Source organism: Poecilia mexicana, unplaced genomic scaffold, assembly GCF_051168715.1.
Source record: "Poecilia mexicana isolate PSO_F unplaced genomic scaffold, ASM5116871v1 scaffold_17, whole genome shotgun sequence".
NCBI lineage: Eukaryota > Metazoa > Chordata > Actinopteri > Cyprinodontiformes > Poeciliidae > Poecilia > Poecilia mexicana.
Window position 1 is genome coordinate 20,385,683 of NW_028263386.1, and position 68,857 is coordinate 20,454,539.

The 68,857-nt window shown below is 40.7% G+C and overlaps 2 protein-coding genes and 2 long non-coding RNA genes across 6 annotated transcripts in view; 2 read left to right on the plus strand and 2 right to left on the minus strand.

Moving 5' to 3' along the window:
- Positions 1–453, plus strand: part of klhl20 (kelch-like family member 20) — a 13,065-nt gene extending 12,612 nt beyond the window's left edge. Inside the window, exon 14 of the mRNA XM_015009534.2 lies at positions 1–453. This exon is cut by the window's left edge and continues 2,138 nt beyond it. The gene's annotated coding sequence lies outside the window, so the exon portion shown is untranslated.
- A 38,448-nt stretch (positions 454–38,901) lies between these two features.
- LOC148154810 (uncharacterized) lies at positions 38,902–39,699 on the minus strand. Its single transcript, XR_015765889.1, has 2 exons — positions 39,500–39,699; positions 38,902–39,430 (listed from the first exon to the last, which is right to left on the minus strand). It is a non-coding gene; the product is annotated as an uncharacterized LOC148154810 (long non-coding RNA).
- Positions 39,700–42,854: 3,155 nt separating this feature from the next.
- On the plus strand, positions 42,855–43,920 carry LOC148154811 (uncharacterized). The gene has a single exon (XM_088014828.1). It carries the CDS (start codon positions 42,855–42,857, stop codon positions 43,749–43,751), a length of 897 nt encoding a protein of 298 aa, XP_087870954.1. The 3' UTR covers positions 43,752–43,920.
- An 11,502-nt stretch (positions 43,921–55,422) lies between these two features.
- Positions 55,423–59,449, minus strand: LOC148154812 (uncharacterized). 3 transcript variants are annotated; one of them, XR_015765870.1, is made up of 5 exons: positions 58,749–59,449; positions 58,530–58,583; positions 57,651–57,744; positions 56,919–57,074; positions 55,423–56,131 (listed from the first exon to the last, which is right to left on the minus strand). It is a non-coding gene; the product is annotated as an uncharacterized LOC148154812 (long non-coding RNA). The 3 variants fall into 3 exon arrangements; XR_015765871.1 differs by lacking the exon at positions 58,530–58,583; XR_015765869.1 differs by having other exon boundaries at positions 58,530–59,449.
- Between the last annotated feature and the right edge of the window lie 9,408 nt (positions 59,450–68,857).

A 68,857-nucleotide genomic window follows, 5' to 3' on the forward strand; every position in this document is an offset into this window, starting at 1 on the left:
AACACAATTTTCTGTGCAAGAAGGACCTAATCTGAATGTATGTGAATATTCAGCAGTTTGTTGACGTGTGGAGTTGGCCTTCCAGCAGGTGTTAAGCATAAACCCCCCCCAGCCGTTTATGCTGTTGAAAGCTCACTTGAACTTTTGAATCGAAACACTTCCTGCCTTTTTGTCTTCTTGGTGGTTTTTTTTAAGCCGACATTGAAGATGGGCTCTGCAGCATGCCATACGTGTATATTTGTTGTGACATATATTTCATGCTGTCAGTTGCTTAACAAAACAAAATGCTGTCTAAATAACTGTGATTGCCTCACAAAAAAAGAAACTGTTCTATTTAAAACTTTGTAAATGTCTCTGCTTTTATCCTGGGCAATCCACTTACTATTCAGTTCTTTTCTCTACAGCGATTATTTACCACAGGCTAATAAACTGCTCTATTCTCACTGTCTGAAATCTTTTCTCATTACTTTTTAAATTCCTTTTTTCTTTTACATTTTTTTTTCAGTAACATGAAGCTTCTTCATTTCTTAACTGTGTCGATGATTACGTCTTACTTTCACCAAGATGTCATTGTGATTAGATTTCAGCAAAACTAATACTCGTGTACCTGAATCAAAGACTTGTCATAGTTTGTGCCGGTTAAAAGATTACTCTGTTAATCACGTTTAAGAATTTAAAAGCTTGCCTCTGAGAGAAAATGTTATTTATCAGATGTATACGAGCCCAGAGTGCATCACGCCCTCTAAACCGTTGCTTCTTCTCTGGCTTTGTTCATTTCTTTGCCATTTTTTTTTTAATCACAAACCAACAAGGACATGTTTTTATGAAAACATGAAGAGTCTGAATGACAGAAAATGAATAAGCATTTTCAGTATTTCACCACCGGCTAGAATATTTATTTATTTTTGGTTAAAGAATTTATTTATTAAAGATCTTTTTTTTTTCAAACATAATCAAGAAGTGTTGTACAAGATAGAGTAAAACAATCACAAGAACACAGGCATGTAAAACCAGAGAGAGGAAAATTAGACATAAACAAGAAGATGAAGGGAAATGCTAGCACCAGTGTAAATCCTAGTCAGATGACTGGCTAAACTGGCTGGTTTTTAAAGTAACCCAGTGATTAGACAGGGTTGACTTACAGAGTCGTTAACCAGCTTCGTCTCGTCACCAGAAGCGCGATCATCATTCCTACGCCCCCATCAGCTTGTATTTTAAATACTTTGCATTTCGTTGGTGTAGGAAGATGCTTCTTTTTTTTTTCTTTTTTTTTTTGGACGTGCCAAAAAAAACATTGAGTGAGATGATCATCACAGCTACTTACACACACGCTACTGCATTTACACAACTAATACTTAAACACTACAACAATAATCAAGTCATAGAAATCAATCTAAAGCGACACAATTTAACCTGCATGCACTAATGGACATTCTCTCGTAAAAGATTGTTGGGTGGTTTAGCATTACCCAGTTCAGCTAATTGACTTCTTAAGAACCCTACTTAGGATTGCAAACGTATTCCCAGATAGAGATGATCAGTTGACATTAAGCGTATATATACCGTGTTTCCCCGAAAGTAAGACAGTGTCTTACTTTCTTTTTATCCCCAAAAGTCCCACTATGTCTTACTTTCGGGGTATGTCTTATATTGGAAATCAGGAGGCGGCAGTGACGTATGGAGAGGGGGACGGCGAGGTGACGTATGGAGAGGGGGACGGCGCGGTGACGTACGGAGAGGGGGACGGCGCAGGCGTGGGCAGGAGGCGGCGCTCATTTGGATCAGACGGAGGCGGCAGACGCGGTGACGTATGGAGGGGGGGCGGCGCTCATTAAGATCAGAGGGAGGTGGCAGACGCGGCGACGTATGGAGAGGGGGGCGGTGCGGACGTGGGCAGGAGGCGGCGCGCAGCTAGATGAGAGGTGTTTCCCCGAAAAGTAAGACATATATGTCTTACTTTCGGGGTACGGCTTATATTAACCGACCCCCTGAAACCCCCGATACGTCTTACAATCGGGGGTGTCTTACTATCGGGGAAACACGGTATATATATATATATATATATATATATATATATATATATATATATATATATATATATATATATATATATATATATATATATACACAAAAAGACAGACATGAGTAAAAGTAGTGACACATATGAACTTTGAACTCCATACCATTTACACTACTTCACATGTACTATTCAAATCAGGACTTGACAGGACTGAAGATTTTGCTAAATCAGGTGTGGTTCTCCAGTTAAGCTGATCTTCAATTCACCAACATACATGGGATGTCAAGTAGTTTGACAAGAACTTAACCCCTCCATAGTCTTAGCAGGGGGCGAGTGGATCATGCCTGAGCTTTTCACCATGTGTGCGGTCCCGGCTGGGCCACACTGACCCCACCTTTGCTTTTGTGAGTTTCTTTTTTTGCCCCTGTGGTTTTGGGAACTGACGGGACAGCCCTTTTACTTCCCCACTGTCTGACCGTGACATCTGCCTCGCTCTTCCTGAGCATCAAGCCAGGAATACGGTTGGTTAATGTTTGTTTTGCCTGCTCTGTACTATACTATCAAGTCCTAGTATTAGATTATTTCTTCTAGGAGTATGAATGCATAACACAGAGCAAACTAGAAACGAGCAAAAATCCCAAAGTTTTATCCACTGCTGCTGCATTGATCTATAATACACAGTTGGGCTCATGATGGACAGTTTAGCAGAGAGGGATATAGATCAATATACCCGAGGCAGAGATACTGTATATTGTATTCCTTTTTATTTTCAGTGCCTTTGCTCATTTATTTTTTTCATGGTTGCTAAAATAGCCTTTATTTCAATAGCTCAGGCTCCAGAATCATGCGAAGCTCCTCTTTCCCTAACTCTGCAGTGTTGTACTAAATTAAACTGAAAAAAGAAGTCCATTCAAACAAAGAGTAGATTTTAAGAGATTTTAAGTCATTGATTTTTCAGGCCTGCAGTAAATTCCATAAAAAGAGAAGAGACGTGAATACTTAAGGTTGGTGATGGTTTTAGCTTTCACCGCAAACCTTTGTTTATCCATCCTTCCTCTGTCTTGTGGATGTATATTTACAGACCCCCTAAGACTCGACGCTGCACTGGCCTGAAAAGTAAGCAGGGATGAGTGAAAGGTAATAGGCTTCTATATATGTTGTGCCCCAAAGGCTGTGCGAACAGACTCCTAACACACCTACAAGCTCCCACTCATCTGAAGGAAAGCAAACATTCACACATCCCTGCTTCTTGGCTCTCTTTCCTTTTCAGTGCTGCTTCTTTCTCCATCCCATCCTTCTCCCTTAACTGTCTCATAAATGTACACTGAGCCGGAGGCTGCAGGCTATTCTTCACTGAACAATCTCCTGCTCACTGTGTCTGTCTCAGAAGAATCACCTACCCTCTAAAATATACACCGAGCTATGAAACCTTTGCCCTGGGCACATCTCCAAACAATCTGAAATGAACTTATATTGGTTTGTGCCTCAGCTGGAACCTGACGCTGCAGCTGTGTGTATACGCCAAATGTATGGCTGTGTCACCGGGGCTTTCTCGCCGTCTCGCAAGAACTTCTAACCTAAACAGTGATCCAGAAATACAATCTGCTGCCTACTCTGTCCTGTTCCGCAGAGAACGCAAGAACTGGAGATGAACTGACACGAAGGAAAAGGTTGTGTTTATTCATCCGGCTTTGTAATGCAGGGTATCTAAATGTAAAATTACGCTCACACCAACTCTGTTCTTGCTTTTATTTCTGTTCTCTGCAACAACAAAAAAAAAAAAACCAGTGTGCCGCTGTGGAGGGGATTTTAAAAATGCAGTCGGCTTAAAAGGCAAATTTCGTTGTAAGAAAACCTAAAATCCTTCCACATGTGAACCATGAATTAATCACGCTCGGTGTCTTATCATTGTTTTTCAAAGCAGATAAAAAAAATTCTAAATGTACTTTTCTAACACGAAGGGAATCTTTGGAGGTGGATATCACGCATCAAAACAAGTTTTACTCTACTGTATTTTTTTGCAAAGGACTTTGATGCAACTGTTGTTACATAAGACTGAAATCTTGTGCGAATAGATACACTATTTTTGTCATTACAAAATAGATTTATACTGGGACATTTAGGTTCCTGCCTGCACTGCCGTGTTATAGACAAGCAGTTCAGGAAATCATTACTGATATAAATTTGTTATAAAAGTATTACTGATTGCACTTTAAAAATTAGGTAACTTTATGTTATTAAAGGTAAAGTTTAAACAGTAATGATTTCCTGGTTAATGTCAAGTTGTCATAACAAAGACATTTTGAATAATGTCAACTTTGTATTAAAAGTGTCATAATTTACCGAATCACGCTTTATGACAACAGTCAGAAATATTCATGAAGGCTTATTCATGTTCATGACAGGTGTTATGTCATGTTTATGAAAGTGTCATGACAGTCTTATTCAACCCCCTTCAAATAAAGTGTTACCGTGTTTTACTCAATTTTTTTTTTACTTTGTTTATGGAAATTATAACTCTTGCCAGCTACAAGCTCAACCGCAATTATAAAACGTTTTAACATTTCTGTTATATAATTCAACTGTTTGGCTGGAAGGGGCAACACATATCTGTCTCTTAAAGAAGACTTTATGGAATTATAATATTTTTGTTTTCTAACTTTAACTTTAATAGAGAAAATTCTATATGGGTATGAATTATTGAAAGTATATTGAAAGTAATGTGATGTCATTTAATATCAGTTTTTTTTCAGGAACATCATGAAGGTCACTGTGAGATGAGGGTTGATCATCATGAATTCCTGATTATAGAGTGGCCTCTCCTCCGGATGTTTGAGACTGAGTGCTGTTAATAAGTCTGAGACAGCACTGATGATAAAGAAAAAATGAACTTTGGAGGGACTGAATATGAGAAACAAATCTAACTCAGTTGATGAAATCTAATATGGCATTTGGAGATTGTAAAAAAATGTGTCTAATCCTTCTTTGTTAACATTGCAGAAGGCCAACCAATGATATTACTCTCCTCTGGTTTTCTTTTTGGACCACGTATTCGCCCATATTTTAAATTACATTGACATATAGCTCAAAGTCGAATCTTGCCTCAGAGGCTCGGATTTATCCCACTTGTCCCTGCAAGGGGACAAGATGTTTTATTTTATTACACCAGTGATGCCATCTCACTCGATTGTTTGCACGCCACAATTCCAAGATGAAAATACTCCGACATGAAAGAGTCTGCCTTTTTCCAGTAATTGTACGTTTTCTAACACTACATGGACACTTTAGCGACGATGAAAACTTAATGTTATGCAGAAGAGCGGACATTTGTGAGGAGCAGATCACATTTATGACACGACGCGCCGACTTCTATTCATGCTCCGCTATTCAGACACCAGACGAGAGTAAACAAGACGTGCCTTAGTTTTGAGTTCAGCCTGATTCAAGGCTTACAGCGGTCTGTCGGCCTCGCCTGTGGATAAAACTCCATCAAAAATACTGATTAATCATCTTTCTCAAAAGAATTGACTCCTGATACCATGCCACTTATTTTCCATTATGGCTGAGGATGATGGAGCACATTCATTATTTGGACTCCAATCACATTCTCTGTCCTTGGTAAACAGATGATAAAGTCTTTAAACTGGCTTGACACACACACATACACACACACACAACACACGCGCACCCACACACGCAGAGAAGCATTAGACGTCTTCAATCAGCCAACTCATCCCAGGGGTCCTCCACTGCACATTATAAAACAACATCAGGGGCCAGAATCGCAATCGTTGTTTATGCAGAAAGTCCATTCAAACATCCTTTTTGCACAAACCAGCCAGTAGGGAGGGGCTTTTTGTGAAAACCTCAGGACCAGACCAGACCGAACGAGAGTTTTCCGTCGCACGTTTGCATGAATGAATAAAGGGACTGACCTTAAGTGACTCATTACACCTTAAGAGAACGAGCGTTTTGCTCTGATTAGTTGTGGCGTTAATAACGTCTCATCAATTTCCTTCTAAGGATTTTTATTGGGCAATATAATTAGTGTGTTTACTTCTGAACATTAGAACCCCGTCTTGCCCCTAAGCCATTGAGTGAAGCTCTTTTGAAAGATTATGAGCACATCATTTTCAACCTGCAGTAGAAGTCTCTTGAAGTCTTCATTTATGACTCTTTGTTTTGTTTTTTTCCCTTCTTGCACCCAGAGGTCTGATTCTCTTGAGATCCAAAGTTGTAAAACCAACAAGAGCGTCTTTTGAAGCTGAAATTCTGACTATGAAAGTTTGTGTTGTTCTTAATATGTATTGGAAGATATTTAGTGGCACATTTCTTCCTACCTCTCCTTCCAGAGCATGGAATTATAGTCTATATTGGAGTTACTGCCCAATGCAAACTTGATTTGAAGATTTCGGAAATGGTATTCTCAGAAACTAGTTACTGATCTGACTTTGTGTCTGACTGCTGGGTGGTTAGGAAAAATGTATTCCCTGTGTGGCAGAATTTGCTAACATATTTGGTAAGCCTATATAAATATAAGGAAAACACCGAATTAGCAAATGCTGCAAAAAAAAAGTAAAACTATTTCAGACTTTCTGATTTTAGCTTGTAATTTGGGGTTACAGGTCTAAATGTGCCTGTACCTTTAGAGGGAAAACCAGCACCTTACCGGAGAAAGCTGTGTTTTGTGCAACTACTGAAAAAGTTACATGAGTCACATTGCATGTTCAGCAACTTTATAGGGGGTGTAGAGCCATGGAGAAAAATATCTTTCAGTCATCACCAACATCTGTGTCATTATTTTTCTGAAGTAGTTTTACAAACAGAGTGGTTCATGTGGGCGTGCTACCGAGACATTATGTTGTGTCTGAACTAACATTTTTGCCCTCTGGGAGATCTGCTCACTCGCAGCTTCATATTTGAAAACAAAATACACTTACATCTAACTTTTAGTAGTAAAATTCAACATCGATGAGAACTTAATCTGTTGTGGCCAGTTAGATAAAAGATATTTAATTTCTGCAGTGGAGGATTTCACAACTTGTGGTGATGATAAAAAGAACAGGTCTGGTCTTATACTTTTCAGGAAACGTCTGCAGCAGACTCTTCCAGCATCTCAGAGTACAGAGTGCCGTCTTTCATCCTGTTTTTAAAAGCTGCTTCTTTACTTCTGCTACTTTCTTGCTCTAGTTATGAAAAAAATAAGTCTCCTCATGAATCTCTATGTTTTCTACGTGGTAATTCATTATGTTAAGTCTGTGTAGCTAAGTTTTATGTTGATGTAATTCGGTCAAACTGTCCTACTGAATCCTTCAAATAAATCCCTCATGCTGTTTATGCTTCAGATGAGGGAAAAACACATTGCTAGGACACGTTTTTAAAATCTTCCTGCTAGCTCCCTGCTCTCGTGTGGCGTTCTGGCTATTGTGCCTCTTTTTTTTTCTTCAACAACAGTAATGTTTGTCATCAGTCATTTTACTTGTTCTTATTTGCCAGATTGTCGTTCTCTGCTGATAATTCCTTTTGTTTTGTGGGCACCAAGCCTGCAGCCACCTTGATTTATGGTTTCGGCACCGTTTCTTTGACCTCTGCTGAGTTTCCGGTCTTGTGGAGCCTTTTGCCGAGGCGCTTGTGTAAATTGTGTTTGATTACTCCGGCTCTTCTGAGTTTGCGTCCTGTAGTAAATTAAGACATTAAAGCTCCATTCATGCCCAAAACCTCCCGCAAGACCGAATAACAGTTTTCTCACATTTGTCACTTCGTGAGGGCTAAATTATTTTCCCATCGTTTATATTCGGCTTCTAGATACTTTCTATCAGAACTGTGCATGATTTATTGCCTCTGACCCCCCGCTCTTAACTCACTTTAAGCGTTTCTTGTGCCAGGGCAGATGCGTGCAAAGAAATTACCTGCGGAATCCTCCAGGCCTTTTCACATAAATCTTTCAGCAGTAAAGCTTAAAAGCATGCATTGTCTGTCATCATTTAGCTCAGCAGAAAGCTGCTGTGATTTATGGTTTTGTGCCTCCTGATGGGAGGCAGAGGAGCTTTAGTGTGAGAAGCGTTCCTTTAATAGCAAGAGGAACTCTGAGCCGTAATGGACAACTTTTCAAAGACACACAACCGGTTTCCATAGTTACCGCCATCCCTCTGTCACATGCTTTGATCTTTTGAGCAGCTAGAAAAGATGACATCCTTGGCGGATGTGTGAAGGAAAATTAGGAAAATGGATTTAATCGCATAGTGGTGCGACGGCGAGAAGCGCAAACTGGAAAGTGATCTCAGGTGACTTCTGGGAAGTTTGACGTCACGTATCTAGATAAACGCAACGGGATGTCACTAATGAAATATCGACAGGGTAACTGTACCAAAAACTCAATAACCTTAAATGCAGCTCATATATTGTACAAAAAATTTAATTATGGTGAATTACATTGTTATAGGAATGATTTTGTAATGTAAATAGCATATTAAGAAATAATAACACACACATACTGCACAGTTTACCTCAGGTCCTCAGGTGACAGTGAATCACAAATTGTAAAGAAAGAAAACAGTTAATAGTAATAAACAACTGGAGTGGTTGAATATGTTAAAAAAAATAGCTTTTTATGTTTACTTATTGCTTTAGACAAACACATTATTTTAAGTTTCCAAATGTTCTAAACTTACAATTTACACCACCTGCAGTGCTTTAGATGTTGTTGTGGGTTCTTTCGTAGCGTCTCGGATGGGTTGTTAACGCAAAATGAATCTAAATGTGTCCACTGAGGAGAAGGTTCTCCACTGTTCTTTTTCTTCTTTCATGGATGATCGTATTCCAAAAATGATTACAAGCTGGTTTGGTATTCACTCAGGTTGTCCTTGTCTGGTGTTAAAATGTGTTTGGTGGTCTGAAATTTTGAGTGTGACAAAAACAAACAAACAAAAAAAAAAATGCAAAAGAAGAAATCATCAGTGAGGATGTAAACACTGACAGCCCTCTACCTATGTTAAGAAAAATTAAAGTCCAAAAACACATTTGAGTTATTTTTTCCTTTTAAAATTTTGCATAGGATTATTTTTTAGTGTTTAATGCAAGAATTTTATTTTATTTTTTTTCCCCTGTAGCAGGTTTTTGAGCACATTTGTATTGTTGCCTCATTGGTGGCATTCTGCCACATTCAAAAACAGTTTTCTTGCACAACAACAAAAAATCCTCCCTCAAATAGACAGTCTGTGAACGACATACATGAAGCGACCTGACGTGTGAGTACATATTGGCAAAAATATTCCCAACACCTCGGTGTTTAATCAACACTCTCTTGGAAGTGTCGCCGACACCGACGGGAAGTCCTATAGATGGCGGAAAACATGTGAAACATGAATGCTAACCACACATCTGGATGTCGAGGTGCAACAGAACCATGTGGCTCTCTACAGCCAACTAACGACTTGTGAAAGAAGTACAAAAGTAATTATTATTCAGGCCAATTTTTCTATCCAACTCGATAAAAACACAGTAGAGCACCGATTTCCATTATAAACTTTGGTTTATAATGTCATAGGATAAACCCAGATGTTACAGCAATCTAAACCGATCAAGTTATGCATTGTTACAAGCACTGAAGCAGGACAGTTTTGTGATTTTATAACAAAAGAGTGTTGAATTAGAGAAATTCTTTTTTTTTTGTTTGCTTAACAAGCACAGAACCGATTTTTCAGAAAACTACTTTTTGTTATTGTGGATCGAAATCTCCAGATGCTTAAATCAATCAAATCAAATCAATCAAATTTTATTTGCATGGCACATTTCAGAAACAAGACATTTCAAAGTGCTTAAAAAAACCCAAAGTAGCACCATTACCATGCATGTAGCAGGCGTGATTTGGATAAAAATGTGCATGTTATTTACAAAATCTAAATAGAATAAACAAGGAATCTTTTGGAAATCAAACAAACAGCACCTTTGTAAACAAAATCACATTAGCTAAAAAGGAAAATAAATGAGTAAATCTTTTACAAAGTGGCCAACTCAGAGTGAATAATTGAATGTTGAATGAATTGATTTAGAATCTGACTGATGGCCAGCTTTTCCAGATGAAAGCTCTGCCCACCAATTGGTCCCTAAAGGAGGAGAGAACTCCAATAAATGTATCTGGTCAGAGTGTAGAGCCTCTTTCAAACACACACACACACACACGCACACACGCGCACACACACACACACACACACGCACACACACACACACACACACACGCACACACACACACACACACACACACACACACACACACACACACACACACACACACACGTCGGATCTGCCACATCAGACCAGACAGGAACCACACGTTTGACGGGAGAGTCCTCTGAGGTGAAGCAAGCTCGTTCTGCCACATCAAAACAAGCGTGACCCGAGGTCAAGGTACTTCGCACATCTATGGAGGTATTTAGGGATTACTTGACACCTACAGCCATTCTGCTTCTGTTCCCGCAGCTCAAACGACTGGAAACATTTCCAGAAAAACACTTTCATCTTCAATTTTTTTTTTTTTTTTTTATTTATCTTTTTTCCCCCCTCAAACTTTCAATGAATGTTTGTCCTTTGGTTGGACGTCATTCTCACAAATGTGTTGTATTCCTTTTGTAATTCTCTAAGCTGTTGAGAAAAAACAGATGAAGGCAAACGTCTTTTTAATTTTTTTTGTCACATGTCAGATGTGATACAAAACAACGAGATTAACTGTAAATATTTTAGCAGAAATTTCCTTTCCTGTCTCGACAAAAGTACTTTCCTTCTCTCTGACGCAGCTTTTTCTGATGTTCCTAGAGGTTTGTGTGTGTGTGTGCGTGTATGTGTGTGTACATAAAGTCAGCTAAGAAGTGTGTGCAACTAAAGATGACAGGTAAATCGTTGTCTGCACTGTCCATTTTTTTTTTTGCATAAGTGCAATATCAAAAACTTAGTTTTCCTTTTATAATCAGTTACTTTGTCTTGGAAATAAATTTATTTGTATAAAACATGCAGTTTCATCTAAAAAAAAGAGATTGGCTTTCAGTAGCAACTGGATGTTTAATTGTATTTTGTGTTTTGGGATATAACAGATAAAGGATGAGGTATAGAATGAGTCAAAAAAATTAGATGCCCATTTATATCCGGAACTTTCTCACCCAGTGAAACACGTTATGTAGATCAATTACACACAGATGGATGTTTGAAAACCTATATTTCTGTTAATTGCGATGATTTTCCTACTAGAGTTAATGAAACATTTAAAATTAGATTATTATATCATAATGTCCAATAACAAAAAAAATCAAAACAGAAATTTGGACTGGATGACATTACGTAACACACACACACACACACACACGCACACACACACTCCTAAGGGTAGTTTTGCACAAACTGACCTAACATGCATATTTTGGGGATGCAGGAGTACCAAGTGAGAACCCACACATGCTTCATGAAAACTCTTCCAGAAACTGATTTCAATCTAAAAACATCCTGCTGCAAGGCAAAAAAAAAAAGAAAAAAAAAAAGGGCCAATCCAAAAAAAAAAAACAAAAAAAAATTGGACCAAAAAATGTGTTGGGGAAATATTGGATGTAAGAGTGAATCATAAGTCATTTAAAAATATTTCCATTTAATCTTAAATACGAGGCACATAACCGATTAAAGATTAAGGAACATCGATCCATAGTTTGAGAAGACTGAAAGTGCTGCCCCAGCCGTACCGAGTCAATCGATAGATTTTACATTTTCCTTAAAGTTTTAACTCTGGCCAAATAAATTTAAAGAATAGACAACACAATATGCCCTTTGAAGGAATAAAGTAAAACCCACTTAGGTGAGATTTAATATTTGCGTCGGAGTCGTCACATTAATGTGTCTGGATCACCCACCTGGCTCCCAAAACATCTGATGGATTGCATCTATTATACAATTGCTCTAAGAAGAGCTATTGATCAGGTTTTTTCGTGTTGATATGGCTGCCAGCAAAGCAGGCGTTTTGTGCAGAACTGCAGCGCGCCTTCAGCACCGCCACGGCTCATAAAATGACAACTGCGGCTTTGCTCCGAGTAAGTTTTAAAAGTTTTAAATCTAGCAGAAAATATGATGAAGTATGTGGTGAACTCATTGTCTACTATGCACAGGATCATCTTGTCATAGATTTTTAGTATAACATAAGTCTGGACTTTGAATAGGCCATTCTAGCACACAAATAAACTTTGATATAATCTGTCTGTTTAGTATTGTTGTCCTGCTGGAAGGATCATGATGCCCCCACCACTATGTTTTATGCTGGGTGTGGGGTGATGTGTAGTACTGGTTTTCCACGAATGTGGACCTGAAAGTTATATTTTATTTATATGACAAACTTGTAAAAGTTAAATTGGAATGAATTCTTCTCCACGGCTTTATAAATACGGCATTTTCAGCTATATAATTGCGAGGTATATATCAAGCTGAGATGTCTGAGGTATACAGAAGCAGCAGAAAATGTTAACCCCCTCCACCTCCACCTCCCCTCGTCCTCTTAGATCGATTCCTGTTGTTGGGCCACTTGCTGCACATCTTTCCGTTCTCGTTCCTGTCAAATTATTGAACACCACTTGTGCTGATTAATTTTTAAGCAACCAAAAATAAAAAGAAATGATATACTGATGTCGACACGTTTCAATGCGACTCAGAAAATGTGTGCCCCTAGAAGGGTTTGTTTATTTTTATTTATTTCATTTCTTTTCTTCTACGTTTCTCCATATGGGGGCATCATTGCTCCACAGTATTTTTCTTTTCTTTTTTTTTTTTCCCTGCTTCTCCTGTGTTTTGCTTGTGGCCCTTATCTGGGACAGAGTGACATTAGAGGAGGCAGTTAAAGGTTAAATACTTTTCTCAAGAGTGCTCCACCACAGTCCCCCACCATACGGTAAAGACCTCATACAGGAAGCTTGCAGACCCACAGATCGCCGCCTCACAAGGCCATAAGGGTTAGGCTGCTGCAATCTAGCTGCAGGGCCGACTGCTAATCGTCTGGCTCGGATTCATGAGTAATTATTTTCGCCTGTCTTGTTCGCTGTGAAAAGATGTGTTGGGGTTTTCATTTGTTTGTTTGTCCGTGTTTTTGAAAAAAAAAAAAGAAAAAAAGAGGATTAAGGAATTTTGGGTCTTAGAGCGCAGCGTGAGTGTTGATTCTCAGTGTTGTATGGCTTTTGCACTGTGGTTCGACAGCCGTCCTCATTCATAGCAGTGTAATAAACACCACTGGATATCAAGCAATGAGATTTGGAAAGAAAAACTAAATGCTTGGGATTTTTCTCTCTGCATGGATGTTGGAGGATAAAAGTCAGTATGTTCTCATAAAAAAAAAACAACAACAATTAATCTTCCAGATTAACGGTAAAGTGTTTTTTTCTTCTTCTTCTGTACCGTATTTGTTAGTAAAAGATCCTTCTTCAATCCGCAGGAAAATGCTGATATCAAGATTAACGACTGATTGCAAGGATCTAAATGTCAACCTTTTAAGTTTAATCAGCCAGTAGGTTGTGAGCAGATATTTCTGCCTTTGTTTCCCCTGCAGATGGAACAAGTGTCATAACTTCCTCCCACTGAACAAATCAGAGTGTTAAATATAGCGCAGGTGAGCGCTGGCGTCTTGAGCTTCAAAACTGTACCAGCACAGCAAACAAAAGTTCTGTACAGATAAGAAAAGAAAAGAAACAGATTGCTGTGTTTCTCATTAGATGTATCTTTCTCTCATAAAAAGGACCTTGACGTCAAACAAAACAACCCTCGAACAATAAAAGAAATCTACTTTCCAAAGGCGCTCATCCTAATAGAAACCTTTCTATTAGGAAAAACACATGTATCTGGTGCTGCGCCTCAAAAGTATTCACACAGCACTTGAGCTTTTTTCATCCAACCCAAGCTCAAACATTTTGTTAAATTCTGTGATCGGTTAACACTGAGTGCGTAATTGTGACTTGAAGGAAAATGGCACGAGATTTTTTACAATAACTAGAGATCTAAAGTGTGTGGCGTGCACTTGAATTCAACCCCGCTTAAGTAAATAGTTTCTGTGAACTTCACTTCACAGCAATTGTCTCTGCAAATGTTTTAGAGTACGAGTCTTCCAGCCTTGCACGTCTGGGAATAAAACATTTCTTTCCACTTTCCTTTTCGCAATGACTCAAGCTAAGTCGGATTAGCTGGAGGTCTTCTCCCCATCATGACGCTGAACCCAGTATGTTCAAGAGCAGGGAAGTTATTTCTGAGCACAAAGTGTTTCTCATGCAGGCCAAAAAGTTTCATTTGGTACTCATATGACTCACAAGATCTCTGTTCTTCTGTATTCTGTACATTTCTTGTAGCAAACCTGCAAACGGGACTCTTTTATTTAAAACTTAATTTTCCATAAGAGCCGTATTTATCCATCCATAAGTGGATAAATATGGCGGGCTGCACATTACTTTCACTGCTGCTTCTTAGAGAACTGTTTTAGAGCAGGTGTATTCTGTCGAGACACACGGGGCCCCAACACTGTTCCAGCTGCCATTAGGTGAGAGCGAGGCGGAGGAGGCTCCAACTCTTTATTGCACTGAGAGAAGTGAACTAAAAACAAACTTTGGAAGCTCAGCAGAAACTGGACTGGCCCGGCTGCAGGAGAATGTTCTTAAGCGTAAAGTTGACACAATGAGCTCCCAAAGTCTATCAGAGTCTGATTAAAAGTTGCTCACAAGTGAACCTAATTTAAGTAAATTTGCGCTACTTAATAAAACTCTAGTACGCACGACTCAATTTGTATATGAATAATTAACACATAAAGGGGAAGGAGTGATACGCACGTTTAAGGGTGGGGGGAAAAAAAGAAGAAAGATATTAGGAAGAATAAGTTTAATTTCTCTCCAGAGGGACTTTTATGTTTCCTTGTACGGCTGGGACAGGAGCACTGACTCTCACTTTTAGTGAGAAAATGGGGATGAACTGCCTCATTAGTTTAAGCTTGTTGCCGTGGCAGCATTTAGACGACCAACTAAAGGGAGAGCCACATTTTTTTTTTTTGGTAACAGATGTCGGGTCCACAAGCGCGCGCTCTTGTTCTATTTGTCTGTGTCTATTCCTGGGATGTTTTCATTTACAGGAAAGACAGGATACAGACACAGAGACATCGCCACAAGCTTGTCCTGCACCTGTGGCAGTCGGTAGGATGAGGCCAAAGCACGTAGGAATACCAGAATCAAATTTTGAAATTGTTGTGATTTGAGAGCGGAAGGACGGAGTAGGACTGGGACGGACGTGTTGACGTAAGCTGTACGCGGGGACGTCTCCTTTAAAAGGACGAGGGGGGCCTAATAATTCATCACGTTGACCCAGTATCACATTCCGGCAGTCATCACTCACTCACTGCTTTCACCGGCGGACACACATGGAGTTTTATTGCATTGCAGAAGAATTTTAATGGAAAAAAGAAACCAGGTGCAGCAGTGTGGGCTGTATCGATTAAACAGCTTTAAAAAAATAAAATAAAAATAACGCTTAGACACTCACTTATGGTTTTCTACCTTTTAAATTTTGATTTACAACAAAAGATTACTGATTATGTCTCTATGTGTTGCGTTTGTTCAGTGGGTTTTGACAGCGCCGTTGTGGCTTGTTGCCCAGGGCGATGTCGGCAGCAGGGCGCGGGAGTACCAGGTAGAACGAGTTTCCTGTTGCATATTTTGGTGTACAATCAACGGGAGACGGCGCCCCCCTGTGTTGTAGTAGATACACCGCTCTTGCTGCTGCGTAATTTGCGTAGTTTGATAAGGTGTCAAAGGTGGCCAGTGTCATAAAGCTAACCTTTGACAGTTTCTCTGTTGCTGTGAAGAATTATTTTTTTTCTTACCTTATGCAGCAGAAATTGTCTGTATGAACTGAGATAGTTTCAGTGGACGTCGACGTCACAGAGGCAGAGATCAGGAGAGGGAAAAACCCCAAGAAGAACTGCTGTTACACTGAGGGAATGATAAAATCTTAGTGATTTGTCAGATGTGACTTGTCTTTATTCAAGCACTTACACAAAGTCAGAAACCGAATGAATGAAAGAAGCGGCCAGAAATAGTTTCCCCTAATAGGAAACTGGATCTCCAGTCATTTTATGCCAGATTAGATTAACTACTCATCTGATTCAAAAGAAGTCACTTGAGGGTTTTTCTTTGTTTTTTTTGTTTTGTTTTTAGGCTTCTGGTTAGAGGTTGTGTCAAGGCTGACTTGACACCAGGTTGGTTTAGTAGGGACTGTGGATCAGAGGCTTTTTTCAGGATGTCTGTTTAGATTGCTGATCCTGGTGAATCGCTTCGGTAATGCAGACAAAAATAAAGTATACGACCTGAGATCGTGTTGCATTTGTTCATTGGAGATGGACTGCGGTACCTAATGTTTTTTTGTTTTTTCTTTTTAATTTGCAACTTGAACTTTGGTCATTGAGCCTGGCAAAAGTGTTTGTTCCACTTGAATGCTAACACATTTTACCCCTTTCAACTACTAGCCTGACTGAGTTTTAATTGGGATTCTCTGTAACAAACCAACAAAAAGTAGTTACAACAGCAAATATTTTACTTTCTTCACACATCTAGAGAAGGAAAACTGTATCGAGTATTATTGGCAAAAAAAATAACTCAACCTCATTTCAAAGGTTGTAAAACAATTTTTTTTTACACATTTATGCATGAATCAGTCAATATACTTCGTTCTGAATCATTACATTTTAGCGCTGGTTGTATTTTTAGGGTCATTCTCATCCAAGAGGTTAAATATGCAAGTTTTATGCAGCGTTTTATTCATTTTAGCTGCAGGTTAGGGTTATCAATTCTGACCAGTTTCCCCAATGAAGTGACAAAGTTTCTGGTTGTAGCATGACAAAGTGGGAAAAGCGCACTGAACACAATAAACAAACAAAAAGTAAAATAATAGAGCAAAAATAATTCTTCATATAAATCACGGGAGAAATTTAGAGTGAGAAAAAATGGGACGTAGAAAGAATGTCAGTAGAGAAGACTAGAAGGGGAAACAACCCACACAGACTGGTGCTGAATGATGATAGAGAATAGGGCTACACTCAGCCTTTCTATCTTCACTCTGAGGAGGAGGTAGCATGTTTATCTCCCTGTGCATGCAGACTGCATATAGATATGACTGTGTGCGTGCGTGTGTGTGTGTGTGTGTTTGCAACAGAAATATGAATCCTACTGCTGACTGCAGGCGCTGCACCCTTCATTTGAGCATTTCACAAGCCTCCCCCCTCCCTCTCCTCGTGTCCCTGGGTCACTGCTTATTGTAGAAAATGCAGAGTCCCCTTCCAGGGGCTGGATGGAAAACGGAGTCAACTGCAGGAAATTACACCGCAAACATGAAAAGCGATGGGAAAGACAATGGTATGTTTTTGCTCGGTCTGAGAGGGTGCAAAAAAAAAAAGAAAAAAGAAAAAGAAAAAGAGTTCAGATGACTTGTGCTCTGAAATGGGAGACATCAATAATGACTGCATGAAGACCTATGCAATCAAAGCCATTCAACCCCAGAGAAAGATAAGAAGACGGGCTTTGTGAAGCGTCAGTGTGCTTTTGATTCAACTCAGGCTACACTTGTTCTTGTATTGGATGTGCTCATGTTGGAAGTTGCAGCTGTATTGAAAACACTGTTCAGCCTTCTTTAGGTGTCAGGTTTCATTTATCAGAACATAAAAAAAAAGAATATATATATATATATATATATATATATATATATATATATATCATTCAGCTCAGTCCTTTCAAGCTTTTGAAATACAACCTTAGATGAACAACGTATGAACGGCGTACTGGAAGGTGTCGTTCTGTATTTAAGCAAAACAAAGCTAAAAGGCAGAAGCGGTAGGTGTACATGTAGAGCCTGCAGTGGAGTAGCTTTTAGAGTTACCCTTAAAAGGAATTACTTCATTTAGTTACAGTGTCATGATTGATGAGTTTATAAAAAAGAACGGTAAAAAAAGCAAAAAAAAACAAAACATCCAAACCAGTGTGAAAAAGTATGCGCTCCTAGATTATGGACTAAGTGTGACAAACATTTTCTTTTTCAGAAACCTCGAGTTGACCGCTCAGTGATCCACCTAATTAGAATGTATCTGGCTTCATGTCGAGATCTCAAAGCGCAGCACGCCCTGTCCTGCTCTCAAGAAGAAATTTCAAAACAGACGAGAAGCAAAATCGTCGACGTCTATCAGTCTGAAATGGGTTGCAAAAAGCGATTTCTGATGCCTCGAGACTCACGCGGTGAGATTCGTCATCCACAAACGGAGAAGACGTTGAACACAGGTGAACCTTCCCCGTTCACCTCCATCAGCTTTGCATTAATGGCTGGTCCTCAATCCTTAGCTCCTCCCAGAAAAAGAGCTGGCTGGTTGCAGCGTGATGGTCTGCTGCTGCTGCAGAACCCAGATGACTTGTGGTAAATGATGGAGCCATAGACTCTGCTCTCTGTCAGATAGGAGATTGTCCAGCCATTCGTTTGTGACCTTAAGTACAGGCTGCAGGTGCAGCTTCAGGTTATGGAGACAAAGATACAAGTCACGCCAGCTAAATCTTAATTTGAAAGCTCCACTTGTGATTTACTCAGGTTTAAGTGTGACATAAAAAAAAAACAATCTGAAAGGGGGAAATGCTTTTTCAAAGCATTATAAATACAAGCTCAGAAGAACAACAGCTCATGGCAGATTAAAATGTTTAGATATACACCGAGCCAAAATGCAGATTTAAGCACAGCACTTGCAATTAATTAATGTTTATAATTATATGTTACTACTAAAATGGAATCTATGTTTATTCTTCAGTGGTCCTTGTGTTTCCTCACATCTATTTCAACATTTCCATGTAATGTTTTTGCAGGCACACGTGTTTCTGCCTGTGTTACAAAGAAGTTATATCTGCATTTGGGTGTACCAAGGATAGAAATAGTTCAGAAATTAAGGTCAGAGATGGGAAGATGCTGCTTATTTGTTGACAGCTAACCGTACTGCACGTTTCAGAGTCGCAATGGATGAAAATGGAGCTGAAACATGATTGAATGGAGAACAGGCAAACCTTTAAAAATAGATGTAGCTGGAGGTACATTTCAAATCATATCGGATGGATGGATGGATGGATGGATGGATGGATGGATGGATGGATGGATTACGACAAAATGTGACAAAAGTGCAAGGTGTATTAAGACTTTTCCAAGGCACTCTTAAGCCATAAGAGGTAATGTTACATTTTATATCTGTATTCCCAGCAGTGCAGACGAACCTATTTGAACTAGTTGCAGTTAATTTACTTAAAACTACAAGCAAATTATAAAAGCTTGTGAACTGTAAAGAAAAAAAAAAAGGCAAGTTACACGTGGGAGCTGTAGTATTATTGATTTATGTTGCAGTTTATGATGCACCTCGTTGAAGGCACGTTTAATGACTGCATATTAGCCGTGCTTCGCAGAAAGTGTAAAACGTGACGGTGTTAACGTTTTGAAATGCCAGTGATGAAAGTTGATAATGAGAATGAGTGTCGACTTTGATTCTGAACGACTTGTCATGTAATAAAAGGGAAACTCGTTGTGTATACGAAGAATGAAAATGTTGCACTTGCACATTTACAACATGCTATATGGAATATATACCTGTTGTGATTTTAGCTGTGCATAAGTTGGCAATTAAAGACAGAAAAAACTGTTAGGATCCATAAATCATCCCTTTGCATAAAATGCGACAAAGACTGTTGGACAGCAAACAGCTGTACGTTGGGGAAAAGGACATAAAATATGTCAGTTTTGTTTACATTACTTGCAAACTAATCATGTCGGGTAGGAATGTGAACTGCAGAAAGGTGCTAAAGCATATCACATATTTCTAGCAATGTAGCTTTTTGTCCATATTTTTTTAACAGTTTCCTAGCAGCTTTTCAAAAAAAAAAAAAAAAAACTTTTCAGAGGAAATTGCCACGACATGGCATATTTTAAAGCCAGACAGACCATTTTCACCATCTCTTTTTTCTTAAATAATATTCATTAGAGTGTGACAGTTGTGTGTCTGTCACTGAATTCCTGGACTGACATGATTATTTGTCAGTCTGCCATGTCAGTTTTCCATCAGCTTGTGCGGCAGTGACAGGGTTGAGGCAGTGCTCTGCACGGCTGTCACACGAAAGCATCTTCAGTCGCACATCCTTGGATGTACGCAAAAAATAATGGGAAGGTAGTTTCAGCGCCAAATTTTTAAAGGTAATTACCAAAAAAGAAAATCGTTGATATTATGTGAGTTTAAAAGCTGTCTATTCAGGACGTACCGTTTCTATTTATTCATTCTTCTGTGGTCAGTATTGTAACAACTTATTCAGAACGTAATCATTGGCTATTTGAGTGTTAATCAAGAATTAAGTAGTTTAGCCCACCGCACACCAGTGGGAAAATCCATGATTTATGTTTCCAGCTTGGAATTCCTTAGAGAAATTCGTTTTTATCTAATCTACGTTCATCAACAAAATTATAATCACGGTGAGCCAAACTGTGCTCCCATGTCTGTCAATTGCATGTTGACACAAATAAACTTAACTGCTGAGGGACAAATCAGAGATTGTGTTTCAAAACAAACATGGACAAAACAGATTTTACAGTGCAAACAGGGACCTGGCCCCTTTAAGTCGCATTCAGTGGCAGCCCAATGCAATTTCAGTCTTCCTCACAATTTTGGAGAATATTTTCTTTTGGGATAAGCTACAGCAGCAAGGTGGGTTGCTATGGGTTACTATTTTTTACTGCTATAATAGCAGTGGTGGGAAGTAACGAAGTACAAGTACTTCGTTACTGTACTTAAGTACAGTTTTCGTGTATCTGTACTTTACTTAAGTAGATTTAATAATGGATACTTTCTACTTTTACTCCACTACATTTTACAGTAAGTAACTGTACTTTCTACTTCACTACATTTCTACAAAACTGTCGCGTTACTCGTTACATCCAAGTCGCATTGAGCTTTTTTTCCGTTAAAATGTGAAGTTCAGGGTCTTAAGGTGGCGCCGTAAAATCCAAGCAATAACGTGACTTACTGTCTGGACGGATCTTTACTAATTTCTAAGGACTGAAGCCTCACTGAGAGCCGTTCTTTGTTCTTGTGTACACTGCAGTAGCTAACACATATGGTGGCAAACATCGCAGTGGGAGGGAGGGTGAGAACAGTCACGATGCTCCTTCTGCTTGGTTTCTTGTTGCGCTGTTGGACAGTGTTCATAGTTGAACGTTATTTACCGCGATGTTTCAGTTGTGGTTTCTGACATGGGCAATATGGGCAACGGTCCAGGGTGTTATTTTTCTAGGGATAGCAGGAGACCTCTGCGGATTGTAGCACAGCGATGAAAGCAAAACAGAATGAAATGAGTTTTAATTGATACTGGTTAAATAAATTTGAGCTCTAAGTATTTAACATCTAGGTGTTTTTATGGGAATGTGGCTCTTTCAGATCAATCTGAGAACCAATTTTGATAGGTAAACTTAATTTTATTGTATCATGTAGCGCAAGGTGCTGGTCTTGTTCTCGGGTTCGGTGGTCTTGACTACAACTCTGCTACGTGGCTCCTTGGTTGCATGTTCTCCCTCACCCACCTTCTTTCCATCCCCTTTCTGTTGCATTTCTTTATAAATAAATGTCACTAATGAAGTTCATGCTATGTTAGGACAGGAGACAAGATGTTTCCATCCCTGAAATTATGATTCATAGAATCACATAAGTATAAACTGTTACAGAGAATAAACACAACAAGAACATGTTTAATCTGTGGCATTGTTCATTAAAATGGCACATTTCTTATGTATTAAAATTAAATACGATCAGTTCACTTAATGATATTAGGTTATGTATTCAGCAAGTACTTTTACTTTTAATACTTAAGTATTTTTAAAAGCCAGTACTTTTTTACTTTTACTTAAGTAAAATGTTAATGTGGTACTTTGACTTTTACTTGAGTACATTTTTGACTGTGTATTTGTACTTTTACTTTAGTACATTTTTTGAGTACTTTCTCCACCACTGTATAATAAATAGTCTGGCTCCACCGTTCACCTGTGTAACTACATTGTCACTATTTTGTAGTTGACTGAGCAGTCAGCCGATTAACATTTTGCTCTGTTCATTTGTACGATAGGAAATTGGAGCGCTGCGTTTTTCAGAACTTTGCTCCTCGATGGGGAAGCTCAGTCCGACAGCACACCGGCGTGTGACTGAATAACTGTGAATGAAGCCGCTATGCATGCTTGAAATTGCTGGATCTGAGCAAATCTTTATTTTTTGGCTCTTTTTCTTAAAAAGCCAGGTAGATAATTCTTCAGTTTTGTTTTGTTTGACAAAGTTTTGAAAATGATCAAAACCCCCTGGCTTCCTATTATTACGTGTTTCCTGGAATCAAATCCTACCTGTCCATCTATTTTCTGCACCGGCTCCATCTTTGAAGGGTCATGAATGGGGTCGGTGCCAGAGGTTATTGGCCACTAAACAGGGGTGAGCCCTGGAGTCCATGACAGGGTGAACACAGAAACACATCTTTACTTGTATATGTTGTTTTTTTTAGGAGGCGATTGTACTATTACAGTAATCAAAATCACACTCGTCTTAAGACTTTCTCTTAACTTCACCATGAAAAAACAACAACAACAAAAAAACACGTGTGGCTCAATTTTGTGAACAGTAGGCTGTAAAAGCCTTCAATCCTTTAATACTGTCTTTGTGAGCCACTTAGCATTTATACAAAGCTCTTGAATCACTCCTGATGGCCTTTCATTTAAACACCCACACATATATTTCAGCTTATGAAATCACAGCTTGTTCATCGATCTGTCTCAGCCTTGGCAGACTCGGTCGGAGTTTGGGATCGACTGCTGCCTCAGCTACAAACTTCAGAAGCGTTTTCGGCTTTAGCTTTTAATCCTTGAAGGTGCATTAAAGCGCCTTGTACATTTCAAACTCAATATCGTAAATTTCTGCCAGAGGTGGGCTGTAAATCTGCGCTATCACCACAGGCCGGGACGTCAGTCAGCTTCACTCCAGGCGCGCACCCTGCCACAAGGCCTCACAAGCCGTTTGCACGCCATTCTCTGTTGTCGGTTTATGACGGTGCTTTTTTGTAAATGGCGTATTTGACTTTCAGCTTATGTGCGCCGCCGTTCTCCTGAGTGCGATCTAAGCCCGGCGCTTTTCGACATTGCGCATATTTGTGGAATTTCTTCTTAGCGGATAGCACCGCTTCTGGACTTTAAATGCCGGTTATGTAGATAGCGAAAGCGAGATCCGTCACCTTGTGTTCTTCATTTAATAAAGGGAGAGAGTTTCATGGCATCAAGTTCAAGGACTGGGGGGAAGTTTGAGGCTTCGTTGTAAACTACTGATGTTAGGCCACTTGGAAAATGGTTCTGACAGATACGTATTGACAGGTAGATCCCTTTAAGCAGAATTGATCCGCTTTAATGTACTGAGGTGAATATGAATCAGGAATTCACCCTTCCCCTGCCATAATAAAATCTCCCCTTCAGAATCCATATGACAGCAGAACTTTGATGGAGAAATACCGCATTAACAGGCCGGGCGACGGGATTACACAGCAAGCTGTCATAAAACACCTGAAGCTTTTCGCTAGCATGGTAAAAACATTGTTCGTATGCTTTAGATTAACATTACCGTACACTTTTGTACAAATAGCAAGCTGCTCAGAGAATCTTGATTTGATTGTGTTATTTGTTGTTCAACAAAGCACAAAATATAGGCAGGTAAAAAAAAAAAGATTAAAAATATTTAATGTTATATGAACATTACTATCTGCAGTAGCTACAGAAAACAGCAATCTCCTGTTTCCTGATGGAGCAGGTCACTGGAAGAATTACAGGAGGCTTTGTTGCTGATAAAAAAAAAAGGGGGAAGAAATGGCCTGTTTTGACGTATTACTGCGCCTCACAAAGTGCCATAGAAATGCTGTAATCCTCACAGATTCAACGAAATCCACTCGCCGTGCTAATGCAGCCACCGTGAAATGCTGAAGCTTGTCTCTGGGAAAGCATGCATTTGTTGGGTGTATTTATGTGGTGTACATTAACAGAATGAAAAATGCAGTAATGAGGCAATGATTCTGAGCAGATGTATGTTTCTACCAGGATGCTGTTCCAGAGTTTCGGAGCCAGTTGCTCAGCTTAAATCAGTTAATTTATATGGTGCTAATTCAGACACGCACAAAAAAAAAAACAAAAAAAAAAAAAACGCACTTTGCAAGACAAACGAATCCAGATTGCAGAAAGAAGCAGTCCATTCAATCCACTTCTATTGGATATTTTCCAACTTAATACTAGTTGTTGTGAACCAATGCAGTCAAGTTCAGTTTGTTAGTGAAAAATGTTTGCTTTCCAAGCAAACTCAGCCGGTTGCATCAAGTCACTAAATATGCAAAAATCATTCCTCCTGAACCAATATGTGTCAGCATTAAATGATTGATTACGCATATGAAACTGGGGGGTTCGGTACCTCAAAAAAGGTTAAGAACCACTGGATTATGCTTTATAATGCAAGTACTCTGCATTAAAGACACATTAAAATATGGTTTTGGATCTAGATATGAACTCCTTTGTTATTACACAGGTGTTAGCAGACACATTAGACTCTACATTTTTTTTGTAATTTAACAGTCTCTACCCCCATAAAGATTTTATTAAAGTCCGAAATATTGACCTCTTCATTCCCTGTACAGAATCAAGATGTGATTAGTATATGTGCATGCAGATTGAATTAACTTAATCCTTTCCCATCCACAAAATCATCACACCAGCAGGCAGTCATGCACTGCTCATATTCACTGTAATCGATATCCAGCATCGTAGGCCTTTTGCTCTGCACTTAAACCATTTAACCTGCTTTCTCACACTTGGCTCAAAGGCTGAAAATGATCAAACTTGCTACTGCTGAATATGGGTATGTACTTAGTTAATTCCCCCCTAATCTAAATTCTTACTTCCATATTTGTCTGAATTTGATGCAGTTGTGTCCAAAGCTCTGTAAGTGTGTATATTTCACATGAAAATTGGTAAAGTTACACCAGAGACATCTAGATTTATTTTTCTTTTTTTTATCACATCAGTGTCTTTGGTTCACTCCTTTCTTCAGAGATAGGCAGTCTTGACATGGACTGATTTTTATCTCTCATAGCCTCCAGCAGTTACACGCTTTATCTGGTCACCATGTTCAGACGAGGTCATTAAAAAAAAAAAGGGATCAAATCTGATTCAGAAAAATCCTTCGTTCTTGTCAATACTGGAAAAGTGTACAAAAAATATAAAAAGGAATTCAGAGGAAATGTCTGCAGAAATTCACAGAACATGGCATATTTGAGAGTCCAGCCAGAGTGTTAAAACACTTAAAGGGCTATTGAAAATACAAAAGTTTCTATTTTTTTATAGTTAAATATTAAAGCACACATCTTTTTAAGGTGTGTTTTATGATCTGTTTTCTACTGGCCGTCACTGTGGAGTGCATCCGTGGTCAGACAGTGTAATTGATTTCGGTGGACAATTAATTTTGGATTAACAAGAGCTCAGAAGGGTATTTCTCACCCTGAGGCAAGTAATGAGCTCCTGCTGTGCTGTTTGCTTTTAGAGGGTCATGTGGTTTTGATTTATAGCATCACAGCCAGTGAAAGGAATTTGCAGCACTGTAAGGATTGTGCAATCACATCTTTCATTGTGGTTTTCACAAAGTCTCTGTTTAGAAATTGTGGGAAGCCAATATTTGGTCATTTTCTTGGAAACAGATTTGCTGAAGTAATTAACTAAGCGACTGTTTCTTTTGAGCAGGACAACTAAAGGAAAACTTTGCTGTTGATTTCTTCTCTGCAGGCCACTACAGAGTAAAAATGTTTCATTATTTACAAGAAAACACTGAACTAACCTTTTGTTTTTATTTTGTTTTGTTTTTTTAGAATGTGGAGACAGGAGTGTAGGACAGAAAGAAGCATAGAGAGAATACAAGTCAACAACCTAGAAGTCTGCTTCTACACCTGCAGGAAGAGAGAGAGAAAAAAAAACAAGCAACCATACCAACAATGTAATAGTAATAATAATAATAGCTAATATTATTAAGTCACTGAAAAGTAGAAAGTACAAGTTACTGCAAATTGTAAATGACCTGTAATTATATAGTGATTTATCAAGTCAAGAGGACCCCGAACCACTTTACACTACATTCAGTCATTCACACAAACTACTGGATTGTAGCCATAGCTGCAGTCTGTTATTTATAAGTTAACTCGACTTTGATGGGTTTTAAATAGTTTCACTTTGAATCTTTATTTCTTTACTTTCTTTGACACACCTTAAAGAAAGTGAATCATTTCTCTGATTGAAATTCCTGGTCTTTGATTGAAGTATTTTTAATTATTATTATTATTATTATTATTATTTTATTTTTTTTCTACCAGACCTGGGTTAAACAGAAATAGTCCAACATGTTTTCTAGCTTCAGCTGCTTCTCCGTACCTTGGCTGATATATAATGGAATGTGTTTTTGAACATTTGCTGCTTCTCATAACCCCACACAGAGCCACGAATGTCTTCAAAAGTATCTGAAGATTTTCAGACGTCTTACACATTTGGGCTTGCTTCCAATGAGAAATTCCTCATGCATTTTGCAACTACAAAGTCGAAGATTCTGCCCTGAAACAGGCAGAGAGAACAAATAGTAAAATGGAATCTGACTAGAACAGAAAGTGCACAAAAGCAAGACATGTGAGAAGTAACACCAACAGGTTTTCTGGTTTGTGTTCGACTTTATAGCACCAGCACAATACTGGATACCTGTTCTGAAATACTCATGCACATATCTAATGTCAGCATGGGATGAGGATCCCCTAATAAACACTCCAATATAATAAGTAGAGCTTAAAAAGAATATCTAAAAAAACCCAAAACATTTTAATTCATAGGCAATTAAAGAGTATAATATTTCAAGCCTTAATTTTTGTAATGTACCAAAAATATTTGAATACATCCTTGAAATTCTGAGTGGTTGAATAATAATAACAACAACAACAGCAGCAATAATAATAATAATAATAATAATAATAATAATAATAATAATAATAATAATAATAATAATAATAATAACAAATAGTAATTATTTTGTCAAAACATAGTTTTGATTCAAATTTGATTAATTGTGATTATTAATTGCAGACAGTTAAACATTTTAATACAGTCACATCACAAGAAATAAATCTAACTAATGAATGAAATGAGTGTCAAAATGATTGAACTACATCTTTTGGAGTTAAAAATTCTACTTTAGTTTTGCTCACAGCATGTACATGTGACTTTTATTTGATGGGTGTTTTACTCTGTTAATCCACTCTGTACGTATGTCATGATTTAAACAAGAACTATGTGAACCTAGTTTATTATTCTTTTTCGTCTTCCTTAATAAAATACCTCCATGTTTCAGGAGAGAGTGACCTTTTCTCACTGACGATCACAGCGATCCCGATGATGTGTTATTGATGAGAAGTCTCTCCCTTGATTGTGAGATAAGTTCGTCGTTGGCTTTATTATAACCCTTTGCAAGTAGTAAACTCCCCCCCTTTTTTTGCATCCTTTTACTGAATGTGTGTGTACCCGTGTGTATTTTCTAAAGTGTCTCGGCCGTTCCTTCCTAATTACATTACAAACATTTGCCATTGCACAAAGCAGTAGAATTGTTGCTTTCAAAGTGGATATATGTTAATTGCTATCTGTGTAACTTTACAATTACACTGCACTGTAAAAGTTTATCAATACCAATTGCTGCCTCTCTGCCACACTGATTGATAATCCCATAATGTCTAATTGCTATTGGAAAACTTTTTTTTTTTTTTTTTTTTTACATCCCTCCTCTCTTTATATCTTAAAGTTAAATCTTATCAAAAGTTAAAGCATCGTGCGTGCCAGGGTTAAGCTGTATCTTCCACTCTGATAGTTGTTCATTTGGGATGATATGTGGAGGAATAAAAGTGTCTTGATTTACACAGGCCCTGCTCTCAGTGGGAACTGCAATATTGGACTATCACTTCTGAAGATCCGCTGTTCAAATACTTTTAACTAAATCCCTAAAGCTTTTAAGTTTAAACAATTTGGTAGCAGGTAGTGATAAGCTTGGGTAAGGTGTATAAACTATAACAAAATCCTAAAGCCACGGATACAAGACATAAAGTGGGTACAGAGATCACACCTCAGTACTAAAAGAGACAAGTTATGTAGTTGGAATCAATTAGAAGTGAAAGTTGAACCAGTTTGAAGATAAGACTATCCAGGAGTAATAATTCAGAGTTTATTTGTATTCTTACTAATAAAAACAGACAGAAACTAAAGCACATTCCTGCAGTTTTGAGCGTGAATGTTTATATGTACAAACTTCTCTGGCATCTGACACTTTTCTCAATTATTTAAGTGTATTTACAAGCTGACAGGTGTAGTTGGGGTTTTTAGAGTATCTCTAATGTCCTTCCATATATCTCAATAAACACAATAAGAAACTTTTGAAATATTAAAGAGTTTTAAGGAATTTCTGTTCACATGAAATGATCCACTTCAGATTCGATCAGACTAAATATCTGAGAGGAAGAAGATCAAATGTTGTCTAGATGCACTAAAAACTCGAAATCGTCCTTTAGTTTATCGCCAATACAAAGCTGTAAATCTGATCCTGAGTTTAACATTAGCAGGTTACGGTGTTTTAAAACTGTAATCTGTCTATCACTCATTCAGTATGTTGTCCACATACAGCACCTTGAACATCTTTATATGAACTATATAAAAGTAGTGGAGGCTCCTTGCTTGTCAGCCAGTTATACCCGCCGTCTTAATCGACTGTGTCAACACAGCAGCACAACTCGAGAGCTTCTCCCTTTGTTACTTGAAAATAAGAGTCTCAAAAGAGTTCTAGGATGTGAAGCTTAAGCAAGCACCTTCACTTCTCATGTTAATGGCTCAGAGTTACTTACAACTAGATAGAACAGTGTAGGATAGGGATATCCCTTCCCACAGTGGGACAATTCAAGGAGTAGCACAATAAAGTTTATTGGCAGCATGCATTTTCAAACTAAGGTAAAGAATAAAACCAGAAAAACAGGAGTAAGAAAATGCATAGTCTGCAAAATTTTACAACACAAGAAAAATAACACTGTGCAGCTGATAAAAAATAGCGTTCTCAGTTTACAAGGACTGTGAGACTGAGTGGGTTAATTTGAAAAGAGTGAGCAAGATGTGAGTATTTGAGCACAGAAAACAGCAACAGACTATTTACAAGAAATAAAACTGTGCAAATAGCAGCAGGGATGCACAAATAGATACTGTTTTATGAGGCAGACTTTATTTTGGGAAGAAATATTATGTGTGTGTTTTAATACAGCAAGATATTGTGGTGCCAAGACTTGAGGAATTTGGACGGTGGTGTGGTTTCAAAACACTGAAGTATTTCAGAATTTGGACACGGGGTTCGGTAAGAGCTTATCATCTGACAAAACAACGTGTGAAATGTATTTAAAATAAAAATTGAGGTTATTTGGGAAGTGTTCATTTATCAATTTCGGAGAATATTGAGTATGGTTCACTTGATTGTAAAAAGCGCCAGTAGTAAGAAGCACAAGCGGTGAAGACGTACGTCTCAAATTGACCAAACATTTACCCATTATGCGATGCTTTTCTTGTGCATGTGAAACCTCAGCTTCAAGAATAGCTTGTTGACAGAGTAAGTTCAAGGGGGTAAACACATTTTTTCACACAACACTGCAACAATTAAATTCATAAGCAAATTCCTTGGACAGTTCTTATCCCTTTGTTTGAAGGACGACTGCAAACAAATCTCTGCTTAAAGGGGAAGTCTAAATAGTTGTTGTTCCCCTTGACCTGTTTTTGAGTAGCACCAAATTACTTGATGATATGACGTCTAGGGTAATTGGGAGAAACCCCCTAATTAAGAGAATCTGCACTCAATTAACCATTTTTATCCTGGTGTCTCATGGGGTGCTATTAAAGCAGCTGCTGAACTGTGGCCATTTGCCTGCGATGCTCCACAAAGTCTGGAGCTGAGGTTTCTAGAAAGGCTGTTTGTTCACCGTTGGATAAACTCCTGATTGCACGGGTGCAGCTCTTGCCCCCACGCTCCACTCTTAAACTAGAAAGTTGCTCAAATGTTTTCCTATTAGGGCCGTATAAAATATCCAGTGCAGCAAATAGACTGCACAGAGAGGAGGCTCTCATAACCCCGATCACAGACACGCTGCTCATGTTGCTGCAGTATATATAGTTTCTTAGTCCATTTTCCGGATTTTGTTTAAAATCCCAGATTTCAATATGATTAATTTGAATTTTGTGGCTAACAGAAAGTGATGATCTCCTTTTTTTTTATTATTATTTTTTTTGCTGTGTTTTAAAAACTTAAGCTACTTTTCTTGAATCTCGCTGATTGCCTTTTTTCACTCCTGATCTCAACAGACCATTATGTGTTTTTATTGCACAAAAAAACTTGCAATGAATGAAAAAAAAGCTGATGTATTGTCGCCGGCTTAGGTTTTGTGGCTGGTTTCTTCCTGCAGGGAAGTTAAGCTGAGAAAAGTAAGTGGCCCATGTAGGGGAACAGCCTTTTTTTTCCTCGATTCGCCGACTGTATACTAATCGTCGTAGAAGGTTTCTCTATATGAAAGCCAGCCTGCCATGACAGGGAAACATAGATACCCATAATTCTGCAGCCACAAGCTGCGGTCTTTGGCTTGCAACAGTGACCAGCATGCTTTGTGTGAACACAAGAAGAGCAACAGCTTAAATCAGAATGGAGAGTGGTGAAATGTATCGCTAGCGGTTTTAAGAAAGAAGTATAATCAATTTGCCATGGAAGATGGAAAAAAAAAGGAGTGCAGGGGGATTTGGGTTTGTTGGTTTGTGTTTTTTTTTATAACAAGTAAAACAAATAAAATAATTTAAAAGAAAGGTCTTTGCTTCTAAACAGGGTGGAATCTGGACAGCAGTAAAGTGTATACTTTGATGTTTGATGTGTATAAGAAAATGCTCTTTGACTGTTCTACGTGGCAGTAAGTATCAATAGGTGCGGCGTTCCTTGCTGGTTTGGTTACCTGAAAGTTGAAGCAAAGGTCCAGATTAATGATTTGGTAAAGACGGACCAGATAAAGGATAATGGGCCACAAGATAATGGATATTCTGATTCCATCCACTTTACAAGAGCTATTTGAGCAGGTCGTCATTAAACAGGCAATTAACATTTGACGGATATGAAACATGTATTATCCTCTCAGAATGTTTTACTGAATTCAGGGCAAAGGTTAAGGACTACTTTATGCAAGCACAGCTATGTTAAACCTTTGTTAGTTCCTTCCAATGAAGCTTTTAAACGACTGGTTGGCAGGAGGTAAACAGAAGCTACGACAATTGAGGGTTTGCCTTTTTAAGCTTTCCTAGTAGGAACTTTTAAAAATGTATGTATTGTTGCAGTTGATGTTTTCTTTGTTATATTTACGTACTGTGTCGGCTCACTGCTTTGTCCATAAACCAAGGAAACTGTGTGGGACTTCCCTCCCCAAACTTCCCTCCCCGCTCTCGCAACCGGATGATCTGAATGTCAACAATGCATAATGCAAATGCATACTGCACCTCCCCCCCCATCAACAGCTTTGTGGGGTGTTTTGGTGGGGGGTTCCATAAAAGTGGTTCGCCCAGGACGCCAAGGTTAGGACCGCCTCTGGCTGCAAGATTTATAATAATCACTGTTTCCGGAAACAAAATAAGTGTTTACATCCCTGCTGTTATTTGCAGTCTTTTCTCATTTCAAATAATATCACCATATTTATGCCGCTATCTACTTCTAACTTGATGCTGGTTTATCTAAATTTTAACGCTGTGGGACAATAAAAGAGTTTTCTATTCTACTTCATTCTTTATTTTAAAAAATAAGTTAGGTCTTAACAATAGCGAGTTGCAGCAGTGATGAGAGCAGGAAACACAAAGGTATTTAATGGAATAGCTGATAAACACTAAAGCAAACACACACACACAAAAACAACTAAGTAATAATGCACATAGGTAAGGCTAGAAAAAAAGTGGAAAAACGATAAAACACACTTTTAAAACAGAAAACTGTGTGATGGGAATGAAGGATTTGACTGTGAATTAAACATAAACCATACAAATGTGGCGACACTAGATGGTAGTTCGGGTTTTGTGGGATTTTAGTTCTAATAGGTTGCTCAACAACGCCACCCTGGGAATTTCACCCAGGGAATATTACCTCTCGTCGGAGGCACACAGGTTCGGTTATGCAGGGATTTAAAACATCTGAGACAGTTCACAGTTATAAAAGTAGTTTTATTAAATTCTCTTTTTTAAAAAATGTTTTTAAAAATGACACAATAAATCAAAATAAGTAAAAGAAATAGAAAACAGATAATACAAGTTAAAACATCAGGCCCAGGCGTGGTCCTCTTGCCGCACCGCAGCGAGAGGTGAAATGGGCGCGCTGACGCCACACCCCAAACACCGCTTTAATGAGGGCGGATAACGCCACAGTCCAACTTTAAAAACAATTGTGCCGAAATCCGGGAGATAAACGTAGACAGGAGCAGAGCAGGTCCGGAAAACGGATGCAGACAGAGCAGATCCGGGAAACGAACGTAGACAGAGCAGATCCGGGAAACGAACGTAGACAGAGCAGATCCGGGAAACGAACGTAGACAGAGCAGATCCGGGAAACGAACGTAGACAGAGCAGCAATGGTCCAACTGTGGGGACTACAAACAGATTAGTCACTAAAACTAAAAGAAAGCGGAGCCTAGATGGGTGTTAATTTCTTACCTGCCGATCCACAAACACGCACACACACACACACACACACTCGCAGACCGAGGAAGAGGAGCGCAGCGCTGAGGCGTTTTACCTATAATCACACTTTAATTTAGATTTTCTGACCACGATCAGCTAAAGTGCAGGGAGAGAGAACACCTACCACCAGATCGTCAGCACAACATGCACCAGCCAGCAATTTGTTGCTTTCCGCTGCCAGATTCCACCGGACACAAACCACACAGTGGGAGCACAAAGACGACACATGCTGAATGAGCGCTGCAGCTCCCTTATATACACCACGCCCACCTAAGAACCGGAACTCCTCACCTGGAAACTATTTGTAGAATTACATACATTTCTATACCACTACATTCTACCCCCCCTTCTTGCATCGTCGACCCGACGATGGCCAATTCAAAACTGGAACTATCAGATCCAAGGTCTAAAAGCTGATACACTTGACATGGATGCAGAAGAGCCTCCAGGAAGAGCATCTCCTGCTGGCCGTGGGAGATGGTACACATTAGAATGTTGTCCAGCAGTTTGTCGTTTGGAACGACGTAAGGCCACTGGCTCAGGACAGCTGACAGGTGGAACAGTCACAGATGTAGAGGGTTCAGCGGATACAACTGGTTCACATGGTGACCCTGGTTCCTGGGATGCAGCTTGAGGCTGTGATCTACTAGAAGGTAAGTCAGAAGCAACCACCAGGGGTTGCTGTTCACAAACAAACAGATCATAATCAAATGGGCCATTATCCTCAGACAGTCCTTCTTCTACAGAAGGCAAGTTGTGAGGAGGAATGTGATCAGGAGGAACAACACCAACCACAGGCTTCAGCATGGTACGGTGTACCTGTCTTACTTTAGTCTGGTCATTCATAGGTGCAATGGTATAAACAGAGCCATCGTCCTTTGGTGCCCTCAACACTTTATACTTGACAGAGCTCCATCGGTCCCTGGTCTTATGAGGCCCCCTAGCAGTAAAGTCACGCAAAAACACAAATTGACCTTCTTTTAATGGCAGATGTTTCACCTGAGTCTCATGGGCCTGCCTTCGGCGATCTGCAGCATGTTTCAGGTGCTCTCTAGCCCCATCAAAGGCTACCTGCAAACGAGCTTGATGCTCTTGAACCCACTCATGGACAGAACCACCAACTGGACTCTCAACTCTACCCAACAGGAAATCTAGGGGCAGTCTAGGTTCCTGACCAAACATTAAAAGGAAAGGTGACTCTCCAGTAGATTGGTGAGGAGTTGTATTATAACAATAAAGAACCTGGGGCAAACAGGCATGCCAATCTCTCTTCCGAGACACAGGCAGCGTCCTTAACAGATTGTGCAGCGTCCGATTAAAACGCTCACATTGGCCATTTCCTTCTGGGTGATATGGAGTGGTGCGTGATTTTACAATACCATACAAGCTACACAGCTGCTGGATAAGTGAGCTCTCAAAGTTACGACCCTGGTCGGAGTGCAACCGAGCTGGAACACCAAACTTATAAAACCATTCAGACACCAAAACCTTAGCCACAGTGGCCGCTCGCTGATCCCGTGTGGGGACAGCAACAGTATATTTACTAAAAACATCTGTCAAGACCAAAACATTTTCTAAGCCATTCTGAGTGGGCTCTAAGGTGGTATAATCAATAGCCAAAATTTCATTAGGACGTGATGCTAATAAATGTCCCATGTTACCATAAGCTTTAGGGTGGACATCCTTTGCCACCTGGCACCTCTCACAAGCCTGGCACCATTGGGCCACATCAGAGGCCATATGAGGCCAGTAACACCGGGACCGTAAGAGCGCCAAAGTTCGCTCCACTCCCTGGTGACCATGTTCTTCATGAACTTGGGTCAGAACATCCTTAATTAGCACACTTGGTAACACCAACTGAAACACAACATCACCACCGTCGGACCTAAATACCTTTCGATAGAGAACTCCATCTCTCTCGACAAACCGGTTCCACTGTCGAAGCAGAACCAACGTGGATGAAGACAGCTGGGCTCGCTCCTCTCGACTAGGATGCTGTCCTTTCTTCCAAAACACCAACACGTCCTGTAAAACAGGATCCGCCTGCTGCAAAGCACAAAGTTCAGCTGTAGTATGCTGTGGCAAAACTGCAACGACTGCTTGGGTTGCCTCAACTGTTTCAAACCCCAAAGCTTCCTGCAATGCTCTAGGCATAGCTGTACCCGGAAGCATGACTTTCACATCTGGTAGGTCAGGTGGATGCTGGCGAGAAAGCGCATCAGCATTGGTGTTACTCCGACCTGACCGGTACTTGATCTCAAAATCAAAAGATGCTAGCTGAGCAGCCCACCTCTGTTCAGTGGCAGCCAATTTAGCGGTGGACAGATGACTGAGAGGGTTGTTATCAGTGTAGACAATACATTTGTTCCCCAACAGATACTCTCTAAACTTGTCAGTCATGGCCCACTTAAGGGCCAGAAACTCAAGCTTCATGGAGCTGTAATTTGCCATGTTTCGCTCTGTGGGTCTCAAGCCTCGACTGGCATAAGCAATCGGTCTCACCTTGCCTCCTTGCATCTGAGAGAGGACTGCTCCCAGGCCACCATGGCTGGCATCAACCTCCAGGATAAATGGCTGAGTGAAATCTGCATAGGCTAACACTGGTGTTGTTGTTAGCTTAGCCTTCAGGATTTCAAAGCTCTTTTGACACTCATCAGTCCAACATGCAGCAAGTCCACAATCTGATTTCTTACCAGCTTTGGCACCAGCACACTGAGCCACAACTCTATGCAAAGGAGCTGCCAGTTTTGCAAAACCTTCCACAAAACGACGGTAATAACTGGCAAAGCCAAGGAATGACCGAAGTTCTGAAGCTTTAGCGGGAGTTGGCCAGTTAGCTACAACTTCAACTTTACTAGGATCTGTGGCAACCCCTTCACCAGAGATCACATGTCCTAAATAACGTACCTCTTTTTGAAAAAAGGAACATTTACTGAGCTTTGCCTTAAGCCCCTGTTGTAGAAGTCGATCCAGCACCACCTTCAAGCGCTCCAGATGTTGATCCACACTTGAAGAGAAAACAACAATGTCATCAAGATATAACAAAACAGACTGGCACTGTTGATCCCCAAAAATCCGCTGCATTAACCGTTGGAAGGTACTAGGTGCATTGCAGAGCCCAAAAGGCATCCGGTTCCATTCAAACAGCCCAAAGGGAGTACAAAAGGCAGTTTTTGGACGATCTGCCTCCACAACTGGAACCTGATTATACCCACTAGCCAAATCAAGGGTGGAAAACCAACATGCACCAGACAAGGCATCCAATGACTCTTCTATTCGTGGGAGAGGAAAAGAGTCTTTTCGGGTCTTGCTATTTAACTGTCTATAGTCAACACACATCCGAATACTTCCATCTTTCTTTCTCACTAATACTATTGGAGAAGCATACGGGCTGCTACTCTCTCTAATGATCTGTGAAGTCAGCAATTGGTTGATATGGTCCTTCACCACCTCATAATCAGAAGGGGGAATACGCCTATAGCGTTGTTTAACTGGGACATCGTCAACCAAAGGAATGTCATGAGCTATCAGACTAGTACAGCCCAGGTCACCATCATGAGATGAGAAAACTGTCATGTACTGATGGAGCAATGATCTCACCTGACCTTGTTCTTCCACAGACAAAGACGACAAATCCAAGTCCTTCACCTGCTGTTGCACACCAACTGAAGCCGTCTGGCACCCCATCCTGGCTACTTTTGCTGGGACTTCAGTAATTCCTGCCGGGAGACTCACCACATTAACAACATTCAGTGTGCCAACAACAGTGCGAGGGTATAACACCACTTCAGTCAAACCAACATTAATAATGGGCACATAAGCTGTACCCCTGATTACTGGAACCAAGGCAGGGGAAGCAAGCAAACCAGAAGGCAATCCGGACTCTAAGGGTTCAAACAGAGCAGTAGAGCCTGAGTACCCATCAGAACATGTGGCAGCCACAATTTTCATGACTCCACCAGGAATCCGACAGCCCTTTTTACCCCTGACCTTAACCCTTCCAGGACTATGAGGCTCTTGTAAGGAGGCAGACTGACACTGCTGCAGTGCCTGCATGACGGACTGAGGGGTCTCAGAAACACCAGGCACAGAAGACCAAGCTACACCATGCAGCCCAAACAGTTCCTGATAACACTTCCTGATCACATTCATCCCCAAAACACCTGGGACCTTAGTTGGGAGCTCACCACAAGGGTCCTGAACAACCAAAACACCACAGTGGGGAATCAATTTGCCACAGAGTTGTACATCAAGTTCTAAATAGCCAATATAAGGAATCTTAAGACCATTGGCAGCTCTAAGCTCCAACCAATGACACGAATGGAGACGCTCCAAACCCCAAGACTCCATATGCTGACGAAAAAAGCTTTCAGAGACCGTGGACACCATTGAACCAGTATCCACTAAACATGCGACTGTTACACCACCCATGATTACATCTGCATGAGGACAAGCTGAGATCAATTTAGAAGCACCCAAACTCCCAATAACGGCTTGTGAGCCAGTAGCACCCCCACCTAAACTGTGGCTCTGCAGTTCGGTGGGAACTAGTTTTCCGCCGCTGAAGCAGAATGGGGCCGAGTAGCTGAATCTGACTGAACTTGGGTTCGACGAGGGGCACGCACCCCATCACACTCTCGTGCAAAATGACCAGGCTGATTACACCGCCTACAGATAACTGGACCAGCAAAGGGTGGACGGTTAGTACGACGGAAATTCTGCAACTGAGAAATGCTCTCACTAAGCTGTTGGAGCTGCTCTTGCTGACGCTTTAGCATTTCCCTCATCTGACTCATTTCTGTTGCTGATGTCAAAGAAGCTACCTGAGGACCACCATGAACCCCATACTGGACACCATAAACTGAAGGAACCGACTGACTACGGCTTCTCACAGGATGAGGTACCCCTTCGCGCTCCCACTGTATTGCTGCAGTCCTAACATCAAGCAAAGTGCTGTCCGGCCTCGCGCGCACCAGCTGCTTCAGCTCACGACGCAGGGAACCATCCAACACCTGCTCAACAAACTGATCTCTTAGCAGCGTCTCAGAATTCAACATACCAGCAGGTGCGCGTTGCTTTACCTTCTCCATAAGACCCATTAATGCGAGGGAGAACTCCTGAAGACTCTCCCCCTCTTGTTGTCCTCTGGAAAAGAAGGCCTCTTGGAGAGCAACATATGACTCTGAGCAGCCATACAATTCTTGTAAGATTTCAAACACTTTAGCAGGGTCCTCTCTCTCTGCACTAGAGCGATACTTTATTTCATTCCTAGCCTCTCCATCCAAATGATCGAACAGGAAAAATGCTTGGTCAGCAACAGATAGATGTCGCGCTCTCATACACACCTTTGCTTCCTCCATCCACTCACTCAATCCTATGCCTGTCCTTCCTCTAAAGATGGGACATTTCCTATCCCTAGGCACAAAAATCAGTCTCTCTGCTACAGGGAGACTAGGCGTAGGAGGGGCATTAGCCGATGCCGAAGAAGTGGACGGTTGAGCACCCAAGCTAGCCTGACCCTGTCGCAACTGCTCGTTGTCAGCTCTTAAGCTTGCTACCAGGTCCTTAAGTTCCTGAATTTCTTCTTCCATTATAGCAAGCTTATGATTACTGCAGTGCAAAAAAAAAACAACCTAAGGTTAAACTATTAAGACCTCACCCACCACTTTGAAGCTCTACATGGAACCACTGCTGCTCTGTTTCTGGATCGGTCAATCTGCACAAAAAGAAAAAAAGGGAAAAAAAAGAAAAAAAAAACACAAACACTGGTCTCAGATGTTCATAAAAAGCATAATCCTGCCAACAACGCCAAAAATGTGGCGACACTAGATGGTAGTTCGGGTTTTGTGGGATTTTAGTTCTAATAGGTTGCTCAACAACGCCACCCTGGGAATTTCACCCAGGGAATATTACCTCTCGTCGGAGGCACACAGGTTCGGTTATGCAGGGATTTAAAACATCTGAGACAGTTCACAGTTATAAAAGTAGTTTTATTAAATTCTCTTTTTTAAAAAATGTTTTTAAAAATGACACAATAAATCAAAATAAGTAAAAGAAATAGAAAACAGATAATACAAGTTAAAACATCAGGCCCAGGCGTGGTCCTCTTGCCGCACCGCAGCGAGAGGTGAAATGGGCGCGCTGACGCCACACCCCAAACACCGCTTTAATGAGGGCGGATAACGCCACAGTCCAACTTTAAAAACAATTGTGCCGAAATCCGGGAGATAAACGTAGACAGGAGCAGAGCAGGTCCGGAAAACGGATGCAGACAGAGCAGATCCGGGAAACGAACGTAGACAGAGCAGATCCGGGAAACGAACGTAGACAGAGCAGCAATGGTCCAACTGTGGGGACTACAAACAGATTAGTCACTAAAACTAAAAGAAAGCGGAGCCTAGATGGGTGTTAATTTCTTACCTGCCGATCCACAAACACGCACACACACACACACACTCGCAGACCGAGGAAGAGGAGCGCAGCGCTGAGGCGTTTTACCTATAATCACACTTTAATTTAGATTTTCTGACCACGATCAGCTAAAGTGCAGGGAGAGAGAACACCTACCACCAGATCGTCAGCACAACATGCACCAGCCAGCAATTTGTTGCTTTCCGCTGCCAGATTCCACCGGACACAAACCACACAGTGGGAGCACAAAGACGACACATGCTGAATGAGCGCTGCAGCTCCCTTATATACACCACGCCCACCTAAGAACCGGAACTCCTCACCTGGAAACTATTTGTAGAATTACATACATTTCTATACCACTACACAAAGTTCTAGTGTGCAGAACAAAATAACAAAATACAAACAAAAACTCTCATGACTGCACCTGTCACAAATTTTGATGCCCAAGCAGCAAAATAAAAATGCTTCCAGAGTTAGAACAACTCCTAGTTTAACAATAGTAACTCTCCACGGCTCTGAGCTAAAGTCAGCTCACGGCCAAACCTCCCCCAAACACACTGAATGCACCAGAACCTTCGTTACTTGGCCTGTTTGATAACCTGGACCACTTCCTCGCACCACATCAAGACCTACTCACAAACATGGTTATGTGTCTCAGCACTTGGAGACAAATATGTTTTACTTTAACACATGAAAAGCATAGGACATTTAAACCAAAGTCAGTGATCAACGTGTCACAGATTCACCAAAAGCTTATGAATATATTTAGAAAGGTGTGAAAACAGAAATCATATTTTAGGTTTTGGCACCCGCAGCCCGAAAACCCCCCCCCCAAAAAACGTGTTAATAACAGTAAAAATCTACACGGCGATATTAACTATATTAACAGTGAGAAAATAGATAATATGCAAAAAATAGATCTGCAAGTGCTAAGACGTGGGGCAGGAAGTGGAGCTGATATGGCACTCACAGCATGTGCAAAATGAATCGACGGTGATTTTAGTCGAGTCTAACAGTGAAACATATATGTAAATTAGACCATCTAGCTGAGAAGTGGATGTTTTTATATCTGAAAGGCCACGTATGGACGTTCTGTTGGTGTTTTTCACTCTTGCGCTGGCACAAAACAATGGTGGATCAAACCTGGCTGTCGAAAACTGAGCTGAGTCTGGAGACATTTGAGACTGTGGTGGAGGGGAGGACACTTAAAAAAAACTAAACAAACAAAAAAAAAACTGCTATTCATCATGGTCGACCTGAACCAACCCCTCCACCACACACTGGACAGACAGCGGAGCGCCTTCTACAACAACCTGCTCCGTCTCTGCTGTCGACAAGACAGAAGCAGCAAATCTTTCCTGCCACGTGCCATTACCCTCCACAGTATCTAAGTCTAATTACTACTGGTCACTGCTCATTACCGTTGCTCCATTTGCACTCAATATATATGCACATTTTTGCATAGCACTATTTTATTGCTCAGACAATAGTTTTGTTTTTGTTTACTTTTGCTGCCCGATAATTTTACCTCTCATCCCAACTCGGATCACATCCTCACTCAGTGAACGTCTGCTGCTGTTTGAAGGCTGCAGCCTCTGTGAAAAGAGCTAACTTGGCCTTTTGGGTGTAGGGCTGCAGAATGCATCTTTTCACAATATCTTTGAAGTTTTCCTAAAGTCCTACATCTCAAGTATATAAAAAATAATAATAATTCAAAAAAATTCATTGTTTTACCTCATATTCAGTAGATCAAGAAGGGGTATAAAAGTCTGGTGGCAAAGTGAATCATGTCTGATGTGTTTGGAAAGTTGTTAGATTGAACAAAGTGTAAATAGAAATCACAATATATACATAGATATGACCTTATGTGTTAATTACATTGGCTGCAGAATGCTTCTTTGTGCTAGTGTGACCATGGATGCATGACATCTTGTTAATAAATCCCCCTTAACACGTTCAGTCTTCTTCATCCCTGTCTGTCTATGTCGCCTCATTACCTAGTGAAAGCCGTTAGCTCATTCCCTCTGTTTTACTTTGATCTCACTGTAACAAGAGGGGAAATACAATTTATATCTTCTATACGGCAGATATCTAGACCCAACTGCCTTTAATAGGCCCAACTCTGGATCAGTAGGCTGGATTTGACACCTCAAATTTACAGTTTGCATTTAAACATTTTAAATTTGTCCTCTTACTGATTCATTGTGTTTTAAGTCCTTATTGTATTTAGATTGATCAGATCAGGAACAAATTTAGTATGAAATATATTCTAGTAAATACAGAATATGTTTTTTAAATATTTTTATTTGATGTGGAAAAACTTAATTTAAATTAAGCTAGCTTGTGATATTGTTTCAAAGCCTAACTCTGCTTTAAGCTTCACCACAACATTGAGCTGTCCGCTGTGATCTTTGGTCTTCATGCTGTATGTTCACCATTGTTCTCTAACAAACCTCTCAGGTTCTCAGAAGATAGTTGTATTCATACTGAATTACACACAGGTTGTCTCTAAATACCATTTAAAGGTAATTTGTTGCAGTGGATGCGACTGTTGTGATAAAATGTGCAAAATGTTGAATACTCTTGCAGTAACTGTAAATGCGTTCGAATGCGAAGCAGAAAATGACCAAAAACCTTCTTCTTCTGCTTCTTCTTCTTCTTCTTCTTCTTCTTCTTCTTCTTCTTCTTCTTCTTCTTCTTCTTCGTGTGAGAGGAGGGTGAGTGGAGAGCGGAAGAAGAGCGAAAGAGAGAGCGAGTGATTAACTTCTATTTTGGGCTTTTTTCTTACTGTTTTTTCACTGGGTGTTTATGTTAATTGTTTAGTTGTATTTTTGTGTTAGTTTTGTCACGTTTTTAGGGGTTTTTGGTTGGGTTCGGGTGTGGCCGTCAGGTGTGCCTGGCTGGCCGGCGTCTGACGACGCCATGGTTGTTGGTGGTGGGGCTTTCTCCACGCTGACACGGAAGAACGGCGTCAAGGTGGGCGCTGGTTCTCCGTGCAGCGTGGAGGAAGTTTGTTTGGCTGTCGGTGAGGTGGTTGGACATGGGTCCATTAGATCGGCAGCTCGAATGAATGGAGCTGTTGTATTGTTCGTGGAGAAGGTCGAGCAGGCTCAACGTTTGGTAGAGGTAGGCGTTTCTGTGAACGGTTTGTTCCTTCAGGTGACGCCGCTAACATCGCCTGCTACTAAGGTAACACTTTCAAACGTACCTCCGTTTATCAGTGACGAGTTTTTGATTAAAGAACTGTCTCGACACGGTAAAGTGGTGTCACCGATGAGAAAAGTGCCGTCTGGGTGCAAGTCGCCACTGTTAAAACATGTTGTCTCCCATAGGAGACAACTGTTTATGATATTAAATCGACGTGACGAGGAGCTAAACTTGCGTTTTCATGTTAGAATAGATGATTTTGATTACATCTTGTTTGCTACATCCTCTAACATGAAGTGTTTTGGTTGTGGTCAGGAGGGGCACATTGTAAAAATGTGGTCAGGAGGGGCACATTGTAAAAATGTGCCCCGACAGGGCCGGGCCGGCCCTGCCGAGTGCAAAGCAGCAGCCCGCTGCTACTGGGCAGGTGGGGAGCCCACCTGGTGAGGCTGGAGCAGCGGAGGAGCCCGCGGCGGCTGCGGCGGGGGAGTCCGCGGCGGCTGCGGCGGGGGAGCCCGCTGCAGAGGAGCAGGCGGAAGGTACTGTTGAGGTGTCAGGAGTGGAAAGTGTGGAAATGAGTGTAGATGTAGGAAAGGATGAGAGCACAGTGTTGTGTGGTGATGGGGTGAATGTCGGTGGTGATGGTATTAATGGTGGTGGTGATGGGGTGAATGGTGGTGAGGGTGAAAGTGAAGTGAGGGAGAGAGATGGTGTGCAGGGAGAGCAGCAGGTGGAGGTGAGGGGCGATGAAGAGCATTTAGGGTGTGGGGATCAGGGAGAGAAAGGAGAGGTGCAGGTGGAGGAACAGAACGGTGCAGAGTTGGTTTTTGGAACTGGAGTGGCAGGAGAGACAGAGGAGGTGATGGAGCTGGAGGCTTCAGCCCCATTAAAGAGGCGAAGCAAAAGGAGGAATGTGGTGGCTGCTGTGCAGGCCAGCAAGCAGGCTTGCAAGCTGGCTGCAGAGAGGAAGGAGGTGTCGGACAGCAGCGACAATGAGAGCTGGTTCTCTGACAGCAGCGAAATATCTGTCAGTCAAACAAGTTGTAAAACACCAAGATACCCTGTAGAGTCTTTTAGAACTTTTTTAAAAGAAACTAAAGGATTCAGAGGTATAAAAATTGAAAGTTTCTTTCCTGATTTAAAACTGTTTTATTTCTCAGCAAGATATCACATCAGGAACAAAGAAGTATCAGGTTTTGCAGAAACAGAAGTTTTTAGATTAAAGAAAATAATGACTAAAGTTAGAAAACAACTTTGATTTTAAATGATGCACAGTAGTATTTTATTTCTTTTTATAGTCTTTTGGTATTTTGGTTTTAGCTTCTTACCCAATATGGATTCTTTTAAAATGGCATCATTGAATCTTAACGGGGCGAGGGAGGCTGGAAAACGTGCTTTGATTTATCAAATGCTGAACCAAAAGAAAATCGACATAATTTACCTGCAAGAAACACACAGCGATCATTTAATAGAGACTGACTGGGTCAGAGAGTGGAGGGGGGAGGTCATTTTAAGTCAAGGCACCTCCCAGAGTGCAGGGGTGGGCTTCCTCTTTTCCAGAGCGTTCACCCCAAACTCAACGGAAATCGAACATGTTATTCAGGGGAGGTGTCTTTTAGTTAAGACAAAGTTTGATAATTTTAGTATAGTTTTTATTAACATTTATGCTCCCACTACCAATGCAGAGAAAAGGCGTTTTTTTGAAGAAATTGAGGAACGGTTGGGTGATTGTGGGTCTGAGGATTATGTTTTTATAGGTGGGGATTTTAATTGCACTGAAAACGAGTTTTTAGATCGTAATCATGCAGAGCCGCATCCAGCAGCCCAACATGCTCTGCGGCGGCTGGTCTCGTCTCATGGCCTGGTGGATGTATGGAGAAGGATGCATGCAGGCTCCAGGCAGTATACATGGTCCCACATTAAAGAAAATAAAATCTCTTTAGCCCGTCTTGATCGTTTTTATTGTTTTAAACACAATTTTAATGTGTTTAAAACATGCCAGATTTTACCAGTGGCTTTTACAGATCACTCGTTGCTTTTAGGTAGTGTTTTTATCAAAAACATTTTACCTAGAAGCGCTTACTGGCATTTTAACTCAGCCTTAACTTATGATCGGGGTTTTAAGGAGGTTTTAGTTTATTTTTGGACTGGTTTTAGAAAAAGAAAGTCTGATTTTACTAGTCTTAAACAGTGGTGGGACTATGGAAAAGTACAGATAAAACTGCTGAGTCAACAGCACACTCTCAACGTCACCCGTGACATTACCAGATCTATCAGAGATCTGGAGATAAACATTGTGGAATTAGAACGACTTAGTGAATCCACAGGAAATCGAGAGCATATTGAAGCTCTCAAATCTAAAAGGCTAACTTTAGCAAACCTGCTGGAGAATAAAGTCCAAGGCGCATTGGTCAGGTCCCGGGTCCAGAACATCACAGAGATGGATGCTCCCTCTAGCTTTTTCTTCAGCTTGGAGAGGAAGCACGGGCAGAGGAAGCTGATCCACTCCTTGCTGTCGGACACGGGGTGCCAACTGAGTGAACCAGGTGAGGTCAGGAGGAGGGCTGTGGAGTTTTATCGTTCTTTATTTCAAAGCGAATACAGAGAGAACGAGGAACTGTTTAGGGAGTTCTGTGATGAACTACCCCAGGTCTCCGAGGAGACCAACTCCGAGCTGGAGCGCCCCCTGGGGCTCCAAGAACTCCACACGGCCCTCCTCGGAATGCAGAGCCAGAAGTCCCCGGGCGTTGACGGGCTCACGGTGGAGTTCTACAAGGCCTACTGGGATCTTCTGGCAAAAGACCTGCTCGAGGTGTACAACGAGAGTTTGTCCACTGGTTCACTCCCCTTGTCCTGCCGCAGGGCGGTCATAACCCTGCTGCCAAAAAAGGGCAACTTGCAGGACATTAAGAACTGGCGCCCCGTGTCCCTCCTCTGCACGGACTACAAGATCCTCTCCAAGGCCCTGGCCACAAGGCTAGGGAAGGCTATGGAGCAGGTCATCCACCGGGATCAGACTTATTGCGTCCCCAGCAGGTCCATGGTAGATAACATCTACCTGATTCGGGATGTTTTGGAGGTCTCCGGTTCATTGGGTTTACAAACTGGCTTGATTTCATTAGATCAAGAAAAGGCATTTGACCGCGTTGAACACAGCTTCCTCTGGAAAACCATGAGGGGGTTTGGGTTCAGCGAGGGTCTCATTGCCAAGATCCAGGTTCTGTACAGTGACATTTAGGGCTGTTGTAAACGAATATTTTAGTAATCGAGTAATCTATCGATTATTCTTACGATTAATCGAGTAATCGGATAAAAAAAATTATAAAATGAAATATTGGTAAATCTGGCATAATACCGGTGTTACTATCAGATATCAATATCAGTCCAATTTTTCATATTTGAGCATCCCTAACAGTTGCTTTTTTGTAGTTTAGAAAACTAACCTGTAACAATAATAGCTCACTTTCTAAGTTAACCAGAAGAAAAGTTATAGAAAAATCTGAAATTATATTGAATTTAATAAAGAGGCAGGCTCACAAATATGCTTATAAAAAATGTCTACAATCCAGCTTTTAGTTTATGTATTCATCTTCAGTGAGTTTAATAGATTAATTAAACTCACCTTGCCACCTAACCTGTCACGCTTTGGGTTTGAAAATACGGGAAATGCCGCCTGGACTGGGAGGAGAGGGCGAATGAACGAACGTAAGATGGAGGGGAGGAAATAGACCAGCGGACTGACGAACCGTTAGACCGGGGGACGAACACGGGGGAAGCAATACGGGATATTTAGACACCTTCACTGGTCACACTCAGAAACTCATCTACCAGCCATGTACGATGCGCTCCGCCACCCGTTTCTTCAGACCGGGATATGAAATTTATTGTGCGGTTCGTCGGTAAAGCTACATTTACACGGTAAGCATCAGCTACTCAGCCGCCCGCCCTGTTCAGGCTATCCGCTCACCTCAGCGCTCTTCCCGCCGTTCGCTTTCAACCAGCAGCCCCGGAGGAGAAATGCTGCCGTACTCCAGGCATTCCCCCAGTCATTTTAAGGATGCTTATTGGTTCCCCAAAAACGATAAAAAGTCGGGCATTATCATCAATCAATAAAATCCCCACGGGCCAATCTTGAAGATTGGACTTTATGCCGCTTAGACTTAGCTTTTGTCAACAACTCAGAGGCGGAAGTGAGAGCTCCGCGCAACGCAAATGAAGTCCCGGCCGGAACACGGTGCGCCAACTAATAAAACATAAATTAACGAAGCTTCGAGGCAGGTAAATTTTCCTCGAGGAATTTTAGTAATCGAGGTACTCGAATCATTCGAGGAATCGTTTCAGCCCTAGTGACATTGAGAGTGTGCTGAAGATCAACGGTAGCCTGTGTGCTCCTTTTAGGGTGTGTAGAGGCGTCCGACAGGGCTGCGCGCTCTCGGGGATGCTCTACGCACTCTCCCTGGAACCCCTCCTCCAGAAAATACGCTCGAGTGTTCATGGTTTGGTTTTACCTGGTTTTAGTAACAATATTGTTTTATCTGCCTATGCTGATGATGTTGTTGTTTTTATAAAAAATCAGCAAGATGTCAGTGTTTTAACCAAGATCACAGAAAAGTTCTCTGTTTTGTCTGCTGCGAGGGTGAACTGGGGAAAGAGCGAAGCCCTGGCCGTCGGCAAGTGGTCTGCTGGGCTCCCAGTTCTCCCTCAAGGTCTTGTGTGGAAAAAAGACGGTTTTAAGTATCTTGGTGTGTTTTTAGGCAGTAAAGATATTGTAAATAAAAACTGGGAAAATGTCGAGCAGAAAATAAAAGACAAGTTGTTAAAGTGGAAGTGGCTCCACCCTCAGATGTCCTACAGGGGCAGAGTGCTGGTTTTAAACAACCTGGTGGCATCACAGCTGTGGCACAAACTCTCTGTTCTGGACCCACCACCTGGCTTGTTAGTCAAAATACAGTCAGAGATGGTAAATTTCTTTTGGAACGGTCTACACTGGGTGCCACAGTCTGTGTTGTTTTTATCCAGAGAGGAGGGGGGCCAGGGCCTTGTCCACCTGGCCAGTAGAACAGCAACCTTTCGTTTACAGTTTTTACAGAAATACCTGACAGGATCTCCTGTGTGGAGGGATGTGGCCAGCTGTATCCTCAGACGTGTAAATTTTCTGGGGTTGGATGCTGCTCTGTTTTTAACTGATTTTAGTCTTTTAAAGTTAAAGGGGTTGCCTCAGTTTTATCAGGGTGTTTTTAAATCCTGTGCTCTTTTTAAATTGCAAAGGGCAGACACGCATACTTCTCTGCATTGGCTTTTAGAAGAACCACTAGTGTGTGGAGCAAGGCTGGACGTCCACGACGGCAGCGTGCCAGGATTGTCCGAGGCACTATCCAGGTCTGGGACGGTGACCCTGTGGCGGCTGGTGCGGGTGGCGGGACCGGACTTCTCTGATGTCCAGGAGGTTGGCTCGCTGCTTGGAGTCCGGTCCGCCAGACTGGTACGGCGCTTCCTGGACCGGGTGAAAGAGAGGCTGTCAGCTGAGGAGAGGCGGCTCCTGCAGCTATACGCGACAGAAAAATGTCTGCCTGACCCGAATGACCCCTTTCCGGAGGTAGTCCTGGATCCAGTATTTGGGGAAGATGGTGGTCCCCTGCTGCAGAGCGTCGTTCAAGGGATGGATTTATGCAAGACTGGTCCAAAAGTACTATACAAACAATGTACAAAGATTTTTAACAAGAGAACTCTCCACAATAGGCCTAGCAGTGTCTGGAATGACAAACTTAGAGGACAAAAACCGCAGTGGAGGACTTTGTACAAGCCTCCAATCAAGAAACGGACCGGTGACCTCCAGTGGAGGATTCTTCACGGAGCAATTGCTACAAACTCGTTTTTATCGGTCATCAGTCCTGGGGTTTTAAATGAGTGTCCTTTTTGCAGTTTGTCTGAGAGTGTTTTTCATGTTTTTATAGATTGTGTACGGTTGACCAGTTTTTTAAATTTTTTGATGAGAGTTTTTAGCCTTTTTGGCGTGGTTTTTACCAATTCTGTTTTTATCTACGGTGTGCATTACAGTCGAGCCACCAGTTTTAAATCCCGCATTTTAAACTATTTAATCGCAGAGGCCAAAATGGCAATTTACATAACTCGACGAGACAAAATGCAGGCTGGACCTCAATTTGATGCCGTGGCTCTGTGGAAGTGTAACATCAAAGCTAGATTAAGACTGGAATTTTGTTTCCACAGAGCCACCGGGGATTTAAATAGTTTTTTACAGTTGTGGGGTTTTAATAATGTATTGTGCACCGTTTCAAATCAGGGAGAACTAAATTTTAACAAACTGCTGATGTGAATATTTATTGTTTTTAGTTAGTTTTCATTGACCTGATTATGTAAAAGTGTATTATTAAATTATTGTAAATAAATGTTTTGGTAAAAATCAAAAAATCTTCTTCTTCTTCTTCCATTAGGAAACCTAAAGGGGACTTTTAAATTATATGAAGGCAATTCTCCTTCAGATCAACAACTTGCCGTTCAGCCCCCTTTGAAAGTCAGCGTAATTAATTTGAGCAAACTGCAGTTCAGACTGATCCTTTACCTAAACAATCTCTGTCCCGCTCTCGCGGCCCTGCTATCGTCTTTGTTTTCTCATGTCTCAGGTTGTCTGAAGCCAGTGGGCCAACTCAGTGAGACACTGGCAGACTGAACAGTCAGTGATTAGTTTCATAATTAAATGGTCCTCTTTGAAAAATGCCAACGAGACCCCTTGTGGTGAGTTGTATCAAAACATAAACATGGGACCAAACACTGAATAAGGATTCATAATGTTGGTTTTGATTAACTTTTTTTTTTTTTTTTTTTTTTTTATTAATAAGTTGCCCAGCCCTGCACAGCAGGAGATAGTGTACACTAACTGGAATGAATCCCTAGAGCTGAAATGCTTGCTTGATCCTTCGTTGGCTTCTCAAGCGTAAACACTGCCAGGTAGGCTCCGGCTGGCCAAATTGAATCGAACACTTGAGAGCTGGTGAACATAATTAAAACCTCCGTGTGAGTGCTCTGAGTTGCTCCAAACATGGGAGATGACTCATTAGTCACATTTGAGTTTTTCAAAACTGCCAAAAACAAAAAAAAAAGTCGCCACACTGAGTTTCTAGTCCTTTAAAACCAAACTTTTTGCTTATGTAGGACTAGCTGAAGATGAATAGTTATCTGTTTTTCTATTGGTTCATTTGGCAGACAGCAGTCTCCTTTTATGCATTTGTTCTAATTTCAAAAAATGTCAAGCTCTGGAGTCCATTTTTAAAGACAAAGAAAGCAGAACTGGTTGTTCAGACTTTGATTTCAATGTGGCAGGGGCCATTATGGGATTCTCAAGGCATGATGACATTTAGTAAAAATAGCAAAATTTCACTGTTTTTACATAAAAACGTAAATGTAAACGTAACCTGATCAAATTTCTTAAAAGCAGATGCATGAGACAGAAGCGATTAGTGCAGTTTTCACATCATAACTTTTCCACATCTTGATAAAACTTTATACATGTAAATGGTTCATGCAAAACTATTACACTGCAGCAAATTGTTCTTTAACAATTCATACACAAAAGGTTCTTTCTGTTTCCAGAATGACATTAATTGCCTGGAACACAATGGGTGAAGTCATATTAGCTGGCCTAATCCTTGATTTTGCTTAACATTTGAAAATATTGACATGATAACTTCCTCCTAATTCTGCCTCTTAGATATTAAATTTCTTGTATTTAACTCTGCCAATATATGGATTTAAAAAGGTTGTGACACCTTCTGAAAATGTCAAACACTGTTCTGCAGGGCTATCTGGGCTCTGCAAGAAGGTAAAAGTGATTTAAAGATTAGGGGACACGCACGCACACGCACTCGCGTGCACACAAAAACACACACACACTTGGAATTACCCTCTCCAACAAACACACTCTGGAGATAGCCAGAGTTCGAACATGCTGAACCGACTCGCTACCTGTGGATAGCTAAACCCTCACGGTTCATTCGAATCAAATCAGTCAACGTTGCTGCTGGCTACAAACACACAGATAGCAGCTTCACCCATTTCAGTGAACTCATGAATAGTCGAGGTGCATGTTGAAACCTTAGCAAGATTCATGAGCTCTAGAGATAACCTGGAAGACTTTTCTGTTTCTGTTTCAGGAATCAGCACGACTCTTATTCGAACAGCAATGGCAGATTATTACACCACCAGAACAACAGAATGAATCAAAATTCTCAATTGAAACAATATTTCTCGTGGCTTTCCACAACCATATTTATATTTTACTGCTTGTTTTACACTGGATAACCTTGGTATCCTTGGTGTTCTTTTATTTTGTTTCATTTTCTTACCTAGTGTCAGGAAATCCCGATCTGCTGTCCTCATTTTAAAGTCTAGGTGCCTTATCAAAGGAAGCGCAGTGTGTGCTGATGAATAAACTTTATTTGCCTCCAACCGAGGGAGCAAATGTACATCTAGGGGCAAGTTTGATTCCCTGCGGTGAATGTGCATCCATTAAATGTCGGCATGGACTGAAAGTTAAGTAGACTGTTTACTGAGAAAATGAAGCACAGGGGTTAGAATACGAGCGGCAGCAAGCCGTTTCAATTTGAGTTTAAATTATTGAAATGATGGTGAGCATTAGCCCTCAGTCACGAGCCCTCTTACAGATTCTGACTTATCATAACCAGAGTGCAAAGGAGGAAAGACTATTGGGAAATTATACCAAATAAAAAATACAATTTCAAATAAATTTGCCACTGGAATCTTATGAGCCCAGCATGAATCATTAAGAAGTTCATGAGAGATTTGTTGAAAGTTCTGGCGGTAAGGTGAAGCGACTATTTAGCTCATCTACCAAACAGTGAGTCAAACTCTGAACAAATAACTCATTGGTGCATTGAAATAAAATAACTTACTTACCGTTTGCACAATAAGGTATATGGTTCATACTTTTCAAAATTGTTGTTTAAAAAAGCAACATTTAATACATCTGTCATTACACTTAAGCTAAACACATGTACATATCATGATAACCTTATACTGCCTAAACCGTATTGACTGGTCCCCCTGTGTTCCTCTGCTGAACAATGCATCTAGACCCAGGCATCCTTATGATGCAAAAAGAAATCTTTTTGTTCTTTTGCTGGCCTATGGTGGATATTACTTGCGTTGCGACTTTGCTTTTGCTGTGCAGACCCATTTGCAACAAACTGTGATGCATTTTGTATCGTGATACCCTTAAATCTGAACCAGTTTTACCTTCTTTTGTACTTTGAGACACTATATGTTCCACTTGAACTAATAAGCTTTGCTTGATGTCTGTACTACTGCATCATTGTTCCATTCTTAGACCACTTAGCATAGATGCTAAAACTTAAAGGCCAGAAATGACTCACAAGATCTTCAGTTTTGATTTGATCTCATGCATTCATCATAATTTAGACCTTGTTGAACTTCCTTAGACTGTCTTACCTTCCCATTTATCTTGTTTCTCATGCAAAAACTTTGAGACAAAAAGTATTTGACTACCCTTCATATTACTCAAGGGATGGACATTAATGGGAATAAATTGTTGTTGTTTCCTGCATAACAGCTTTAAAACTGATGATTCTGCTTTGTCAGTAGTTGTCCATGCAGACCCTTCACCATAGTCCATTAACTTCTGCACATTTTTAAAGGTTATCCTATCCTCTGTGAAAACCCAATAACAACAACAACAACGACAACAACAACAAAAAGCCTTAGCAGGGGATGGAGGAAAAAATATAGTTCTTCCTGGAACAAGTCAATGTGCACAGTCATTCTTAACCTGAAGAGCACAACTCATCAAAGTCTTACAGAGAAAACATGAGTCATATTTTTTTCTTCTTAAAGCAACTGTCTGCTAAGTTGCTTAAAACAGCCAGAGTCCAGGAGCAGATGTCAGTATATTTGGACCTTTATCAAAACTACTGAAATCTGAAGTTTCTATTGTGTAGTCAAAATACTGGATACTTAAATAGCTGGAAATGGAAATTTGAAGATTTTTTTCTGAGAAAAATAAATATTATTGACTTCGTCCAATGACTGCTGGACAGAGGCAGTGGCCGCTTTGGTACAAATAATGGATGAATAATATGGATAAATGAATAAAGACAAGATGCTAATAATTCTGGACAAGGATCCTGTAGTTTTTAAAGTAATGCTTGTGTTGGACATATTTACGTTACTAAGGAAAATTGCAACAGAAAACAAACGTGTTTCAAACATTTCAGCAATTTAATTTAGTGACATGAAGCCACCCAGTTAGCATAAGGATATGAAAATCATGGGTGCACTGAATATGCAGATGAATCCTTTGTTATAGGATGCATGTCAGTAGTCACTCAAACAGAGTTGTGCCATGCAGTGCAATGAGTTTTATTATTTTGCAACACTGTTCAGCAAGTCGAAGCTTTACAAATACTGGAGCTTGGAAAATGGTTGCAAAAGCCCGAGAGGTGCATCTCTATATCCCAGCCAGCATACCCATGTGGGCCCCATATGGGATAAAAGTGGGCTGCCAATATGGGCCCCAAATGGGTTTGTCCGCGGGTTCCATGGTGGCCCCACATGGGTTTGCCCAGTTAGATTTAAATGGGTGCTGACTGGGTTTTGAGTGGGGCCCAGATGGGTAACTTACATGAGGCCCATCTGGGCCCCACTTGGGAGCTTTCATTAATTTTTACCTGGGCCCCAACTGGGTCTAAACTGGGCTAGAATGTGGGTACCAAGTGGGTTTGTCCGCGGGTTCCATGGTGGCCCCATATGGGTTTGCCCAGGTAATTTAAATGGGTGCTGACTGGGTTTTCAGTGGGGCCCAGATGGGTAACTTACATGAGGCCCATCTGGGCCCCACTTGGGAGCTTTCATTAATTTTTACCTGGGCCCCAACTGGGTCTAAACTGGGCTAGAATATGGGTACCAAGTGGGTTTGTCCGCGGGTTCCATGGTGGCCCCATATGGGTTTGCCCAGGTAATTTAAATGGGTGCTGACTGGGTTTTCAGTGGGGCCCAGATGGGTAACTTACATGAGGCCCATCTGGGCCCCACTTGGGAGCTTTCATTAATTTTTACCTGGGCCCCAACTGGGTCTAAACTGGGCTAGAATATGGGTACCAAGTGGGTTTGTCCGCGGGTTCCATGGTGGCCCCATATGGGTTTGCCCAGGTAATTTAAATGGGTGCTGACTGGGTTTTCAGTGGGGCCCAGATGGGTAACTTACATGAGGCCCATCTGGGCCCCACTTGGGAGCTTTCATTAATTTTTACCTGGGCCCCAACTGGGTCTAAACTGGGCTAGAATATGGGTACCAAGTGGGTTTGTCCACGGGTTCCATGGTGGCCCCATATGGGTTTGCCCAGGTAATTTAAATGGGTGCTGACTGGGTTTTCAGTGGGGCCCAGATGGGTAACTTACATGAGGCCCATCTGGGCCCCACTTGGGAGCTTTCATTAATTTTTACCTGGGCCCCAACTGGGTCTAAACTGGGCTAGAATATGGGTACCAAGTGGGTTTGTCTGCGGGTTCCATGGTGGCCCCATATGGGTTTGCCCAGGTAATTTAAATGGGTGCTGACTGGGTTTTCAGTGGGGCCCAGATGGGTAACTTACATGAGGCCCATCTGGGCCCCACTTGGGAGCTTTCATTAATTTTTACCTGGGCCCCAACTGGGTCTAAACTGGGCTAGAATATGGGTACCAAGTGGGTTTGTCCACGGGTTCCATGGTGGCCCCATATGGGTTTGCCCAGGTAATTTAAATGGGTGCTGACTGGGTTTTCAGTGGGGCCCAGATGGGTAACTTACATGAGGCCCATCTGGGCCCCACTTGGGAGCTTTCATTAATTTTTACCTGGGCCCCAACTGGGTCTAAACTGGGCTAGAATATGGGTACCAAGTGGGTTTGTCCACGGGTTCCATGGTGGCCCCATATGGGTTTGCCCAGGTAGATTTAAATGGGTGCTGGCTGGGTTTTCAGTGGGGCCCAGATGGGTAACTTACATGAGGCCCATCTGGGCCCCACTTGGGAGCTTTCATTTTTACCTGGGCCCCAACTGGGTCTAAACTGGGCTAGAATATGGGTACCAAGTGGGTTTGTCCACGGGTTCCATGGTGGCCCCATATGGGTTTGCCCAGGTAGATTTAAATGGGTGCTGGCTGGGTTTTCAGTGGGGCCCAGATGGGTAACTTACATGAGGCCCATCTGGGCCCCACTTGGGAGCTTTCATTTTTACCTGGGCCCCAACTGGGTCTAAACTGGGCTAGAATATGGGTACCAAGTGGGTTTGTCCACGGGTTCCATGGTGGCCCCATATGGGTTTGCCCAGGTAGATTTAAATGGGTGCTGACTGGGTTTTCGGTGGGGCCCAGATGGGTAACTTACATGAGGCCCATCTTGGCCCCACTTGGGAGCTTTCATTTTTACCTGGGCCCCAACTGGGTCTAAACTGGGCTAGAATATGGGCACCAAGTGGGTTTGTCCACGGGTTCCATGGTGGCCCCACATGGGTTTGCCCAGGTAATTTAAATGTGTGCTGACTGGGTTTTCAGTGGGGCCCAGATGGGTAACTTACATGAGGCCCATCTGGGCCCCACTTGGGAGCTTTCATTTTTACCTGGGCCCCAACTGGGTCTAAACTGGGCTAGAATATGGGCACCAAGTGGGTTTGTCCACGGGTTCCATGGTGGCCCCACATGGGTTTGCCCAGGTAATTTAAATGTGTGCTGACTGGGTTTTCAGTGGGGCCCAGATGTCTCATTCCAGTAGGAACAATGGGGTCTTTCTCACCTAACCTGAAAGTGAATTACATTAATAGATATACAATCTTAATCAACAAACCAAAGTATTAAAATGCTTTAGCACTAAACCTGCATTAAAGAAAAAGAGATGAAAAATGTCTTTTGGTCAAGGTTTTTATTTGGTAATTTAAAATATTGTCAGTTTTTTTAACTCGTCAATTATAAGAGCTTTATTAACACAGAGCAAATGATGCCACAAGAAATGCACTGGTAAAAGAAATCTACAAAATTATTCATATGGCAGATTTGAAAATAACAGAAACTAGTTTAATATAACAAATGTATAAACATAGATCTATATGTAGATATATAATTATCTATATAACTAGATTTCTAGCTATGTAAATATATATTTATCTCTATATATATAGATCTATATATCTAGTTATATTTCTAAATAACTATATCTTGTTATCTAGATAACTATGCATCTAGTTATGTAAATATGTATAGATACATAAATGTATATAGATCTATATCTAGATATGCAACTATATATAGATCTGTACATCTATATATAAATACATATAAATATATATCAACACACACACACACACACACCTACATAGCTCTTTCACACTACATTTTTGTCAAATATTTTTTATAACCTATATGCCACACTTGAAAGCTCTCACATCATTGTAACTGTCCATCTTGGAACCTGCCCACCTGAGTCTGAGCTGGCTGCCTCCCTAGTCGCTCTAACTTTTCTATTTCCACCTCTGTCCGGGGCTCCAGTAACCCACTTCGAGTGCCTTTTCCGTATCTTTGTGTGATTCCGTGGATGGATCCATTTCTTTTAAGTGCCCCTAAAAAACAAGCAAAGGTAGAAATTGCATTAGTGTTTTACTTTTAGTACAATGTAACATTAATGAAATGTGCATCTCTTCCCCTTCAAGGGGCAGAAATGCTTGCAGGGATCTGCCAAAATCAAAGCACTCTCGAGTCATTATTATTATGTACATAGAGGTGTGCAGATCGATCAGCAATCATAATCGGTTAATTTCCGTGAAAATGTGTTTGATTGGTGATCGCTGATCACGGCCTCTTGTTGCAGATCACCTGTATCTCATTCGCAGCCTGCATGTGCAGCTGATCTACTCTTTCCGTCACACTGCGCAGACTTTTTAATTTTGCCAGATAACATGTTATCATTTATACCTAAAGTGAAAAAATAAAAGCCAATCCAGATGATCGGCAGAGATGGGCCCCATGGGTGATCGGTATCAGAATTGGAAGCAAAAAACCTGATCGGAGCATCCCTAGTACACACACTATATTCTTATTGTAAATTTAAAATATATTAATGTATATAAATCAACTACTGACATAAAGGTTCTATCATGGTCTTGTATATTTTGTTAATACTGTTTGAAATGCAAACAATATTACCTTCAAATTTTGTCAGCAATCAAATCTTTAAGTTCTTGAGAGCACAGTGAAAGAATACTATGTGAATTAAACCAAAAATTGAAGTCTCAGTTTTTAATCTTAAAAAAAAAAAAAAAAAGATTACTAAAAATGAACAAAAGGCATAAGACAACCAAAATTAACAAATGTTCAAGAAAAAACGTGAATATAAAAACTGATCTTTACCATACAAAACATCAGAGACGCAGGTCCCGGAACTTGTTTCCTATGTCGGCCAAACAGGTTGAACTGGAGGGCCAATTCAGGGGACATGAGGAATCGCACAGCTTGTTGTACTGCATCATCTAAGGACCCTCCTCCAATTTCTGCAACCATGACAACCTTAAGTATAATGACAATTACAAGACAACATTTTAAAATCAGGACACATGATACATTTAGTTTTTATTAATTGATTTGTTATAAGCTATATATTGTTTCACACATATATAGCTTATAAGCTTACTTTTATACATGGACAAAATGCCAATTGTTAATGTCTGTATCAATTTAAGTCAATAAATTTTGAAGGATTAGAAGGAAAAAGTAAAGCAAGGAGAACCAAATGGGTAAAAGAACTGAGAGCAGCTCAAATGACAACCAGGGAGACAGAAGATCTAGAGCAGTGGTTCTTAACCTTTTTTGAGGTACCGAACCCCCCAGTTTCATATGCGCATTCACCGAACCCCCCTTCCCCCTCCTTGCCCCATCCCTGTGCTCCTCCGCAGCACTGATTGGCTAAGCAATGTAACGTGATCCTCCGCAGCAAATGATGGCAAAGCGGCGCATCACGACTTTACACAAGTTTTTTTTCCCTCCGCGGCAGAGGCTCCGCCGAACCCCTGGGGTTCAATCGAACCCAGGTTAAGAACCACTGATCTACAGTTGTGTGTTACAGAAGTCCCTGTTCCACGTTACCTTCTACGTCGCTTTTCTGGAATATCATTATCTCTTTGAAGATCTGATGTCACTTCTGCCCTTGCAAGCCTTCTTCACGCTTCTCCATAGTAGTCTGTAGAAAATAATTTTTTAAAAAGTATTAAAACATTGGTAAATCTAAAGCTCCCATTTGCATTGACCAAACAAATGGCTAGTTGAGACCTAAACACCCACTTGTCATGTTTTTTGCAGTCAAACGATGACAGAATAAAACGCTTTAAAATGTCACTTACACAATAAAACAAACATGATTTTAAAATATTTACTACTATGCCTTCATTCTATTTACAAAAAAAGCTTTTATGCCAAATATACTGAAACCACATGGGCCCCATTTCGTGTTGCCCATTTCTGTCCCATTCTCAGTTAGCCCACAATAATGCTGAATACAGTCTACATTTAGCCCAAATGGGCTGACAATATGGGTCCCATTTTAGGTTAAACATATGGGCCTCGTGTAGTTAGCCCAGACAAAACCCATGCCCATTCATCATTACCTATCTAGCCCATAACGACACGATTCAATGCAGTTTCATGAAAAAAAAAAAATAATAATTAAAAATGCACAATTAATGGATCCCAGCTATGCATGCTGGCTTAATTGGCTGCGAGAAAGATTGTTAAAAACCCATGTACACAGAATGAAAGCGAAGTAGTTACTCTTTATAAATAATGTAAGTGGTTTTATCGTGTAAGGTACTTTAAAAGCAACCTCCGCTAGCAACGTAGATTCATTAGTGAACCGATTTTATTCTGCCGCGTTGGCGCTCAAATTTACCGGTGAATGGCGCCGCAGCGTATTTGAAAATGATCTGGCCCAGAACAGTTTGAAATCGCTCTGCATCCAAATATTCTTACCTCAATAATGGCAGATGACTTATTGTGTGTGTTTTAACAATATAAAAAAATCACCTAAAAGAAAAACAAACAAAAAAAAAAGAAGAAACAACTAATTAGGTCTTTCGGGGTACTCCGGTCATCCGAACCATTACGAGCAACAAATGTTTTAACTAGCGATTTAAAATCTCTCCCTAAAATTTGATACAATACAGACAAAACAGACAGAAGTGTACTTACAGATTCTTTAGTAGAAGGCCAGCGAACCTGCAGCCTCCACGCCAACGGACTGATGGGACTACGTTTGATTTTGAAACCGCATATCCATCCGCAGTTAACAATTGTACGTTCTCCAAGAAACACGAGATTAATTTTGAGAGTAATACATCGGTTTAACAAATGTAAAACCGATGTAGCACTCACAAATTTTCTCAATAAAAATAAATAAATATAGTCGTCCTTATTCAAATGTGTTTTGGAACTACTTTCTTTAGTGGATGTGTAAAGTGTCTACTTCAATTCACCAACCTTTATTGGCAACGGTGCCAGAGAAAAAATGAACAAAAAGGTTAAAAACATTATTGAAAAAAGATTAAAAGATATAAAAATAATCATTAATAGAAATGTTTAGTTTTTTTATTTTATTTATGCTGACAACTTGGAAAATGTTTACAGATGAAAAAACAGATGCTAAAAATTTTACTCTTGTCTTTCTCACTTGAGTTTTGTTTGAATTCATTTTCTAAACATTTTGTAATATTTTTCACGATGATCTGATCTGAACTATTTCTCCAAATAAGAATTAAGTCCTTCTGTGAAAAAGCTGCAATGAACACTTTGGATGTCTGAACATCCTATTGATAATAAAATAAAATTAAATTACATTTAAAAAAAGAAGCAAGGACAAAAGTCCACTCTGAACCATTACCTATTTTGAGTGAGCAGCAGAAGATTATGCATATTTAAAACAGATAATGTCACAAAAATGTTAGGACATCTGGACTGTTCTAGTGTAAAATAATAAAAAGTAAAATGCTAGGACTTCAAAGTGTAGCTTGAACAATACTGAACTGGTTTAAAAAATAAAGCATTGAAGCATATTTTGGTCTTCTGGAACCCTAGTGTAATGTCGGTGTTAGTAAATGAGCCAGACACAGAAATCATGTAGTGAGCATGGTTCAAATACAATACCTCTTTATGACCTCCAAGATGAGGTAACCATCCAAGGAGAGCTTTTCATTTTGTAGAAAGCTTATACAATTGCTTCAACAATTTACCTTTTATCAGCTCCAATACAGGCCAACTGAGTAACAATTTCCTTAGCTAAAGGCCATCAATCTGACATCTCATAATTTTTTTCAAAGTTTTTATAATCTTGCTCTTGCAGCTTTTGCTTTTGACATATAGTAAAAAGTTTAAAAGTGACAGGGTAACCACATTGTCTAATCAGATTTAAAAAAAAATTTTCCCATTACCCCACATGAAAAAGGATTTAGGTCTACATTTTCCTGCCCAGGTCTAACCCATGTATGGTCAGCCCATGCTTATGTCATGTGGGTTCAATGTGGTCAGCCCACATGGGCTTCCCATGTTGGGCCCATGATACTGAAACTACATGGGCCCCACATAGTGTTGCCCATTTTTGCCCCATCCCCAGTTAGCCCACATAAAAATGGAATGGGGCCTACATATGTATGCCCAGGCCCAACCCATGTACAGTCAGCCCGTGCTTATGTCATGTGGGTTCAATGCAGTCAGCCCATATGGGTCCCACATAGTGTTGCCCATTTCTGCCCAATCCCCAGTTAGCCCACATAAAATAGGATTAGGGTCTACATTTTCCTGCCCAGGTCCAATCCATGTACGGTCAGCCCATGCTTATCTGGTTTCTATGCAGTCAACCAACATGGGCTTCCCATGTTGGGCCCATGATACTGAAACTACATGGGCCCCACATAGTGTTGCCCATTTCTGCCCCATCCCCAGTTAGCCCACATAAAAAAGGAATGGGGCCTACATACGCATGCCCAGGTCCAATCCATGTACGGTCAGCCCATACTTATCTCATGTGGGTTCAATGTGATCAGCCCACATGGGTTTCCCATGTTGGGCCCATGATACTGAAACTACATGGGCCCCACATAGTGTTGCCCACTTCTGCCCCATCCCCAGTTAGCCCACATAAAAAAGGAATGGGGCCTACATACGCATGCCCAGGTCCAACCCATGTACGGTCAGCCCATACTTATCTCATGTGGGTTCAGTGTGGTCAGCCCACATGGGCTTCCCATGTTGGGCCCATGATACTGAAACTACATGGGCCCCACATAGTGTTGCCCACTTCTGCCCCATCCCCAGTTAGCCCACATAAAAAAGGAATGGGGCCTACATAGGCATGCCCAGGTCCAACCCATGTACGGTCAGCCCATACTTATCTCATGTGGGTTCAATGTGGTCAGCCCACATGGGCTTCCCATGTTGGGCCCGTGATACTGAAACTACATGGGCCCCACATAGTGTTGCCCACTTCTGCCCCATCCCCAGTTAGCCCACATAAAAAAGGAATGGGGCCTACATACGCATGCCCAAGTCCAACCCATGTACGGTCAGCCCATACTTATCTCATGTGGGTTCAGTGTGGTCAGCCCACATGGGCTTCCCATGTTGGGCCCATGATACTGAAACTACATGGGCCCCACATAGTGTTGCCCACTTCTGCCCCATCCCCAGTTAGCCCACATAAAAAAGGAATGGGGCCTACATAGGCATGCCCAGGTCCAACCCATGTACGGTCAGCCCATACTTATCTCATGTGGGTTCAATGTGGTCAGCCCACATGGGCTTCCCATGTTGGGCCCGTGATACTGAAACTACATGGGCCCCACATAGTGTTGCCCACTTCTGCCCCATCCCCAGTTAGCCCACATAAAAAAGGAATGGGGCCTACATACGCATGCCCAGGTCCAACCCATGTACGGTCAGCCCATACTTATCTCATGTGGGTTCAATGTGGTCAGCCCACATGGGCTTCCCATGTTGGGCCCATGATACTGAAACTACATGGGCCCCACATAGTGTTGCCCACTTCTGCCCCATTCACAGTTAGCCCACATTAATGCTGAATGGGGCCCATATGTTTAGCCCAAATGGGCCAGCCCAAGTGGGCCCCATTTTAGGTTACCATATCGGTCCCATACAGTTAGCCCAGATAAAACCCATGCCCACTCATAACCCATGTAGCCCACATCAAACCCAAGTGGGGCCCACCTATGCATGCTGGCTGGGATTTAGTTTTAGAGGTGTATTATTGCTGACAGAAGGCTGGTTGTTAATACAAATTACTGGAATGTCTTTTCAAAAAAAAAAAGAAAAAAAAAGAAATACACAGCTATAACTATTTATTGCTGCACTTTTTTTTTTTTTTGGACAATCCCACAATAATAATTAGGGTCACTTTGACTCAAATATAACACCAAAGGTTTTTTTTTTTTTTTTTTAAATCAATGCATTTTATATGTTGCAACAAAAATGTATTCAGAATACTCCCATCTTTTATCTATTTATTTATTTTCATCTTTATGCTCCTTCGCTGTAAGACACTGCTATGCTACATTAAAGGTGACCTGCAGCACTGACCTCAGTGGGTTATGCGAAGGCCAGCACTGCCAGCGTTCACATTAAGTAGCGACGCGCGCTGCTTCCTCAATGATCTCAGCAGCGATCGCATCATGGCCTCAGCAGCCACTGTAGGCTCCTGAGGGGAAATGCATCAGAGCTCAACAACTTTATGAAAAGTCAGTTGCATTTCTCAGCGTTGCCTCCATCTCACAGGCAGTTAGCCTCATTATGTATGACAACAGATCTAGAACGAAGGATCATAAACCTTATTAAGGCTGCAGCCAAAGTCCAAGTAGGAGGCTTGTTTCTAAAATATACCGATATAAACTTGCATTGTGTGAAACTTGAAAGGATTCAGTGCTTGGGATTTCATCTGTTCAGCATTTGCTAGTGCAAAGATTCTTCAAAGAATACTTGAAACAGACAAGTTTCTTTTTCTGGCAACGCATAGAAACATAATTAAAATATAATCTCTGAATTATTATCCGGTGTCAGTAGAAAGTTGGGAAGTGGTACGGCGTTCTTCTCACATTGCAAGGTGTGTTTCCCGGATAGACGCCTTTTTGTTCGGCTTGGCTGGCTGCAGCACTCAAGATCGGGATGTGATTTCCTGGCTGTTCAACATGCACTGACGCGCCCGGGCTTCAATCTTTACTTGCCAGGTTGGCCGTGGCTACCAAAGTGTGTGAGCTACCAAAGTCGGTGCAGTTAAGCAGAAGCAAAACTCAGTGCAGTGAAGCACTGATCAATCCAGCAAAGGCAGGAAACAACAGTAACTGGCAATCGTTATGCCTGTTAGGATTTGGATAAATTGCTTGATATCTTGACTGAGGGGAAGTAAGGCTTAATTAGTGGATGAATAAAAATGTCTCTTTCTTTTTTCTTACTTAGAAAATGAAGACAGTTTCATTGCTGACATGGGTGGTCAAGAAATTTCAGATATTATGGCCTCATAGATCTAAACATCCATGAATTATTTTATGGACTGTTAGTATTTATTAAGCAAACAGACTAAAAAAAAAAAACAAAACTCAAAGTTTTTGACATATTGTCTTGTCAATCATAAAGCTGGAAACACAGACAGCAAATTGAAACACACAAAACAAATAATGTTCAAACTTTTCAAAATAAAGCAGAAAATGAAACAATGAACCACCAGAGAAAATAAGACAATGAATGTGACGCAATCCAAAAATCCTGAGGACTTCAGTTCGACTTCTGCTTATTTCACGACTATGACAATGCCGTGAAAGTTTGGTTTTCGACAACGGAGCAGTTATTACCACAGCAATGAGCGATGAAAACACCAAAGGAGGAATCAGATCCAGAATCAACAAAATTTGAATTTGGTGCAAAGAAGCCGGCAGCAGTATAATTATGTAACACTGGCTACCTTATTAATGCTGCCGGTTTAGCGTGATAATGGATCTCGCCTTCCTCACACCTCAATTAACAAGTTTCCGCACACCACAAATAATTGGCCCCACTATAGGGTTCAAGTAGTTCCTCAAATTACTTGCTTTAATTACTTAGTTGAAATTCAATCACTTTTTTAGATTAAACTCCGTTTGAGGAGCAGTATCTACACCATTAATAACGCTGGGCAACACCGGCGGGTCACGTGCATCTCCACAGCCTGCAGTGACTTCAGATAATCAGGAGCTAATGTGCATAGTGGCGTCTACCATTTGCACTCAAATGAGGTCTGGCTTGATTTTATTTGTATTATGATCACAAACCCCATTAAAAGATGGCTTCTCGTAATGACTCTGCAAAGAAGACATCATAATGCGTTTGATTTAGGATTTGTTTCGAAGAACCTCTTCTAATGGCTCAGCATTTGGGTTCGCTTTTGGAATGAGAATTGATATAAACAAATAATATAAATGCAACACAGTGTTGTTGCATTACAGTCTTAGTCGTTGCCATGGAACCCGGGTTGCAGCATGAATGTCTGGTAGGGGATACTAAATAACAACATAAGCAGAATGCATCTTTTCTGAATATTTTTTTCATTATTTCAGTGATGATTTCAAATCAGTTTGTTATGTAGATTTCTCTAGTTTGTGAGGATGCTTAGAAACACTAATAGCTGCTTTTTTGGGGTGTTTGTTTATGCATTCAGATAAATATTTTAACAGCCCACATATTGTGGATATGTAAAACCAGCTTTAGACATTTTGACTTTCTTTAGTTTAAGTTGGTGGATTTTGATCTCAGCTAAATTAATGCAACTTGATATGATTCACATTATTTATATGTTAAATTTTGAAGGACTTAAAAATCTTCCTGGATTGCAGCAGACTGTAATGCAGATAACAAAAACGGGTCAGATCTTTGAGAAAACCCAAGACGTCACACCACACCACCTGCTGACATGGCGGAGGCAATGAAATGGTTTACATAAAAGTGTCAGAGTGTCCCAGTTAAAGTCGTGACCTAACACCAATTAAGAATTTATGGGAAAACTCGAAAACTGATGTTCGTTGAAGCTCACTGTTCAATCCGTCCAAGCTAAGAAGACAGAGCAAACATTTTTAGCAAGGGACATTCTGTATGAGCGTCTGTGATTGCAGCAATAAGATGATTGTTCAAAGTAACGACTCGGGGTAAATCTGAGAAGCAACGAAAGACTTTTTTCAGGTCTTTATTTGTAAAAAAAAAAAAAAAAAAAAAAAAAAAAAAAAAGATAAAATGTGGTTCCCTTTCCTTCTTCTGCATATTTATGGAGTATTTTTTCACTCAATTACACATGTGGAAAAGTTCAACAGGTTTAAATACTTTCACGAGCCAATGTATAATTCCTGGTCGTTCATGGATGAGAAGTGAAATAGCACGGAGGGGCAGTGTGAGGAGGCAAGACGCTATACATCTGCTCACTTCAGACTAAAACCCCAAGAAAACATAAAACTATCTCTCTCATTACCTGAAGTGCTGTCAAAAAATATGAGTCTAATTATTGCTTCCCCTTCAGTGTTTCCCGGAAACATTATGTCCACTCCTGACCTCAGATCTGCTGTATATAAATTATTTCTGTGAGTGTACTGAGAACCGTGAATTTCATTACTGTCACTCCTACGCAGATGATTAAAACATGGCCTTCCTCTCGCTGCAGTTTGCTGTCGTGTGCAGGAAGTCGCCTCCCAAGTATCTTTGAGACCAATTTCCATTTCATGTCCTGCTGTGACACAAACGGGAATTACTGTGACCTCCCACATTGATTGGCTGGGACATAATTTGCAAGCGTCCATAATTAGGATTGGAGTTAATCCCTCTGTGTCTGGTTGCCGCTTCATATTTCCCTTCCTAAGAGCTGACCTTCGGCAGAGATAAGGAGCACACCTTCCTTCTCGCCGTTCGAGAAGACTTCTGAGTCCAGCTGATAAACCTCGCCTTTGAGCAGATTTTCTTGTTCAAACCTTAACCTCCATTTCTGGTTGTCTCTCCGTGAATCGGCAGCTAATTAAGAACACCCCATGCCGGCTCTCCCGGTTTCTCACCTATTCACTCCATCTTCTAATTTGAACTTTATGCCTGAACATTCGGCTCGGACGTGTGGATGTTGACAGGATCACACAGACAAGAAGGTCAGAATACGTTAAGCCACAGCAGGTTTTACGATGTGCATCGGGTTAAGAAATAATGACTGGATGTCATTAGTTTGCATAGCAGAGGAGCAATACTAAAGCAAACACCTGAAATCTTGACACAGCTGCTTCAAATGGCTATGAGGTGTAAGGCTCCATTATCACGAGGATTTAAGAGTAAAAAAGTGTTGCTAAAAGGTGAAAAATGTTAAAATCAAGAAAATCTAATCTAATGATTAATGATTAGAAATGACTCTTCTGTTCCTTGCTTGGAAGATCCACTTTTATATACACACCCCAACTTACACACACACACACACACACACACACAAAGTTGAATGGAAATATTCTAAAACAATAAATCGCTTTCTGCACCTCACGCTTTTTACAGTGTGTTATATCAAAACCAATAACAGAGATTTAATATATGTTACGTTTGAATTTTTACTAGATGCGGATACACAGATAGACCGACATATTGTTCTGTAGATAGTGTAAAACAATTCAGGCCAAGCTTGGCCAGCCTTTATTTTGCTTTTTTAACTCCTGTTTTCGTCATAGGTTGTCAACAAAGCCTTAAAAATTTTCCTCCTTATATATCTATATTTTTTTTCCCATAAAAACAAGTTTGACAAAGTCAAAATGTTTTTCAAAATAATCTTTGGTCAGTGTATCACAACAGCGCATGCTGTGCGATGAATGTCTGAGCAGCACGTACACGAGTCTGATTCACATTGCTAGAGAAACCAGATTTTTTTTTTCTCCTATTTGACATTACATTTTATACTGTCAGGACAAAGCGGCAGTTTTATCAAATATGTAAAAATGTTTTGTTTTTTTTTAAATAAAAGTTACTCATTGCAGCTTCAATTATACAATTTAAAATTTGAGTTAAATTTACTTTGCAAAACATAAAATTCTCAAAAGTGAAAAATTGAAGGCAGTGTCATTAACACTCCAGGCTTGCTGTGCTTTATAACTACAGTTTATTTAGTTTCATTTGCACCACAGAATACTCGTTTTGTTTTTATCACATTTGGATTGTTATGTCAGTGCTGTAGTTTGAAAAGTTTATTATCTCAAAACTCTGGGGAGACTTGGGATGTCATATTGCTTGAATGGGATAGAACATGCGGCATCTCAACGTATGTTTGGAAAGGGAACGGGAGCAGGTGGGGTGGGGGGGTTCAGGCGAACTCCTGGGAACACGCAAATGGAACTGGATGTGGAATGAAAGCTGATTTAATAATTGGCAGGTGAAATAGTCAGCAGAGGATTTGCAAAAATAAGAACCAGCTGCGTTCTGTTCATCTGGCGTGACACTTTTAGCATACCCCCCTCAAGGTGGGAAGTCTGCTTTCACTGCATGAAACCCAGTGAACAATGGTGTGATCTCAGCTGAAAACTCCCAATTTTATGGCAAGTGAAGCAAAATCCGCAATTATAAAATTGTGCGAATCACACTTTTCGGTGAAGTAAAGGCTGCAATTTAAAAGTTAAACAAAGAGCCTCCATGTCAAATTGATCAGTTATTCAGAAACGTAAAGTGGCTGCACTCCCCTTTTCATCTCCCATTTCAGCAGTAAATAGTCTTACCAGTGATCATTTGAGGGGATTTCTTTTACAAAGATACAAAGTGATAAAGCTATAGAAATCCAGCATGCTTTTTAAAAATATCTACTGAACTTGAAGAAATAAGAGTTTGATTTCCAGACTCCCGTGTCGTCACACCATCCCTGCTCAGCAGTGCATGGTAGAGTCAGCTTTTTTCTCTGTTAGTTTTAAACCATCTTAGTCCCGAGAAACCAATGTCCTTCATGTCTTAGATGTTTTCCTGCGGCAGCACAAATTAATCAAATGAATGCATTACCTCCTCGGCGCGCCATTAAGAGCTGCAGAAGACAATCAACCGTTTATCCTGGTCAGGTGGCAGGAAAACATCGGAAACATTCAGGACAGCAGTTTGAGAGGACCGGGACTGAAAACCACACGATAAACCTCATTTTTCTTTCTCAAGATGCCACATCAGACTTTATACACTCATGAACTGCTGTAAGGGGACAGAGGTTATAGAGGACTATAAAAATATTATTTTTAATAGTATTCAAAAAATCCTACCCAGGGTACACCCTGGACAGATCGCCAGTCCATCGCAACCCAACTCAATCAATCATTCACTTTATTTTCAATATATTTCTATATCTGCAGTCATGGTTAAATGACAGTATAATCTAATTTGATCTAAGAGGCTCATACGGACAGAATAAAAAATTACATAGTCTTTTATATAATTTAAAACTATTAAAATCTTGATTTGAATTGCACAAAAACAGACTGGATTTCACTTACTCAACATGTATTAAAGCAAAAAACAACAACAGCAGCTACAAAGCACAAGTGCATCTTTGCTGCCTTTGTTGTACTTTAGAGGAGAGGCAGGAGCCAGGTGCTGCTAATAAAACACACTTGATCCACTTATCATCAGCAGTGTAAAAAACTTACAGCAATAAGGAAAAGAATAAAACATTCTTGTCATGCTGTCACTGTTTTTTTCACAGTGAGAAGTACAGCGTAGCTGCCGGTTATTTAGAAAACACTCATTTGATGAGAGATTGTCTTGTATGTTTATTCTTTGACAGCGCGATAAAGCGAGCCACCTGTCCCCTAAACCCTACGCTCCCTCCTCACATTATGTGGATATAGAAATAGAAAAAGGAGACCTGAATAAAAGTCACATTCTCTGTTTCTGTACTCACTTGAGCCTCCAAAAACACATTTATTTTCATTAAACATTTCTGCCAAAGGAAGTAGATTGTTGAAATCTTTTTTTTTTTTACATAAAAGGTGTGTGGTGCATAAATTCACTGAGATGAAAAATACTTTCCAAAAACAAATTTTAATACATTTAATCTATTTCCCACCTATTTTTTATTCCATTTTTTTTTCGTTCTGCATTTTTGTGAAACTTAATCTTAATAAAACTGAGACAGAGGATCTAATGTTTTATCCACCAATGAACTGCTAAGCTAGATAAATAATGTAAGCACTCGAAATAAAGTTTAATAACGTTAACTCATTGACTCCTTTAATTAAAGATCATGGCCTGCAATGGCACACTCCCATATTTCTGTGGCACAAATGGAT

Bases quoted from the DNA above. Each gene is read 5' to 3' on its own strand.
- LOC148154811 (XM_088014828.1), top strand. From the start codon at position 42,855: ATGTGCCCCGACAGGGCCGGGCCGGCCCTGCCGAGTGCAAAGCAGCAG.